Source organism: Salmo salar, chromosome ssa26, assembly GCF_905237065.1.
Source record: "Salmo salar chromosome ssa26, Ssal_v3.1, whole genome shotgun sequence".
Taxonomy (NCBI): Eukaryota; Metazoa; Chordata; class Actinopteri; order Salmoniformes; family Salmonidae; genus Salmo; species Salmo salar.
This window is the reverse complement of record NC_059467.1, coordinates 46532665-46604753: the sequence shown is the minus strand read 5'-3', so window position 1 is coordinate 46604753 and position 72089 is coordinate 46532665. Positions and strand designations below refer to the sequence as shown.

At 45.7% G+C, this 72089-nt stretch overlaps 2 protein-coding genes across 2 annotated transcripts; one reads left to right on the top strand and one right to left on the bottom strand.

Moving 5' to 3' along the window:
- Positions 1 to 15441: 15441 nt before the first annotated feature.
- On the bottom strand, positions 15442 to 45587 carry LOC106587912 (WASP homolog-associated protein with actin, membranes and microtubules). Its single transcript, XM_045708771.1, has 11 exons — positions 44903 to 45587; positions 38012 to 38185; positions 34524 to 34674; positions 33721 to 33890; positions 26297 to 26465; positions 23865 to 24052; positions 21963 to 22049; positions 20766 to 20861; positions 20262 to 20664; positions 19104 to 19255; positions 15442 to 17106 (listed from the first exon to the last, which is right to left on the bottom strand). The coding sequence occupies exons 1-11, from the start codon at positions 45479 to 45481 to the stop codon at positions 16945 to 16947; spliced, it is 2331 nt and encodes a 776-aa protein (XP_045564727.1). The 5' UTR covers positions 45482 to 45587; the 3' UTR covers positions 15442 to 16944.
- A 146-nt stretch (positions 45588 to 45733) lies between these two features.
- On the top strand, positions 45734 to 61839 carry LOC106594635 (fibronectin type III and SPRY domain-containing protein 2). Its single transcript, XM_045708773.1, has 11 exons — positions 45734 to 45974; positions 46468 to 46745; positions 47259 to 47361; positions 48745 to 48840; positions 50506 to 50739; positions 51286 to 51308; positions 52796 to 52917; positions 58508 to 58675; positions 59143 to 59277; positions 59478 to 59628; positions 61249 to 61839. The coding sequence occupies exons 2-11, from the start codon at positions 46516 to 46518 to the stop codon at positions 61415 to 61417; spliced, it is 1431 nt and encodes a 476-aa protein (XP_045564729.1). The 5' UTR covers positions 45734 to 45974; positions 46468 to 46515; the 3' UTR covers positions 61418 to 61839.
- The last annotated feature ends 10250 nt before the right edge of the window (positions 61840 to 72089 follow it).

Sequence of the window (72089 nt, the reverse complement as noted above, 5' to 3'; positions counted from 1 at the left end):
GCAAGAGCGACATCATTGATGTATACAGAGAAAAGAGTCGGCCCGAGAATTGAACCCTGTGGCACCCCCATAGAGACTGCCAGAGGTCTGGACAACAGGCCCTCCGATTTGACACACTGAACTCTGTCTGAGAAGTAGTTGGTGAACCAGGCGAGGTAATCATTTGAGAAACCAAGGCTGTTGAGTCTGCCGATAAGAATGTGGTGATTGACAGAGTCGAAAGCCTTAGCCAGGTCGATGAATGCGGCTGCACAGTAATGTCTTTTATCGATGGTGGTTATGATGTTGTTTAGGACCTTGAGCGTGGCTGAGGTGCACCCGTGACCAGCTCGGAAACCAGATTGCATAGTGGAGAAGGTACGGTAGGATTCAAAATGGCCGGTGATCTGTTTGTTAACTTGGCTTTCGAAGACCGTAGAAAGGCAAGGTAGGATAGATATAGGTCTGTAACAGTTTGGGTCTAGAGTGTCTCCCCCTTTTGAAGAGGGGGATGACTGCGGCAGCTTTCCAATCTTTGGGGATCTCCGACGATACGAAAGAGAGGTTGAACAGGCTATAAACTGGTTACCAACGTAATTAGAGCAGTAAACATACATGTTTTGTCATACCCGTGGTATACGGTCTGATATACCACGGCTGTCAGCCAATCAGCATTCAGGGTTCGACCCACCCAGTTTATAAACACTAACTAATCATTCTGTGTCATCTGGTCATTGTGAAGCTAGCCTGATCCCAGATCTGTTTGTGTTGTGCTTAGCAAACGGATCAACTCTGAAATCTAACCAGCTAGAGTAGGTTTCTCCAACTCTGATCTTACTGCTGGGATAGAACTACAGGCTGCCTACCTGGAAGCTCTCCAGGAAAATGGAAACTGACAACTCAGCTTCTCTCTAACACAGATTGGTACCGCTGCACAGTACCTGCCTGTAACACAGCTTGGTACCGCTGCACAGTATCTGCCTGTAACACAGCTTGGTACCGCTGCACAGTACCTGCCTGTAACACAGCTTGGTACCGCTGCACAGTATCTGTCTGTAACACAGCTTGGTACCGCTGCACAGTATCTGTCTGTAACACAGCTTGGTACCGCTGTACAGTATCTGTCTCTAACACAGCTTGGTACCGCTGCACAGTATCTGCCTGTAACACAGCTTGGTACCGCTGCACAGTATCTGTCTGTAACACAGCTTGGTACCGCTGCACAGTACCTGTCTCTAACACAGCTTGGTACCGCTGCACAGTACCTGTCTCTAACACAGCTTGGTACCGCTGCACAGTATCTGCCTGTAACACAGCCTGGTACCGCTGCACAGTATCTGTCTGTAACACAGCTTGGTACCGCTGCACAGTATCTGTCTCTAACACAGCTTGGTACCGCTGCACAGTATCTGTCTGTAACACAGCTTAACCGCCTACCATCTCCCAGCAGACCAACAGTGTTCTCTCTAGTACTGGACACTGTCTGTCTGACTGGCTCCTATCAACCTCCTCTCTAGGATAGAGAAAGTGGGAGTTTGGACTGAACTCTGTGCTACCAGGGATGCTTCTCAATACGTTTCCAGTGGCTTTCTCTCCCTCTCCTCCTGTGAGTGTTAGTGCAAGAAAGACAAGGGTTCATCTCAAGTCTTCAGTAGCTTCCTCTACTTTTCCCTCCTCCCCCTTGTCTCTCACCAGGGCAATCTCTTTCACCCATCCAGTTCTTTCACAGACTGATACAGGTAGAGGAGGTGAGGACCCTTCAGATAGAGGATCCATCAGGTAGAGGAGGCGAGGATCCTTCAGGTAGAGGAGGTGAGGATCCTTCAGGTAGAAGATCCATCAGGTAGAGAAGGTGAGGACCCTTCAGGTAGAGGAGGTGAGGATCCTTCAGATAGAGGATCCATTAGTTAGAGGAGGAGAAGATCCTTCAGGTAGAGGATCCAACAGGTAGAGGAGGAGAGGATCCTTCAGGTAGAGGAGGTGAGGATCCTTCAGGTAGAGGAGGAGAGGATCATTCAGGTAGAGGATCCATCAGGTAGAGGAGGAGAGGGTCCTTCAGGTAGAGGAGGTGAGGATCCTTCAGGTAGAGGAGGTGAGGACCCTTCAGGTAGAGGAGGTGAGGATCCATCAGGTAGAGGAGGAGAGGATCCTTCAGGTAGAGGAGGTGAGGATCCTTCAGGTAGAGGTGAAGATCCTTCAGGTAGAGGAGCTGAGGACCCTTCAGGTAGAGGTGGAGAGGATCCTTCAGGTAGAGGAGGTGAGGATCCTTCAGGTAGAGGAGGTGAGGATCCTTCAGGTAGAGGATCCTTCAGGTAGAGGAGGAGATGATCTTTCAGGTAGAGGAGGAGAAGATCATGCAGGTAGAGAATCCATCAGGTAGAGGAGGAGAGGATTCTTCAGGTAGAGGAGGTGAGGATCCTTTAGGTAGAGGATCCTTCAGGTAGAGGATCCTTCAGGTAGAGGAGGTGAGGATCCTTCAGGTAGAGGATCCTTCATGTAGAGGAGGTGAGGATCCATGTTAGATTACTGGGACGCGGCTCCTAGCTACTCTCCCACGTCTTCTCATCGTGGAAATGGTTGCAGTGGTGGAATCAGAGGAAAGGTTGCCTAGGCAACTTGATCCACTCACTCGCGTATTGATTTAACTCTTGTTGTAAAGTGGCTATGTGGAAATTATCGACTGTCGTACAGACACCTCTGTCCAGGGGATCTCTCTCTCCCCCTCTCCACGCTCTCCCTCTTTCTCTCTCCCTTTCTCTGCCCCCTCTCTTGGATATATTTAATTAGCTCTGAAAATCAATCATCCTTTCACAACAAATTAGACTCATGGATGTTTGTTTCCCTCATATAACCTTGTATTGCCCCCAACACTCCAACACACAGGGAGAGGTCAGTTGTGGTTGTGTTGTCATGGCAAATGTGTAGGAGGTCGACTGTACAGTTCTAGAACACAGAATCCTTTTTTCTTTTATTGCTTTGCCAACACTTCTAGGGAGGTAAGTGATGCATTGTGGTTATGTTCTAAGCAAAGAGTATTTTAAATACAAATTGCAGCACACCAGTAATATTTTATGCTCCACATTTTCTCAAATATTGACTTTTTTTATTCCTCCATGCACCTGGATTTACGTAATAAACTACCTCGTCTGGCTACCAAACATTAATATTGCTCTTTCCATGACAGACTCACCAAGTGAATCCAGGTCTAAGCTATGATCCCTTATTGATGTAGCTTGTTAAATCCACTTCAATCAGTGTAGATGCAGGGGAGGAGACAGGTTAAAGAAGCATTTTTAAGCCTTGAGACATTAATTGTGTATGTGTGCCATTCAGAGGGTAATCAAATACTTTTTTCCCCTCACTGTATCACCACCTGTCAAAAATGTTATAAAATGATTGACATTTTAATGAGGGAAATAAGTATTTGCCCCTCTGCAAAACATGACTTAGTACTTGGTGGCAAAACCCTTCTTGGCAATCACAGAGGTCAGACGTTTCTTGTAGTTGGCCACCAGGTTTGCACACATCTCAGGAGGGATTTTGTCCCACTCCTCTTTGCAGATCTTTTCCAAGTCATTAAGGTTTCGAGGCTGACGTTTGGCAACTCGAACCTTCAGCTCCCTCCACAGATTTTCTATGGGATTAAGGTCTGGAGACTGGCTAGGCCACTCCAGGACCTTAATGTGCTTCTTCTTGAGCCACTCCTTTGTTGCCTTGGCCGTGTGTTTTGGGTCATTGTCATGCTGGAATACCCATCCACGACCCATTTTCAATGCCCTGGCTAAGGGAAGGAGGTTCTCACCCAAGATTTGACGGTACATGGCCCCGTCCATCATCGATTTGATGCGGTGAAGTTGTCCTGTCCCCTTAGCAGAAAAACACCCTCAAAGCATAATGTTTCCACCTCCATGTTTGACGGTGGGGATGGTATTCTTGGTGTCATAGGCAGCATTCCTCCTCCTCCAAACACGGCGAGTTGAATTGATGCCAAAGAGCTCCATTTTGGTCTCATCTGACCACAACACTTTCACCCAGTTGTCCTCTGAATCATTCAGATGTTCATTGGCAAACTTCAGACGGGCATGTATATGTGCTTTCTTGAGCAGGGGGACCTTACGGGCGCTGCAGGATTTCAGCCCTTCACGGCGTAGTGTGTTACTAATTGTTTTCTTGGTGACTATGGTCCCAGCTGCTTTGAGATCATTGACAAGATCCTCCCGTGTAGTTCTGGGCTGATTCCTCACCGTTCTCATGATCATTGCAACTCCACGAGGTGAGATCTTGCATGGAGCCCCAGGCCGTGGGAGATTGACAGTTATTTAGTGTTTCTTCCATTTGCGAATAATCACACCAACTGTTATCACCTTCTCACCAAGCTGCTTGGCGATGGTCTTGTAGCCCATTCCAGCCTTGGTCTACAATCTTGTCCCTGACATCCTTGGAGAGCTCTTTGGTCTTGGCCATGGTGGAGAGTTTGGAATCTGATTGATTGATTGCTTCTGTGGACAGGTGTCTTTTATACAGGTAACAAACTGAGATTAGGAGCACTCCCTTTAAGTGTGCTCCTAATCTCAGCTCGTTACCTGTATAAAAGACACCTGGGTGCCAGAAATCTTTCTGATTGAGAGGGGGTCAAATACTTATTTCCCTCATTAAAATGCAAATTAATTTATAACATTTTTGACATGTGTTTTTCTGGATTTTTTGTTGTTATTCTGTCTCTCACTGTTCAAATAAACCTACCATTAAAATTATAGACTGATCATTTCTTTGTCAGTGGGCAAATGTACAAAATCAGCAGGGGATCAAATACTTTTTCCCTCACTGTAGTTGTGGTGGTGGTGATAGTAGTGGTGGTGGTGGTGGTGATAGTAGTGGTGGTGGTGGGGGTGATAGTGGTGGTGGTGATAGTACTGGTAGTGGTAGTGGTGGTGATAGTAGTGGTGGTAATGGTGGTGGTGATAGTAGTGGTGGTAATTGTAGTGGTGGTGGTGATAGTAGTGGTGGTGGTGATAGTGATAGTGGTGGTGATAGTAGTAGTGGTGGTGGTGATAGTAGTAGTGGTGGTGATAGTAGTGGTGGTGGTGATAGTAGTGGTGATTGTGGTGGTGGGGGTGATAGTAGTGGTGATAGTAGTGGTGGTGGTAGTGGTGGGGATAGTAGTGGTGGTGATAGTTGTAGTGGTGGTGGTAGTAGTGGTGGTGGTGGGGGTGATAGTGGTGGTGGTGATAGTACTGGTAGTGGTAGTGGTGGTGATAGTAGTGGTGGTAATGGTGGTGGTGATAGTAGTGGTGATAGTAGTGGTGGTAATTGTAGTGGTGGTGGTGATAGTAGTAGTGGTGGTGGTGATAGTGATAGTAGTGGTGATAGTGGTGGTGATAGTAGTAGTGGTGGTGGTGATAGTAGTAGTGGTGGTGGTGATAGTAGTGGTGGTGGTGATTGTGGTGGTGGGGGTGATAGTAGTGGTGCTGGTGATAGTAGTGGTGATAGTGGTGGGGATAGTCGTGGTGGTGGTAATAGTAGTGGTGGTGATAGTAGTGGTGGTGGTGATAGTAGTGGTAGTGTTGATATTAGTGGTGATAGTGGTGGTGATAGTGGTGTTGGTGGTGGTAGTAGTGGTGGTGGTGATAGTGGTGGTGATAGTAGTGGTGGTGGTGATAGTAGTGGTGATAGTTGTAGGGATAGTAGTGGTGATAGTAGTGGTGGTGGTGATAGTAGTGGTGGTGGTGATAGTAGTAGTGGTGGTGATAGTAGTAGTGATAGTAGTGGTGGTGGTGATAGTAGTGGTGGTGGTGGTAGTAGTGGTGGTGGTGGGGGTGATAGTGGTGGTGGTGATAGTACTGGTAGTGGTAGTGGTGGTGATAGTAGTGGTGGTAATGGTGGTGGTGATAGTAGTGGTGATAGTAGTGGTGGTAATTGTAGTGGTGGTGGTGATAGTAGTAGTGGTGGTGGTGATAGTGATAGTAGTGGTGATAGTGGTGGTGATAGTAGTAGTGGTGGTGGTGATAGTAGTAGTGGTGGTGGTGATAGTAGTGGTGGTGGTGATTGTGGGGGTGGGGGTGATAGTAGTGGTGCTGGTGATAGTAGTGGTGATAGTGGTGGGGATAGTCGTGGTGGTGATAGTAGTGGTGGTGGTAATAGTAGTGGTGGTGATAGTAGTGGTGGTGGTGATAGTAGTGGTGGTGGTGATAGTGGTGGTGGTGATAGTAGTAGTGGTGGTGATAGTAGTGGTGGTGGTGATAGTAGTGGTGATTGTGGTGGTGGGGGTGATAGTAGTGGTGATAGTAGTGGTGGTGGTAGTGGTGGGGATAGTAGTGGTGGTGATAGTTGTAGTGGTGGTGGTAGTAGTGGTGGTGGTGGGGGTGATAGTGGTGGTGGTGATAGTACTGGTAGTGGTAGTGGTGGTGATAGTAGTGGTGGTAATGGTGGTGGTGATAGTAGTGGTGATAGTAGTGGTGGTAATTGTAGTGGTGGTGGTGATAGTAGTAGTGGTGGTGGTGATAGTGATAGTAGTGGTGATAGTGGTGGTGATAGTAGTAGTGGTGGTGGTGATAGTAGTAGTGGTGGTGGTGATAGTAGTAGGGTGGTGATTGTGGTGGTGGGGGTGATAGTAGTGGTGCTGGTGATAGTAGTGGTGATAGTGGTGGGGATAGTCGTGGTGGTGATAGTAGTGGTGGTGGTAATAGTAGTGGTGGTGATAGTAGTGGTGGTGGTGATAGTAGTGGTAGTGTTGATATTAGTGGTGATAGTGGTGGTGATAGTGGTGTTGGTGGTGGTAGTAGTGGTGGTGGTGATAGTGGTGGTGATAGTAGTGGTGGTGGTGATAGTAGTGGTGATAGTTGTAGGGATAGTAGTGGTGATAGTAGTGGTGGTGGTGATAGTAGTGGTGGTGGTGATAGTAGTAGTGGTGGTGATAGTAGTAGTGATAGTAGTGGTGGTGGTGATAGTAGTGGTGGTGGTGGTAGTAGTGGTGGTGGTGGGGGTGATAGTGGTGGTGGTGATAGTACTGGTAGTGGTAGTGGTGGTGATAGTAGTGGTGGTAATGGTGGTGGTGATAGTAGTGGTGATAGTAGTGGTGGTAATTGTAGTGGTGGTGGTGATAGTAATAGTGGTGGTGGTGATAGTGATAGTAGTGGTGATAGTGGTGGTGATAGTAGTAGTGGTGGTGGTGATAGTAGTAGTGGTGGTGGTGATAGTAGTGGTGGTGGTGATTGTGGTGGTGGGGGTGATAGTAGTGGTGCTGGTGATAGTAGTGGTGATAGTGGTGGGGATAGTCGTGGTGGTGATAGTAGTGGTGGTGGTAATAGTAGTGGTGGTGATAGTAGTGGTGGTGGTGATAGTAGTGGTAGTGGTGGTGGTGATAGTGGTGGTGATAGTGGTGGTGGTGATAGTAGTAGTGGTGGTGATAGTAGTGGTGGTGGTGATAGTAGTGGTGATTGTGGTGGTGGGGGTGATAGTAGTGGTGATAGTAGTGGTGGTGGTAGTGGTGGGGATAGTAGTGGTGGTGATAGTTGTAGTGGTGGTGGTAGTAGTGGTGGTGGTGGGGGTGATAGTGGTGGTGGTGATAGTACTGGTAGTGGTAGTGGTGGTGATAGTAGTGGTGGTAATGGTGGTGGTGATAGTAGTGGTGATAGTAGTGGTGGTAATTGTAGTGGTGGTGGTGATAGTAGTAGTGGTGGTGGTGATAGTGATAGTAGTGGTGATAGTGGTGGTGATAGTAGTAGTGGTGGTGGTGATAGTAGTAGTGGTGGTGGTGATAGTAGTAGGGTGGTGATTGTGGTGGTGGGGGTGATAGTAGTGGTGCTGGTGATAGTAGTGGTGATAGTGGTGGGGATAGTCGTGGTGGTGATAGTAGTGGTGGTGGTAATAGTAGTGGTGGTGATAGTAGTGGTGGTGGTGATAGTAGTGGTAGTGTTGATATTAGTGGTGATAGTGGTGGTGATAGTGGTGTTGGTGGTGGTAGTAGTGGTGGTGGTGATAGTGGTGGTGATAGTAGTGGTGGTGGTGATAGTAGTGGTGATAGTTGTAGGGATAGTAGTGGTGATAGTAGTGGTGGTGGTGATAGTAGTGGTGGTGGTGATAGTAGTAGTGGTGGTGATAGTAGTAGTGATAGTAGTGGTGGTGGTGATAGTAGTGGTGATAGTAGTGGTGGTGGTGGTGATAGTCGTGGTAATAGTAGTGGTGGTGATAGTGGTGGTGGTGGTGATAGTAGTGGTAGTGATAGTGGTGGTGGTGGTGGTAGTAGTAGTGGTGGTGGTGATAGTATTGGTGGTGATAGTGGTGGTGATGATAGTAGTGGTGGTGGTGATAATAGTGGTGATAGTAGTGGTGGTGATAGTGGTGGTGGTGATAGTAGTGGTGGTGGTAATAGTAGAGGTGGTGGTAGAGGTGGGTTAGCCTGAAGTGGATCAGTACAGTGAGAATACAGTAATGTTTACATCCCACTAACTGACACTATCAGTGGGTATAATGTAGACCAGTGTTCTCCTCACTACGCCCATTGTTTCTAATTACACTCTCATTGACCCCTGACCTCTCCTATTCATGCCAGGGCTTTCACACATAACCTACACTAGCAGCTAACTCTCTTTTTAGTGGTCTGTCTCTCTCCTCCCCCTCTTTCTACAGTATCTATGTGTGATGGGTGGTGTGTGGGCGACTTGGTGAAACATGATTGTGTGTGTATGTGTTTGATTGCAGAGATGGCACTGTGGCCTAGCCACCGCCGAGACTCGCTGTTGCCATAGTTACGGCGGCAGCCGGGATTTCTCATTGACGCTAGCTCGGTTGGGGTTTGCCCAACACCTGCGGTGAGTTCCTCTCGAGGAGTGTGTGTGTCCCTTCTGTCACCCAGAGGTGCCAGGATGTCACCAGGAGGCATGTGTATATATACACACACACACACACCCACACAGTTAACAGCTAAGAGGATGTAGCGAGGCACAGAGCAGTAGAGCCCTGCTGTAAGTAAGATGATGCTGAATAGCATCCTCACAGTTACAAAACCTATAACTACCCTACGGATACTGTGGCACTCGCTTTGTCTAGGGGTCCTAGTTACATGGTCTATAACCTGAGTGAACATGTGTCTAGGAGTCCTAGTCCTAGTTACATGGTCTATAACCTGAGTGAACATGTGTCTAGGGGTCCTAGTTACATGGTCTATAACCTGAGTGAACATGTGTCTAGGGGTCCTAGTTACATGGTCTATAACCTGAGTGAACATGTGTCTAGGGGTCCTAGTTACATGGTCTATAACCTGAGTGAACATGTGTCTAGGGGTCCTAGTTATATGGTCTATAACCTGAGTCAACATGTGTCTAGGGGTCCTAGTCCTAGTTACATGGTCTATAACCTGAGTGAACATGTGTCTAGGAGTCCTAGTCCTAGTTACATGGTCTATAACCTGAGTGAACATGTGTCTAGGGGTCCTAGTTACATGGTCTATAACCTGAGTGAACATGTGTCTAGGGGTCCTAGTCCTAGTTACATGGTCTATAACCTGAGTGAACATGTGTCTAGGGGTCCTAGTTACATGGTCTATAACCTGAGTGAACATGTGTCTAGGAGTCCTAGTCCTAGTTACATGGTCTATAACCTGAGTGAACATGTGTCTAGGAGTCCTAGTCCTAGTTACATGGTCTATAACCTGAGTGAACATGTGTCTAGGGGTCCTAGTTACATGGTCTATAACCTGAGTGAACATGTGTCTAGGGGTCCTAGTTACATGGTCTATAACCTGAGTGAACATGTGTCTAGGGGTCCTAGTTACATGGTCTATAACCTGAGTCAACATGTGTCTAGGGGTCCAGCCTAGTTACATGGTCTATAACCTGAGTGAACATGTGTCTAGGGTCCTAGTCCTAGTTACATGGTCTATAACCTGAGTGAACATGTGTCTAGGGGTCCAGTCTAGTTACATGGTCTATAACCTGAGTGAACATGTGTCTAGGAGTCCTAGTCCTAGTTACATGGTCTATAACCTGAGTGAACATGTGTCTAGGGGTCCTAGTTACATGGTCTATAACCTGAGTGAACATGTGTCTAGGGGCCTAGTCCTAGTTACATGGTCTATAACCTGAGTGAACATGTGTCTAGGGTGTCCTAGTTACATGGTCTATAACCTGAGTGAACATGTGTCTAGGAGTCCTAGTCCTAGTTACATGGTCTATAACCTGAGTGAACATGTGTCTAGGGGTCCTAGTTACATGGTCTATAACCTGAGTGAACATGTGTCTAGGGGTCCTAGTCCTAGTTACATGGTCTATAACCTGAGTGAACATGTGTCTAGGGGTCCTAGTTACATGGTCTATAACCTGAGTGAACATGTGTCTAGGGGTCCTAGTTACATGGTCTATAACCTGAGTGAACATGTGTCTAGGGGTCCTAGTTACATGGTCTATAACCTGAGTGAACATGTGTCTAGGGGTCCTAGTTATATGGTCTATAACCTGAGTCAACATGTGTCTAGGGGTCCTAGTCCTAGTTACATGGTCTATAACCTGAGTGAACATGTGTCTAGGAGTCCTAGTCCTAGTTACATGGTCTATAACCTGAGTGAACATGTGTCTAGGGGTCCTAGTTACATGGTCTATAACCTGAGTGAACATGTGTCTAGGGGTCCTAGTCCTAGTTACATGGTCTATAACCTGAGTGAACATGTGTCTAGGAGTCCTAGTCCTAGTTACATGGTCTATAACCTGAGTGAACATGTGTCTAGGGGTCCTAGTTACATGGTCTATAACCTGAGTGAACATGTGTCTAGGGGTCCTAGTCCTAGTTACATGGTCTATAACCTGAGTGAACATGTGTCTAGGAGTCCTAGTCCTAGTTACATGGTCTATAACCTGAGTGAACATGTGTCTAGGGGTCCTAGTTACATGGTCTATAACCTGAGTGAACATGTGTCTAGGGGTCCTAGTTACATGGTCTATAACCTGAGTCAACATGTGTCTAGGGGTCCTAGTCCTAGTTATATGGTCTATAACCTGAGTGAACATGTGTCTAGGGGTCCTAGTCCTAGTTACATGGTCTATAACCTGAGTGAACATGTGTCTAGGGGTCCTAGTCCTAGTTATATGGTCTATAGAGTGAACATGTGTCTAGGGGTCCTAGTCCTAGTTATATGGTCTATAACCTGAGTGAACATGTGTCTAGGGGTCCTAGTCCTAGTTATATGGTCTATAACCTGAGTGAACATGTGTCTAGGGACCCTAGGCCTAGTTACATGGTCTATAACCTGAGTGAACATGTGTCTAGGGGTCCTAGTTACATGGTCTATAACCTGAGTGAACATGTGTCTAGGAGTCCTAGTCCTAGTTACATGGTCTATAACCTGAGTGAACATGTGTCTAGGGGTCCTAGTTACATGGTCTATAACCTGAGTGAACATGTGTCTAGGGGTCCTAGTTACATGGTCTATAACCTGAGTGAACATGTGTCTAGGGGTCCTAGTTACATGGTCTATAACCTGAGTGAACATGTGTCTAGGGGTCCTAGTTATATGGTCTATAACCTGAGTCAACATGTGTCTAGGGGTCCTAGTCCTAGTTACATGGTCTATAACCTGAGTGAACATGTGTCTAGGAGTCCTAGTCCTAGTTACATGGTCTATAACCTGAGTGAACATGTGTCTAGGGGTCCTAGTTACATGGTCTATAACCTGAGTGAACATGTGTCTAGGGGTCCTAGTCCTAGTTACATGGTCTATAACCTGAGTGAACATGTGTCTAGGGGTCCTAGTTACATGGTCTATAACCTGAGTGAACATGTGTCTAGGAGTCCTAGTCCTAGTTACATGGTCTATAACCTGAGTGAACATGTGTCTAGGAGTCCTAGTTACATGGTCTATAACCTGAGTGAACATGTGTCTAGGGGTCCTAGTTACATGGTCTATAACCTGAGTGAACATGTGTCTAGGGGTCCTAGTTACATGGTCTATAACCTGAGTCAACATGTGTCTAGGGGTCCTAGTTATATGGTCTATAACCTGAGTCAACATGTGTCTAGGGGTCCTAGTCCTAGTTACATGGTCTATAACCTGAGTGAACATGTGTCTAGGGGTCCTAGTCCTAGTTACATGGTCTATAACCTGAGTGAACATGTGTCTAGGGGTCCTAGTTACATGGTCTATAACCTGAGTGAACATGTGTCTAGGGGTCCTAGTCCTAGTTACATGGTCTATAACCTGAGTGAACATGTGTCTAGGAGTCCAGTCCTAGTTACATGGTCTATAACCTGAGTGAACATGTGTCTAGGGGTCCTAGTTACATGGTCTATAACCTGAGTCAACATGTGTCTAGGGGTCCTAGTCCTAGTTACATGGTCTATAACCTGAGTGAACATGTGTCTAGGAGTCCTAGTCCTAGTTACATGGTCTATAACCTGAGTGAACATGTGTCTAGGGGTCCTAGTTACATGGTCTATAACCTGAGTGAACATGTGTCTAGGGGTCCTAGTTACATGGTCTATAACCTGAGTCAACATGTGTCTAGGGGTCCTAGTCCTAGTTACATGGTCTATAACCTGAGTGAACATGTGTCTAGGGGTCCTAGTTACATGGTCTATAACCTGAGTGAACATGTGTCTAGGGGTCCTAGTCCTAGTTACATGGTCTATAACCTGAGTGAACATGTGTCTAGGGGTCCTAGTCCTAGTTATATGGTCTATACTGAGTGAACATGTGTCTAGGGGTCCTAGTCCTAGTTATATGGTCTATAACCTGAGTGAACATGTGTCTAGGGGTCCTAGTCCTAGTTATATGGTCTATAACCTGAGTGAACATGTGTCTAGGGGCCCTAGTCCTAGTTACATGGTCTATAACCTGAGTGAACATGTGTCTAGGGGTCCTAGTTACATGGTCTATAACCTGAGTGAACATGTGTCTAGGAGTCCTAGTCCTAGTTACATGGTCTATAACCTGAGTGAACATGTGTCTAGGGGTCCTAGTTACATGGTCTATAACCTGAGTGAACATGTGTCTAGGGGTCCTAGTTACATGGTCTATAACCTGAGTGAACATGTGTCTAGGGGTCCTAGTTACATGGTCTATAACCTGAGTGAACATGTGTCTAGGGGTCCTAGTTACATGGTCTATAACCTGAGTCAACATGTGTCTAGGGGTCCTAGTCCTAGTTACATGGTCTATAACCTGAGTGAACATGTGTCTAGGAGTCAGTCCTAGTTACATGGTCTATAACCTGAGTGAACATGTGTCTAGGGGTCCTAGTTACATGGTCTATAACCTGAGTCAACATGTGTCTAGGGGTCCTAGTCCTAGTTACATGGTCTATAACCTGAGTGAACATGTGTCTAGGAGTCCTAGTCCTAGTTACATGGTCTATAACCTGAGTGAACATGTGTCTAGGGGTCCTAGTTACATGGTCTATAACCTGAGTGAACATGTGTCTAGGGGTCCTAGTCCTAGTTACATGGTCTATAACCTGAGTGAACATGTGTCTAGGAGTCCTAGTCCTAGTTACATGGTCTATAACCTGAGTGAACATGTGTCTAGGGGTCCTAGTTACATGGTCTATAACCTGAGTGAACATGTGTCTAGGGGTCCTAGTTACATGGTCTATAACCTGAGTCAACATGTGTCTAGGGGTCCTAGTCCTAGTTATATGGTCTATAACCTGAGTGAACATGTGTCTAGGGGTCCTAGTTATATGGTCTATAACCTGAGTGAACATGTGTCTAGGGGTCCTAGTCCTAGTTACATGGTCTATAACCTGAGTGAACATGTGTCTAGGGGTCCTAGTCCTAGTTATATGGTCTATAGAGTGAACATGTGTCTAGGGGTCCTAGTCCTAGTTATATGGTCTATAACCTGAGTGAACATGTGTCTAGGGGTCCTAGTCCTAGTTATATGGTCTATAACCTGAGTGAACATGTGTCTAGGGACCCTAGGCCTAGTTACATGGTCTATAACCTGAGTGAACATGTGTGTTTATGTGAGATCTGAGTTTGAGGACCGTGTTGGATGGACATGTGCCCGTGGAGACAGCAACCTCACCTCACCTTGGTCCAGGGAGACAGCAACCTCACCTCACCTTGGTCCAGGGAGACAGCAACCTCACCTCGGTCCAGGGAGATAGCAACCTCACCTCGGTCCAGGGAGACAGCAACCTTACCTCGGTCCAGGGAGATAGCAACCTCACCTCGGTCCAGGGAGATAGCAACCTCACCTCTCCTTGGTCCGGGGAGACAGCAACCTCACCTTGGTCCGGGGAGACAGCACCTCACCTCGGTCCAGGGAGACAGCAACCTTACCTCTCCTTGGTCCGGGGAGACAGCAACCTCACCTTGGTCCGGGGAGATAGCAACCTTACCTCTCCTTGGCTCCATTCGGATGATAGATGTAATCTACACCTCCATTAGGATGATAGATGTAATCTACACCTCCATTAGGATGATAGATGTAATCTACACCTCCATTAGGATGATAGATGTAATCTACACCTCCATTAGGATGATAGATGTAATCTACACCTCCATTAGGATGATAGATGTAATCTACACCTCCGTTAGGATGATAGATGTAATCTACACCTCCATTAGGATGACAGGTGTAATCTACACCTCCATTAGGATGATAGATGTAATCTACACCTCCATTAGGATGATAGATGTAATCTACACCTCCATTAGGATGATAGATGTAATCTACACCTCCATTAGGATGATAGATGTAATCTACACCTCCGTTAGGATGATAGATGTAATCTACACCTCCATTAGGATGATAGATGTAATCTACACCTCCATTAGGATGATAGATGTAATCTACACCTGTTAGGATGATAGATGTAATCTACACCTCCATTAGGATGATAGATGTAATCTACACCTGTTAGGATGATAGATGTAATCTACACCTCCATTAGGATGATAGATGTAATCTACACCTGTTAGGATGATAGATGTAATCTACACCTCCGTTAGGATGATAGATGTAATCTACACCTCCATTAGGATGATAGATGTAATCTACACCTGTTAGGATGACAGAAAACTTTAGTTTAATGATTTTTCAATTTGAGCGTGATTATTTCGGTATAACCTTTACTTTCTCACTCTGATATTCTAATGTGGGTGTGGCTTCGTGACAATGATCAAGAGCAGCTGCTCACCAATTTGACGGCTCCAACGCAGTTCCATCTCCAACACCCCCAGTTAACGTGTGATCTGATTGAATCTAAACTTGCTAACAAAGCCCAGATCAGAGGCTTCTGGCCTCCTCTCTCTCTCCAGAACTGTCAGCACCGGTCTCCTTACCAAACAGGCTCAGCATCTGGACAACGTAGCTGCTGCCCCCTGGGGGATGGAGTGTATCCTGGATAGTGTGTTTGTCTATGTCCTAACACTAACCTTCCTCCACATATCACAGTAATGATATGTGAAAATTGGAATGATCAATTAGTGTTTCCCGGACATAACAGTTGTAAAAGTATATGACAGAAACCTTATTCAACAACAGTTTATTGGTGAATGACAGCTCATAATAACTTACAGTCCCCAAGGCACTTGAGCATAATTTCATAATGTTCTCACTTTAAAATAACACTTAACAGTCGAATGGAAACTGGGTTTGACAGTTTACAATAATTGGCAAACAAAATGCAGCAAAAAATATCAAATCAGTGCACTAACACTCGTTCATACATTTGGCCATGTTCCAGGTCACCTACATTGCAGTCACACACCAAATCTTACATATTCAATCATTGGTTAATTTGTGTAAAAGCTGCTGTTTTGCAGGCAGTCTGGAACACGGCCTTTTGTGTCTCCATGACAATCCGGTCAAATCAAGTGCAATGTAATAACGTAGCATCAAAACCAATAGAGAACATGATCATTAGAAATACTAGGGTGAAGTTGCCCCCTAGACACTGACCCAAGGCCAGTTTTAGATTATTCCCCCTAATGGTTAAGGTTGGGATTGGGGGAGAGGAGGCTGATCCTAGAACGGTACCTACGGGGTCAACTTCATCCTACTGTTTAGTTCATGGTGGGAAGTGGTAAACTGGGTAAAGCTCTATTCTGTTCCTTCATTCATGAAGAGCAGAGGTCATACTTAAAGGGTTATTATATCGTCATGGCGATTAATATGGCATTGTAGGACACAGAAACAGAGTGCACAGTCATCAACATTTCAGTTTCCTCATCAAAGTAAATGTGCCGCAGATGGCAAACGAGCTAATTTTCATCCGTAGATAAAATCATGAAGCAGAAACAAAAAATGATAAAACAAATGATTTCACCTTCAATAGTTTATCAGTTATGCTATGCAGGGTGGACACCAGTTCCAACTGGTACTAGACAAACAAAACATTAAGGGAGATATAGTAGTGTAATACGACGACACACTGAACATCCTGGCACAGTTACAGTAAGCATTTCACCTGTTGTATTCAGCATTACACGGTACACCTGTTGTATTCGGCGACATATGACAAATAAGATTTGATCACGCTACAGGGGCCTGCAACCATAGACAGAATCTATTTCACCCTATTTCTAGATCTGCCACTCTCTCTCTGTAAAGCAGTTGGACAATACTTCAATGTCAAGTCCTCAGGCTAGTTTGCAAACGGAAGACTAGACAAGCATACAAACAAGAATTCCTGGAAATCTGGAATCGGTGGGAGCTTTTTAGCAAGATAACAGCTAGTTTCAAAGCTTAGTGAAAAAGAGGCTGTAGTCTTGAACCCTGGTACCAGGTGGTGGATATTTAGTTAAATATCTTCAGGATGTTTAATATACCATCTCTTCTCTATGGATCATATTTTACATCAAACAGTAAACCTGCATAATCACACAACTAAACCATTGGAAACATGGTTAACCTATTGATTAGTGAATGTTTTGATTTGTACGTGTGTGTGTGCCTATACGTCTGTTTTATGGATGTGTCCATGCGCGTCCGAGTGTCTGTCTGTCCGTGCATACGTCTCCTCTCCTCTCTCAGCTGTCCCACTCAGCGGAGGGCGTGTTGTCCTCTCCTCTCTCCTCATCTTCATCATCCGAGTCGGAGGAGACCTTCTTCATCCTCTGCATGGCTGCCTTGATGCTCTTCTGTAGATCTGTGTCCCTACTGTCCTGGGGCAGGGGCACCGCTGGGACCACCTGGAGGGGACATCACAAAGCAGGGTCATCAGGTTAGCCAGTGGAATCGCTCCAGAGGGCTTCCCATCCTTTCAAGTGTTCGTCACGTGGCACCTACTGTGAAATTCCTTTCTTTCTTTCTCAACAATGCAGTAATTCATATCAGTAGTAATCCAAAACATGAATAAAGACAAGTAGAACAAACACAAGTAGCTATATCCAGGGACAGTACCATATTTACAATGTATTTAGAATAAATACAAGTGAATATGTTGATCCCCTTGTCCTAGAGAGATTTACACGGTTATCAAAATGTCTCTAAAATCCCCTATGAGAAATGAGTGGTGGAAAAACAATTGGAACTATTTCCCTGTTTGACCGCTAGGTTTTATGGGTATTATTAATCATACTGTGGCACTCTATACCATTCCCATAGATGTAAGGGGGGTGTAATAGGTCCAGAGGGGTTCCTATAGAAGTAATGTAGCAGGGGGTGTAATAGGTCCAGAGGGGTTCCTATAGAAGTCATGTAGCAGGGGGTGTAATCGGTCCAGAGGGGTTCCAATAGAAGTCATGTAGCAGGGGGTGTAATCGGTCCAGAGGGGTTCCAATAGAAGTCATGTAGCAGGGGGTGTAATCGTCCAGAGGGGTTCCTATAGAAGTCATGTAGCAGGGGGTGTAATCGGTCCAGAGGGGTTCCTATAGAAGTAATGTAGCAGGGGGTGTAATCGGTCCAGAGGGGTTCCTATAGAAGTAATGTAGCAGGGGGTGTAATCGGTCCAGAGGGGTTCCTATAGAAGTCATGTAGCAGGGGGTGTAATCGTCCAGAGGGGTTCCTATAGAAGTCATGTAGCAGGGGGTGTAATCGGTCCAGAGGGGTTCCTATAGAAGTCATGTAGCAGGGGGTGTAATCGGTCCAGAGGGGTTCCTATAGAAGTAATGTAGCAGGGGGTGTAATAGGTCCAGAGGGGTTCCTATAGAAGTCATGTAGCAGGGGGTGTAATAGGTCCAGAGGGGTTCCTATAGAAGTCATGTAGCAGGGGGTGTAATCGGTCCAGAGGGGTTCCTATAGAAGTAATGTAGCAGGGGGTGTAATAGGTCCAGAGGGGTTCCTATAGAAGTCATGTAGCAGGGGGTGTAATAGGTCCAGAGGGGTTCCTATAGAAGTAATGTAGCAGAGGGTGTAATAGGTCCAGAGGGGTTCCTATAGAAGTAATGTAGCAGGGGGTGTAATAGGTCCAGAGGGGTTCCTATAGAAGTAATGTAGCAGGGGGTGTAATAGGTCCAGAGGGGTTCCTATAGAAGTAATGTAGCAGGGGGTGTAATAGGTCCAGAGGGGTTCCTATAGAAGTAATGTAGCAGAGGGTGTAATAGGTCCAGAGGGGTTCCTATAGAAGTCATGTAGCAGGGGGTGTAATCGGTCCAGAGGGGTTCCTATAGAAGTCATGTAGCAGGGGGTGTAATAGGTCCAGAGGGGTTCCTATAGAAGTCATGTAGCAGAGGGTGTAATAGGTCCAGAGGGGTTCCTATAGAAGTAATGTAGCAGGGGGTGTAATAGGTCCAGAGGGGTTCCTATAGAAGTAATGTAGCAGGGGGTGTAATAGGTCCAGAGGGGTTCCTATAGAAGTCATGTAGCAGGGGGTGTAATAGGTCCAGAGGGGTTCCTATAGAAGTCATGTAGCAGGGGGTGTAATAGGTCCAGAGGGGTTCCTATAGAAGTCATGTAGCAGGGGGTGTAATGGTTCCTATAGAAGTAATGTAGAGGGTTGTGGTGGACACAGAGCAGGTCACTTTGATAAACATTCAGAAATAACTTTATTTTCTGGCTCATCAAGAAAATTCAACTTGAACAATTAATTATGCCATGCTCTTTTCAAACATATATTTTTTTAAGTCACTTATTGAGCCATTATGTAACATAGCTTCATGGCTAACTCCTGCACATTGTCATTAATGTGATGTAACAGCTTCATGGATAACTCCTGCACATTGTCATTAAAGTGATGCCTGATGCTGACCTTGCGTAGTTTGACCCCAAGTCTGATGGCAGACATTATGTTATCCCTGAGGTCGCCACCGGAGGGCGCCAGGCCAGGACCAGGAGGGGGCTGGACACGACGCAGCCTGACCTGACCACGCTGTAATGATGCCAACACCTCGTCCATAGAACCTGGAGGGAGAAGAAGCAGAGAGAAAGGGGGGGAAGAAAGGTGGGAGAGAGAAACGAGAGAGAGAAAGAGAGAGAGAAGCAGGGGAAGAAAGGTGGGAGAGAGAGAAACAGGGGGATGGAGAAGAAGCAGGGGAAGAAAGGTGGGAGAGAGAAATGAGAGAGAGAAAGAGAGAGAGAAGCAGGGGAAGAAAGGTGGGAGAGAGAAACAGGGGGATGGAGAAGAAGCAGGGGAAGAAAGGTGGGAGAGAGAAATGAGAGAGAGAAAGAGAGAGAGAAGCAGGGGAAGAAAGGTGGGAGAGAGAAACAGGGGGATGGAGAAGAAGCAGGGGAAGAAAGGTGGGAGAGAGAAACAGGGGATGGAGAAGAAGCAGGGGAAGAAAGGTGGGAGAGAGAAACAGGGGGATGGAGAAGAAGCAGGGGAAGAAAGGTGGGAGAGAGAAACAGGGGGATGGAGAAGAAGCAGGGGAAGAAAGGTGGGAGAGAGAAACAGGGGGATGGAGAAGAAGCAGGGGAAGAAAGGTGGGAGAGAGAAACAGGGGGATGGAGAAGAAGCAGGGGAAGAAAGGTGGGAGAGAGAAACAGGGGGATGGAGAAGAAGCAGGGGAAGAAAGGTGGGAGAGAGAAACAGGGGGATGGAGAAGAAGCAGGGGAAGAAAGGTGGGAGAGAGAAATGAGAGAGAGAAAGAGAGAGAGAAGCAGGGGAAGAAAGGTGGGAGAGAGAAACAGGGGGATGGAGAAGAAGCAGGGGAAGAAAGGTGGGAGAGAGAGAAACAGGGGGATGGAGAAGAAGCAGGGGAAGAAAGGTGGGAGAGAGAAACGAGAGAGAGAGAGCAGATATGGAAAGAGAGTAGAAGCTGTCAAGAGAGCTATCACAAGGTGCAGCTACAGTAGAAACTTGTAGAAGACAGAGAGTTTCCCTTTTTACCACAGTAGGAGAAATAATGAGCCAGGACAAGAAGCTACTGCATCAGAAACAGACTGTCATTGGAAGGTGGATCATTCTCACCTAGGTTCTGTTTCAGGGTCGTTTTGGCAGGGAAGGGAGCGGCCTCTTTCTCACTGAGAGGCACGGGGGAGTCCCCTACCTCTGTGAGGGCAGGGAGGGGTGGAGGTGGAGGAGGTGGGGGTAGGGGAGGAGGAGGAGGAGGGGGAGGAGGAGAGGAGGTCTGAGGTGGAGGTATAGCTGTAGTGGGAGGTGTAGTTGGCGAAGGGAGAGGAGGAGTGAAGATTTGGATGGGGAGGTCTTTAGGTTTGAGTTTCCTGGGGGTCTTTCTGGGGGCGGCCCCATTAGATGAAGGGGAGGGGCCGAAGCTAATGATTGACAGAGGCTGGGAGAGGTCGGAACACTGCGGCTCCCTGGCAGCCATCTTGGATCGTGGAGTCTTCAGGACGTAACTTCCCTGTCGCTTCTACAGGAAAGACAGCAGGAAAACACTTCAGCAACACATCCTTCCTATCTTCCTTTATTCCCGCCATCCATGAGAGGATAAGTGATGGGTTGACTGATTACCTCTCTGAAGGAGCGTAGTCTGCTCAGGGTTCTCTCTCTCTCCTGGTCCATCCACTCCTTCCTCCTCTCTTCCTCCTCTCTCCTCTTCTTTCTCTTCTGGAGGGACACGGAGGGAAATAGGACAAGACTGGTGGAATCAACTGAGATAGTTACCCCACTGCTTTAGGAACATTTTAGGTAGCTATAGAAGAGACAGAAACGGAGAGAGACAGAGACGGAGAGAGAGAGAGAGACAGAAACGGAGAGAGAGAGACAGAAACGGAGAGAGAGAGACAGAAACGGGGAGAGAGAGAGAGACAGAAACGGGGAGAGAGAGAGAGACAGAAACGGAGAGAGAGAGAGAGACAGAAACGGAGAGAGAGAGAGAGACAGAAACGGAGAGAGAGAGAGAGACAGAAACGGAGAGAGAGAGAGAGACAGAAACGGAGAGAGAGAGAGACAGAAACGGAGAGAGAGAGAGACAGAAACGGAGAGAGAGAGAGAGACAGATCATGTAAACTGAGGATGGTGTCTCCAGTGTGGGTGTTTCCGTGGGTGGGTTTGCCCTCGTTACTATGGTAACTCACCAGGGCTACTCCGTGGTGCTGGGTAAAGGGTTCCTTTAAGAGCGTGTGTGTGTGTTGTCATGGTAACTCACCAGGGCTACTCCGTGGTGCTGGGTAAAGGGTCCCTTTAAGAGCGTGTGTGTGTGTTGTCATGGTAACTCACCAGGGCTACTCCGTGGTGCTGGGTAAAGGGTTCCTTTAAGAGCGTGCGTGTGTGTTGTCATGGTAACTCACCAGGGCTACTCCGTGGTGCTGGGTAAAGGGTTCCTTTAAGAGCGTGCGTGTGTGTTGTCATGGTAACTCACCAGGGCTACTCCGTGGTGCTGGGTAAAGGGTTCCTTTAAGAGCGTGCGTGTGTGTTGTCATGGTAACTCACCAGGGCTACTCCGTGGTGCTGGGTAAAGGGTTCCTTTAAGAGCGTGTGTGTGTGTTGTCATGGTAACTCACCAGGGCTACTCCGTGGTGCTGGGTAAAGGGTTCCTTTAAGAGCGTGTGTGTTGTCATGGTAACTCACCAGGGCTACTCCGTGGTGCTGGGTAAAGGGTTCCTTTAAGAGCGTGTGTGTTGTCATGGTAACTCACCAGGGCTACTCCGTGGTATTGGGTAAAGGGTTCCTTTAAGAGCGTGTGTGTGTGTTGTCATGGTAACTCACCAGGGCTACTCCGTGGTGCTGGGTAAAGTGAGTGGAGCTGTGCTGGGCCGCACGGTGCTTCTGCTCGTTAGCCTCCACACACTGATCCTGTAACACCACACACCATGTTACACACACACACACACACACACACCACCACACACACACCACGTTACACCACCAGACAGACACCACGTTACACACAACACAGACACCACAACACAGACACGACAAGTTACAACACCACAGACACCACACAGACACCACACAGACACCACAGACACAGACAAGTTACAACACCACAGACACCACGTTACACCACAACACAGACACCACGTTACAACACAACACAGACACCACAACACAGACACCACAACACAGACACCACGTTACACCACAACACAGACACCACGTTACACCACAACACAGACACCACAACACAGACACGACAAGTTACAACACCACAGACACCACAACACAGACACCACAACACAGACACCACAACACAGACACCACGTAACACCACAACACAGACACCACAACACAGACACCACGTTACAACACAACACAGACACCACAACACAGACACCACAACACAGACACCACGTTACACCACAACACAGACACCACAACACAGACACGACAAGTTACAACACCACAGACAACACAGACACCACAACACAGACACCACAACACAGACACCACGTTACACCACAACACAGACACCACAACACAGACACGACAAGTTACAACACAGACACCACAACACAGACACCACGTTACACACATGAGGCGTTAAGTTAGAACAGTCTAAATGTTTAGGAGGAAGGTTATTACAGGTTTGTCAGGTAGGGGCACCTTCTTATTGTGGAGATAGGTTAACACACACCCCCTGGTACCTTCTTGTTGTGGAGGTAGGTTAACACACCCCCCCCTGGTACCTTCTTGTTGTGGAGGTAGGTTAACACACACCCCCTGGTACCTTCTTGTTGTGGAGGTAGGTTAACACACACCCCCTGGTACCTTCTTGTTGTGGAGGTAGGTTAACACACACCCCCTGGTACCTTCTTGTTGTGGAGGTAGGTTAACACACCCCCTGGTACCTTCTTGTTGTGGAGGTAGGTTAACACACACCCCCTGGTACCTTCTTGTTGTGGAGGTAGGTTAACACACACCCCCTGGTACCTTCTTGTTGTGGAGGTAGGTTAACACACACCCCCTGGTACCTTCTTGTTGTGGAGGTAGGTTAACACACACCCCCTGGTACCTTCTTGTTGTGGAGGTAGGTTAACACACACCCCCTGGTACCTTCTTGTTGTGGAGGTAGGTTAACACACCCCCTGGTACCTTCTTGTTGTGGAGGTAGGTTAACACACCCCCTGGTACCTTCTTGTTGTGGAGGTAGGTTAACACACCCCCTGGTACCTTCTTGTTGTGGAGGTAGGTTAACACACCCCCCTGGTACCTTCTTGTTGTGGAGGTAGGTTAACACACCCCCCTGGTACCTTCTTGTTGTGGAGGTAGGTTAACACACCCCCTGGTACCTTCTTGTTGTGGAGGTAGGTTAACACACCCCCTGGTACCTTCTTGTTGTGGAGGTAGGTTAACACACCCCCTGGTACCTTGTTGTGGAGGTAGGTTAACACACACCCCCTGGTACCTTCTTGTTGTGGAGGTAGGTTAACACACCCCCTGGTACCTTGTTGTGGAGGTAGGTTAACACACCCCCTGGTACCTTCTTGTTGTGGAGGTATGTTAACACATACACCATCCCCCTGGTACCTTCTTGTTGTGGAGGTATGTTAACACATACACCATCCCCCTGGTACCTTCTTGTTGTGGAGGTATGTTAACACATACACCATCCCCCTGGTACCTTCTTGTTGCGGAGGTATGTTAACACATACACCATCCCCCTGGTACCTTCTTGTTGCGGAGGTATGCGCGGCGGGCACAGATGTTCCCTCTCTTGGCTTCCAGCTGCTGTAGGCGTCGCCCCAGGTGATTGACAGGTGAGTGGGTGGGGTCTAAAGGTGCAGCTGTCTGTGATAGGCTTTGGAGCTCCTCTGGATCCTCACACACATCATAATACACCACCTCCTCTTTCAGCTCTGAAACACACACCATAATACACCACCTCTTTCAGCTCTGAAACACACACATCATAATACACCACCTCCTCTTTCAGCTCTGAAACACACACATCATAATACACCACCTCCTCTTTCAGCTCTGAAACACACACCATAATACACCACCTCCTCTTTCAGCTCTGAAACACACACATCATAATACACCACCTCCTCTTTCAGCTCTGAAACACACACATCATAATACACCACCTCCTCTTTCAGCTCTGAAACACACACCATAATACACCACCTCCTCTTTCAGCTCTGAAACACACACATCATAATACACCACCTCCTCTTTCAGCTCTGAAACACACACATCATAATACACCACCTCCTCTTTCAGCTCTGAAACACACACATCATAATACACCACCTCCTCTTTCAGCTCTGAAACACACACATCATAATACACCACCTCCTCTTTCAGCTCTGAAACACACACATCATAATACACCACCTCCTCTTTCAGCTCTGAAACACACACATCATAATACACCACCTCCTCTTTCAGCTCTGAAACACACATCATAATACACCACCTCCTCTTTCAGCTCTGAAACACACACATCATAATACACCACCTCCTCTTTCAGCTCTGAAACACACACATCATAATACACCACCTCCTCTTTCAGCTCTGAAACATTCTCTCAGGTGTTCTCTCAATGATGCCACGGAGTGTGAACTCTTCTAAATCTCTGTTGACACAATCTGATAAGCAGACATCTGTCGCTTCCCATCTCCTCTTCCTCTGTTGTTCTCTCCCTCCCTGTTGCTCCCTTTCTCCTTCCTCTCTCTGTCCCTCCCCCTCTCCTTCCCCCCGCACTCCTCCTCTCTGTCGCTTCTTCTCTCCTTCCCCCTGCACTCCTTCTCTCCCTCCCCCCACTCTGTCGCTCCTTATCTCCCTCCCTCCGCACTTCTCTCTCTGTCGCTCCTTCATTCCCTCCCCCCGCACTCCTCTGTCGCTCCTTCTCTCCCTCCCCCCCACTGTCGCTCCTTCTCTCCCTACCCCGCACTCCTCTCTCTGTCGCTCCTTCTCTCCCTCCCCCCCACTCTGTCGCTCCTTCTCTCCCTCACCCCCACTCTGTCGCTCCTTCTCTCCCTCACCCCTGCACTCCTTCTCTCCCTCCTCTGTCACTCCTTCTCTCCCTCCTCTGTCACTCCTTCCCTCCACACTCCTCTGTCGCTCCTTCTCTCCCTCCCCCCACTCTGTCGCTCCTTCTCTCCCTCACCCCCACTCTGTCGCTCCTTCTCTCCCTCACCCCTGCACTCCTTCTCTCCCTCCTCTGTCACTCCTTCTCTCCCTCCTCTGTCACTCCTTCCCTCCACACTCCTCTGTCGCTCCTTCTCTCCCTCCCCCCCACTCTGTCGCTCCTTCTCTCCCTCACCCCCACTCTGTCGCTCCTTCTCTCCCTCACCCCTGCACTCCTTCTCTCCCTCCTCTGTCACTCCTTCTCTCCCTCCTCTGTCACTCCTTCCCTCCACACTCCTCTGTTGCTCCTTCTCTCCCTCCCCCCGCACTCCTCTCTCTGTCGCTCCTTCTTCTCTCCCTGCACTCCTCTGTCGCTCCTTCACTCCCTCCTCTTCTGTCGCTCCTTCTCTCCCTCCCCCCGCACTCCTCTCTCTGTCGCTCCTTCTTCTCTCCCTCCCACTCTCCCTGCACTCCTCTGTCGCTCCTTCACTCCCTCCTCTTCTCCGTCGCTCCTTCTCTCCCTCCCCCCGCACTCCTCTCCCTATTTTGCTCCCACTGTCTTTCACCCTCCTCTTTTCTGTTGCTTTCTCTCTCGTTTCATCGGGGAAGAACAATGAAGTGGTAGGGGGTTGCTGCCTTCCTCTCTCATGTTATAAAAATACATCTAGACTCTAGAGCCAAGTACTCTAAGCCATGCCAAGGATGGCAGACACAGAAACACACACACACCCTTGGAAACAAACAGTATTTCCCCATGGGCAGTAATTAAGGAATTTACATGCAGAAAATATGCTTGTGTGACATTATTTCTCATCCAGTGGCACAGCAGAAGCAGATATCTATCTACGGACAGTAGGGGAAGCTAGGCTGCTCTTCTAGAGCCACAGACATCTGATGTCAATGAGATTTCAGACTGGCATCTTTAGTCATTTTTAAAACTTTGAACATTTTGCATTGCATTTTGAAAAATCTAAATGTATAGATCTGTGCTTACTGAGCCTGTGTGTGTGCGCGTGTCTGTAACCTACCTTTGATCTGGCGTCGCAGGGTGTCGATCTGAGCGACCAATAGAAGCTCTTCGTTCTTGAGGATCTCAAACTTGGCATCGTAGAGTTCTAGCTGAGCCTCATAGTACTGAAGCTCTAGGTTATCTACTGTCTCTGGTCCCCTCTGGTCCTGGCCAGACAGACCTCCCATCTAGGATACAATATAGAACACTATGGTTATAACAGCTCCAGTATGGTTATAACACTACATAACATAGTACTGAAGCTCTAGGTTATCTACTGTCTCTGGTCCCCTCTGGTCCTGGCCAGACAGACCTCCCATCTAGGATACAATATAGAACACTATGGTTATGACAGCTCCAGTATGGTTATAACACTACATAACATAGTACTGAAGCTCTAGGTTATCTACTGTCTCTGGTCCCCTCTGGTCCTGGCCAGACAGACCTCCCATCTAGGATACAATATAGAACACTATGGTTATGACAGCTCCAGCATGGTTATAACACTACATAACATAGTACTGAAGCTCTAGGTTATCTACTGTCTCTGGTCCTGGCCAGACAGACCTCCCATCTAGGATACAATATAAAACACTATGGTTATAACACTACATAACATCTAGGATAGAATATAGAACACTATGGTTATAACAGTTCCAGTTTGGTTATAACACTACATAACATGACCTAGATCTTCAGTACTATCTACTGTCTCTGGTTCACTCCGGTCCTGGCCAGACAGACCTCCCATCTAGGATACAATATCGAACACTATGGTTATAACAGTTCTAGTATGGTTATAACACTACATAACATCTAATATAGAATATAGAACACTGTTTATAACAGTTCCAGTATGGTTACAACACTACATAACAGTCTAGGATAGAATATAGAACACTATGGTTATAACAATTCCAGTATGGTTATAACACTACACAACAGTCTAGGACAGAACAGTATATAGGTATATATCATTGTATGGTTGTTAGAACTCACAACACAACATAGTATAATATAGTATGTGGTTGACTTAGGCAGGAGCTCACTGGAGCTGAGTACCAGCACCTCAAATGTCCTACTGCTGGAGCACCTGTTCCTCTTATAGAATATTAACTAGAAACTACTGTGGAGCTGCTGTTCCTCTTATAGAATATTAACTAGAAACTACTGCTGGAGCACCTGTTCCTCTTATAGAATATTAACTAGAAACTACTGTGGAGCTCCTGTTCCTCTTATAGAATATTAACTAGAAACTACTGCTGGAGCTCCTGTTCCTCTTATAGAATATTAACTAGAAACTACTGCTGGAGCACCTGTTCCTCTTATAGAATATTAACTAGAAACTACTGCTGGAGCACCTGTTCCTCTTATAGAATATTAACTAGAAACTACTGTGGAGCTCCTGTTCCTCTTATAGAATATTAACTAGAAACTACTGTGGAGCTCCTGTTCCTCTTATAGAATATTAACTAGAAACTACTGCTGGAGCTCCTGTTCCTCTTATAGAATATTAACTAGAAACTACTGCTGGAGCTCCTGTTCCTCTTATAGAATATTAACTAGAAACTACTGCTGGAGCTCCTGTTCCTCTTATAGAATATTAACTAGAAACTACTGCTGGAGCTCCTGTTCCTCTTATAGAATATTAACTAGAAACTACTGCTGGAGCTCCTGTTCCTCTTATAGAATATGAAACTACTGGAGATCCTGTTCCTCTTATAGAATATTAACTAGAAACTACTGCTGGAGCTCCTGTTCCTCTTATAGAATATTAACTAGAAACTACTGCTGGAGCACCTGTTCCTCTTATAGAATAAATAAACTCCTGTTCCTCTTATAGAATATTAACTAGAAACTACTGCTGGAGCTCCTGTTCCTCTTATAGAATATTAACTAGAAACTACTGCTGGAGCTCCTGTTCCTATTATAGAATATTAACTAGAAACTACTGCTGGAGCTCCTGTTCCTCTTATAGAATATTAACTAGAAACTACTGCTGGAGCTCCTGTTCCTCTTATAGAATATTAACTAGAAACTACTGCTGGAGCACCTGTTCCTCTTATAGAATATTAACTAGAAACTACTGCTGGAGCTCCTGTTCCTCTTATAGAATATTAACTACAAACTACTGCTGGAGCACCTGTTCCTCTTATAGAATATTAACTAGAAACTACTGCTGGAGCACCTGTTCCTCTTATAGAATATTAACTAGAAACTACTGTGGAGCTCCTGTTCCTCTTATAGAATATTAACTAGAAACTACTGCTGGAGCACCTGTTCCTCTTATAGAATACCTGTTCCTCTTATAGAATATTAACTAGAAACTACTGCTGGAGCTCCTGTTCCTCTTATAGAATATTAACTAGAAACTACTGCTGGAGCTCCTGTTCCTATTATAGAATATTAACTAGAAACTACTGTGGAGCTCCTGTTCCTCTTATAGAATATTAACTAGAAACTACTGCTGGAGCTCCTGTTCCTCTTATAGAATATTAACTAGAAACTACTGCTGGAGCACCTGTTCCTCTTATAGAATACCTGTTCCTCTTATAGAATATTAACTAGAAACTACTGCTGGAGCTCCTGTTCCTCTTATAGAATATTAACTAGAAACTACTGCTGGAGCTCCTGTTCCTCTTATAGAATATTAACTAGAAACTACTGCTGGAGCTCCTGTTCCTCTTATAGAATATTAACTAGAAACTACTGCTGGAGCTCCTGTTCCTCTTATAGAATATTAACTAGAAACTACTGCTGGAGCTCCTGTTCCTCTTATAGAATATTAACTAGAAACTACTGCTGGAGCTCCTGTTCCTCTTATAGAATATTAACTAGAAACTACTGCTGGAGCTCCTGTTCCTCTTATAGAATACCTGTTCCTCTTATAGAATATTAACTAGAAACTACTGTGGAGCTCCTGTTCCTCTTATAGAATATTAACTAGAAACTACTGCTGGAGCTCCTGTTCCTCTAATAGAATATTAACTAGAAACTACTGCTGGAGCACCTGTTCCTCTTATAGAATATTAACTAGAAACTACTGCTGGAGCTCCTGTTCCTCTTATAGAATATTAACTAGAAACTACTGCTGGAGCTCCTGTTCCTCTTATAGAATATTAACTAGAAACTACTGCTGGAGCTCCTGTTCCTCTTATAGAATATTAACTAGAAACTACTGCTGGAGCTCCTGTTCCTCTTATAGAATATTAACTAGAAACTACTGCTGGAGCTCCTGTTCCTCTTATAGAATATTAACTAGAAACTACTGCTGGAGCTCCTGTTCCTCTTATAGAATATTAACTAGAAACTACTGCTGGAGCTCCTGTTCCTCTTATAGAATATTAACTAGAAACTACTGCTGGAGCTCCTGTTCCTCTTATAGAATAAATTGCCTGTTCCTCTTATAGAATATTAACTAGAAACTACTGTGGAGCTCCTGTTCCTCTTATAGAATATTAACTAGAAACTACTGCTGGAGCTCCTGTTCCTCTTATAGAATATTAACTAGAAACTACTGCTGGAGCACCTGTTCCTCTTATAGAATATTAACTAGAAACTACTGCTGGAGCTCCTGTTCCTCTTATAGAATATTAACTAGAAACTACTGCTGGAGCTCCTGTTCCTCTTATAGAATATTAACTAGAAACTACTGCTGGAGCTCCTGTTCCTCTTATAGAATATTAACTAGAAACTACTGCTGGAGCTCCTGTTCCTCTTATAGAATATTAACTAGAAACTACTGCTGGAGCTCCTGTTCCTCTTATAGAATATTAACTAGAAACTACTGTGGAGCTCCTGTTCCTCTTATAGAATATTAACTACAAACTACTGCTGGAGCTCCTGTTCCTCTTATAGAATATTAACTAGAAACTACTGCTGGAGCTCCTGTTCCTCTTATAGAATATTAACTAGAAACTACTGCTGGAGCTCCTGTTCCTCTTATAGAATATTAACTAGAAACTACTGCTGGAGCTCCTGTTCCTCTTATAGAATATTAACTAGAAACTACTGCTGGAGCTCCTGTTCCTCTTATAGAATATTAACTAGAAACTACTGCTGGAGCTCCTGTTCCTCTTATAGAATATTAACTAGAAACTACTGCTGGAGCTCCTGTTCCTCTTATAGAATATTAACTAGAAACTACTGTGGAGCTCCTGTTCCTCTTATAGAATATTAACTAGAAACTACTGCTGGAGCTCCTGTTCCTCTTATAGAATATTAACTACAAACTACTGCTGGAGCACCTGTTCCTCTTACAGAATATTAACTAGAAACTACTGTGGAGCTCCCCTGCACCCAAAATGAGTACAAGCACCTATTACAGTACAAGTCAAGCACTGAATATAGTACTGCTAGTCTCAGCACTCCCAGATCTAAGACAACAGGAACATTGTTAATGTGGGAGAGAACCCGTCTGCAGAGGAATAATATAGTACTGCTAGTCTCAGCACTCCCAGACCTAAGACAACAGGAACATTGTTAATGTGGGAGAGAACCCGTCTGCAGAGGAATAATATAGTACTGCTAGTCTCAGCACTCCCAGACCTAAGACAACAGGAACATTGTTAATGTGGGAGAGAACCCGTCTACAGAGGGAGAATATAGTACTGCTAGTCTCAGCACTCCCAGACCTAAGACAACAGGAACATTGTTAATGTGGGAGAGAACCCGTCTGCAGAGGAATAATATAGTACTGCTAGTCTCAGCACTCCCAGACCTAAGACAACAGGAACATTGTTAATGTGGGAGAGAACCCGTCTGCAGAGGAATAATATAGTACTGCTAGTCTCAGCACTCCCAGACCTAAGACAACAGGAACATTGTTAATGTGGGAGAGAACCCGTCTACAGAGGGAGAATATAGTACTGCTAGTCTCAGCACTCCCAGACCTAAGACAACAGGAACATTGTTAATGTGGGAGAGAACCCGTCTGCAGAGGAATAATATAGTACTGCTAGTCTCAGCACTCCCAGACCTAAGACAACAGGAACATTGTTAATGTGGGAGAGAACCCGTCTGCAGAGGAATAATATAGTACTGCTAGTCTCAGCACTCCCAGACCTAAGACAACAGGAACATTGTTAATGTGGGAGAGAACCCGTCTGCAGAGGAATAATATAGTACTGCTAGTCTCAGCACTCCCAGACCTAAGACAACAGGAACATTGTTAATGTGGGAGAGAACCCGTCTGCAGAGGAATAATATAGTACTGCTAGTCTCAGCACTCCCAGACCTAAGACAACAGGAACATTGTTAATGTGGGAGAGAACCCGTCTGCAGAGGGAGAATATAGTACTGCTAGTCTCAGCACTCCCAGACCTAAGACAACAGGAACATTGTTAATGTGGGAGAGAACCCGTCTGTAGAGGGAGAATATAGTACTGCTAGTCTCAGCACTCCCAGACCTAAGACAACAGGAACATTGTTAATGTGGGAGAGAACCCGTCTGTAGAGGAATAATATAGTACTGCTAGTCTCAGCACTCCCAGACCTAAGACAACAGGAACATTGTTAATGTGGGAGAGAACCCGTCTGTAGAGGGAGAATATAGTACTGACACTAAGTGGTCAAAAGGGGGGTTCTGACATCACTAAAACAGACAGAGGCTGGATACAGATACTGATGGTTATCACCTGGGATAGTCTGGAGGAGGAACAAACACACCTGGTTAGGAGAGGGGCTGGCTAGAGGAGTAGCCGCACAGTATAGTACCTTTATTATGGCCTGGGTTACACCTTCTCACTGGGTCACTAATATATCTACAATAAACTGGACAACAGTTTTACCACGAGGGTTAGCTATAGATATTCCATACAGAAGTCCATATATTTACACAGATCAAATCTCTTGACCTGTTTTCTTACAATGTGATGTCAAACAATATAAATGTTTCTGCATATCGATGTTGGATGAAAAGCTCTGATCTCCAAAAGAGAAACTTTTCAGGAAATGGAAAAAACGGTTCTTATTTTCCATTAAGAAACAACAAAGTTCTGAAAGTTGAGAAGCTATTTTCTTGTTCCTAGAGTTGAGAGATGTTCAGAATCCAGACTAGTGTTGGTAGTTGACACATGTAGACATACAGCTGGAGGGGTGTCTGTCTGTCTGTCTGGGGAATTCTCTGTTCACACTCAGCTCTATAGAAAGATCAAAGACCCGGAGAGAGAGAGACAGAGCTACAGACACAGCTACAGACAGAGAGAGAGACACAGCTACAGACAGAGAGAGAGACACAGCTACAGACAGAGAGAGAGACACAGCTACAGACAGAGAGAGAGACACAGCTACAGACAGAGAGAGAGAGACACAGCTACAGACAGAGAGAGAGACACAGCTACAGACAGAGAGAGAGACACAGCTACAGACAGAGAGAGAGACACAGCTACAGACAGAGAGAGAGACACAGCTACAGACAGAGAGAGAGACACAGCTACAGACAGAGAGAGAGAGACACAGCTACAGACAGAGAGAGAGACACAGCTACAGACAGAGAGAGAGAGACACAGCTACAGACAGAGAGAGACACAGCTACAGACAGAGAGAGACACGGCTACAGACAGAGAGAGACACGGCTACAGACAGAGAGAGACACGGCTACAGACACGGCTACAGACAGAGAGAGAGACACAGCTACAGACAGAGAGAGAGAGACACAGCTACAGACAGAGAGAGACACAGCTACAGACAGAGAGAGACACGGCTACAGACACGGCTACAGACACGGCTACAGACAGAGAGAGAGAGAGAGACACAGCTACAGACACAGCTACAGACAGAGAGAGAGAGACACAGCTACAGACAGAGAGAGAGAGAGAGAGACACAGCTACAGACACGGCTACAGACAGAGAGAGAGAGAGAGAGAGACACAGCTACAGACACAGCTACAGACAGAGAGAGAGAGACACAGCTACAGACAGAGAGAGAGAGACACAGCGACAGACAGAGAGAGAGAGACACAGCTACAGACACGGCTACAGACAGAGAGAGAGAGAGAGAGAGACACAGCTACAGACACAGCTACAGACAGAGAGAGAGAGACACAGCTACAGACAGAGAGAGAGAGACACAGCTACAGACAGAGAGAGAGAGACACAGCTACAGACAGAGAGAGAGAGACAGCTACAGACAGAGAGAGAGAGACACAGCTACAGACAGAGAGAGACACAGCTACAGACAGAGAGAGAGAGACACGGCTACAGACAGAGAGAGACACAGCTACAGACAGAGAGAGAGACACAGCTACAGACAGAGAGAGAGAGACACAGCTACAGACAGAGAGAGAGAGACACAGCTACAGACAGAGAGAGAGAGACACAGCTACAGACAGAGAGAGAGAGACACAGCTACAGACAGAGAGAGAGAGACACACTCCCAGGGAATCTGATCAGATAGGAATACTAATTCAGAGAATGACCTCTTAAAACAAACACACACACTACCTTCTCTCTGATGGTGTGTTTCTTGCGGTGCAGACACATCTCAGTAGCTCTCATGTGTTGCAGGGTCTCTTTAGCCAGCAGGAAACGCAGCTTCTCCAGTCTAGGAGCTGCTGAGGCCCAGGAAGCCTGGCCAAAACCACGCTTATCCTCCTCCATCACACGCAGCATACCTGCCAACACAGATCAACCACACAGACAGGTACATTTGGCACAGGGTTTCCCCTATATGCAACTGAGAGGGTCTGGAGAGCTGCTCTAAAGGAGGGGGGGGGGCACCTGAGAGGGTCTGGAGAGCTGCTCTAAAGGAGGGGGGGCACCTGAGAGGGTCTGGAGAGCTCCTCTAAAGGAGGGGGGGGCAACAGAGGGTCTGGAGAGCTGCTCTAAAGGGGGGGGCAACAGAGGGTCTGGAGAGCTGCTCTAAAGGGGCGGGGGTGAAACGGAGAGGGTCTGGAGAACTGCTCTAAAGGATGAGGGGGGGCAACGGAGAGGGTCTGGAGAGCTGCTCTAAAGGGGGGGGCAACAGAGGGTCTGGAGAGCTGCTCTAAAGGGGGGGGTGAAACGGAGAGGGTCTGGAGAGCTGCTCTAAAGGATGAGGGGGGGACGGAGAGGGTCTGGAGAGCTGCTCTAAAAGGGGGGGCAGCTGAGAGGATCTGGAGAGCTGCTCTAAAAGGGGGAGACAGCTGAGAGGGTCTGGAGAGCTGCTATAAGGGGCTCTTAATGCTTCATATATATATATATATATATATACACACACACACACACACACACACACACACACACACACACACACACACTCTCTCTACCTCCAAGGGCTTTAGAAGTTTCTATGAAGTAGCTGACTGTGATGTCCTGTATGGAGGAGACTGCATCCTCTCCTCTCCTCCTCCACTCCTCCGCCTCTCTCTCCAGTGCTCCTATCCTCTTAGGACCCAGCTCCTCCTCATCCAGAGACTTCTGATAGGGGCCAGGAGAGAACAGAAGAAAGGCTTTACATTCTAGAACAGCGACATGGGGGGGGATTAGAACAGCGACATCGGGGGGGATTAGAACAGCGACATCGGGGGGGATTAGAACAGCGACATCGGGGGGGGATTAGAACAGCGACATCGGGGGGGATTAGAACAGCGACATCGGGGGGGGATTAGAACAGCGACATCGGGGGGGATTAGAACAGCGACATCGGGGGGGGTTAGAACAGCGACATCGGGGGGGGTTTAGAACAGCGACATCGGGGGGGGATTAGAACAGCGACATCGGGGGGGATTAGAACAGCGACATCGGGGGGTTTAGAACAGCGACATCGGGGGGGTTTAGAACAGCGACATCGGGGGGGTTTAGAACAGCGACATCGGGGGGATTAGAACAGCGACATCGGGGGGTTTAGAACAGCGACATCGGGGGGGTTTAGAACAGCGACATCGGGGGGATTAGAACAGCGACATCGGGGGGGTTTAGAACAGCGACATCGGGGGGGGTTTAGAACAGCGACATCGGGGGGGTTTAGAACAGCGACATCGGGGGGTTTAGAACAGCGACATCGGGGGGGATTAGAACAGCGACATCGGGGGGGGATTAGAACAGCGACATCGGGGGGATTAGAACAGCGACATCGGGGGGGTTTAGAACAGCGACATCGGGGGGATTAGAACAGCGACATCGGGGGGATTAGAACAGCGACATCGGGGGATTAGAACAGCGACATCGGGGGGTTTAGAACAGCGACATCGGGGGGGGATTAGAACAGCGACATCGGGGGGGGATTAGAACAGCGACATCGGGGGGGGATTAGAACAGCGACATCGGGGGGGATTAGAACAGCGACATCGGGGGGGGATTAGAACAGCGACATCGGGGGGGATTAGAACAGCGACATGGGGGGGATTAGAACAGCGACATCGGGGGGTTTAGAACAGCGACATCGGGGGGTTTAGAACAGCGACATCGGGGGGTTTAGAACAGCGACATCGGGGGGTTTAGAACAGCGACATCGGGGGGGATTAGAACAGCGACATCGGGGGGGTTTAGAACAGCGACATCGGGGGGATTAGAACAGCGACATCGGGGGGATTAGAACAGCGACATCGGGGGGATTAGAACAGCGACATCGGGGGGGATTAGAACAGCGACATCGGGGGGGGATTAGAACAGCGACATCGGGGGGGATTAGAACAGCGACATCGGGGGGGGATTAGAACAGCGACATCGGGGGGGATTAGAACAGCGACATCGGGGGGGATTAGAACAGCGACATCGGGGGGGGATTAGAACAGCGACATCGGGGGGGGATTAGAACAGCGACATCGGGGGGATTAGAACAGCGACATCGGGGGGGATTAGAACAGCGACATCGGGGGGATTAGAACAGCGACATCGGGGGGGATTAGAACAGCGACATCGGGGGGGGATTAGAACAGCGACATCGGGGGGGGATTAGAACAGCGACATCGGGGGGATTAGAACAGCGACATCGGGGGGGATTAGAACAGCGACATCGGGGGGGATTAGAACAGCGACATCGGGGGTTTAGAACAGCGACATCGGGGGGTTTAGAACAGCGACATCGGGGGGGTTTAGAACAGCGACATCGGGGGGGGTTTAGAACAGCGACATCGGGGGGGTTTAGAACAGCGACATCGGGGGGTTTAGGACCCAGCTCCTCCTCCAGAGACACTGTGGCTGCGTTTAGACAGGCAGACCAATTCTTTTACAATATTCTTTTCACAAATTGTTTTTTTGACTGATCAGATCAGCGTCACCAATTATTTGGCCTGCCTGTTTAAAACGCAGAAAGAGGGACACAGACATACACTATATGACCAAAAGTATTTGGACAACTGTCGTCCAACATCTCATTCCAAAATCATGGGCATTAATTTGGAGTTGGTCCCCCCTTTGCTGCGATAACAGCCTCCACTCTTCTGGGAAGGCTTTCCACTAGATGTTGGAACATTGCTGCGGGGACTTGCTTCCATTCAGCCACAAAAGCATTAGTGAGGTCGGGCACCGATGTTGGGCGATTAGGCCTGCTCGCAGTCGGCGTTCCAATTCATCACAAAGGTGTTCGATTGGGTTGATGTTAGGGCTCCTGTGCAGGCCAGTCAAGTTCTTCCACACCAATTTTGACCATTTCTGTACAGACCTCGCTTTGTGCACAGGGGCATTGTCATGCTGAAACAGGAAATGGCTTTGCCAAAATATTTGCTAGAATGTCATTGTATGCTGTAGTGTTAAGATCTCTCTCACTGGAACGAAGGGACCAAAACCATGAAAAACAGCTCCCGAACATTATTCCTCCTCCACCAAACTTTACAGTTGGCACTATGCATTTGGGCAGGTAGCGTTCTCCTGGCATCGGCCAAACCCAGATTCGTCCATCAGACTGCCAGATAGTGAAGCGTGATTCATTACTCCAGAGAACGCGTTTCCACTGCTCCAGAGTCCAATGACGGCGAGCTTTACACCACTCCAGCCGACGCTTGGCATTGCCCGTGGTGATTTTAAGCTTATGTGTGCGGCTGCTCGGCCATGGAGACCCATTTCATGAAGCTCCCGACGAACAGTTATTGTGCTGACGTTGCTTCCAGAGGCAGTTTGGAACTCGGTAGTGAGAGTTGTAACAGAGGACAGACGATTATTTACGCGCTACGTGCTTCAGCACTCCCGTTCTGTGAGCTTGTGTGGCCTTTGACGAACTGACTTGTTGGAAAGGTGGCATACTATGACGGTGCCACGTTGAAAGTCACTGACCTCTTCATTAAGGCCATTCTACTGCCAATGTTTGTCTATGGAGCTTGCGTGGCTGTGTGCTCAATTTTATACACCTGTCAGCAACGGGTGCGGCTGAAATACCTGAATCCACTAATTTGAAAGGGTGTCCACATACTTTTGTATACATGTTGCATAAGGGTTTAGGACAAAACCACTGAAAGTTAGGGTCTCTCATCACCATGTTGAAAGAACACAGCTTTTCCCCCTCACGTTTCAAAAAGAGAAATTAGAGGTATTCACAAATGAGTTGATTTGGGCACAAAATGAGATGAAAATGATAATAGAATTCAAAACGTTGATTATTTGACTTCTGTGAACGTGGCAGAGCATATTTGTATTCTAAATGACTGAAATGTGGCTTTGACCTCAGCTTAGTGATGGAGACCAGTATCTCCATTTGGTAAGAGCCCTGTCAGTTCTCTCATGTCCCTGAAGGGAGGGGTGTGTGTGTGTGTGTGTGTGTGTGTGTGTGTGTGTGTGTGTGTGTGTGTGTGTGTGTGTGTGTGTGTGCGCGTCCACCTACCAGTATCTCCATCTTGTAGAGCCCTGCCAGTTCTCTCATGTCTCTGAAGGGTTGCAGCAGGTACTGGTAGAAGGTGGTTGCTACGGTGACCAGGTCCTGGTAGGCTAGGTCCTCCTCGTGGTAGATCTGTAGCAGTAGGATCATTCTGTCTGCAGCTCCATGACTCTGGAGGATCTGTCAATCAATCAATACATTCATCTATTAGGCTAATCAATCAAATTATATTTACACGAAACAGACTAGCGTATTACAGTATCTCACGTATACAAAAAATATAATGTATTTGTCAGGTGACTGCTAATTCACTTTATGACCTGTGGAATGAACTACGTCCAACTTCAGGTGAAGCAAGAAGTCAAAGTCCAGTCACTGTATGAATTCCTGTATGAATTCCTTTATATGCCGTTATGATGACAGACAGATATATAGGTCTTGTTTAATTTATCTATGAAGATCTATTCTACCATGACTTGATGTGGCCTGAGTATCCCACATCTAATCTACCATGACTTGATGTGGCCTTAATGTCCCACTGTTCCATAGGCCGTGGTCCGGCTAGGTCGTCTCTACGCGGTCCGGCTAGGTCGTCTCTACGCGGTCCGGCTAGGTCGTCTACGCGGTCTGGCTAGGTCGTCTCTACGCGGTCTGGCTAGGTCGTCTCTACGCGGTCTGGCTAGTCTGCGGTCCCACTAGGTCGTCTACACGCGGTCCGGCTAGGTCGTCTCTACGCGGTCCAGCTAGGCCGCGGTCAGGCTAGGTCGTCTCTACGCGGTCCGGCTAGGCCGTCTCTACGCGGTTCGGCTAGGCCGCGGTCAGGCTAGGTCGTCTCTACGCGGTCCGCCTCGGTCGTCTACACGCGGTCCGGCTATGCCGCGGTCCAGCTAGGTCATCTCTACGCGGTCCAGCTAGTCTGCGGTCCCACTAGGTTGTCTACACGCGGTCCGGCTAGGTCGACTACACGCGGTCCAGTTAGGCCGCGGTCCGGCTAGGTCGTCTACACGCGGTCCGGCTATGCCGCGGTCCGGCTAGGTCGTCTCTACGAGGTCCGGCTAGGTCGTCTACACGCGGTCCGGCTAGGTCGTCTACACGCGGTCCGGCTAGGTCGCGGTCTGGCTAGGTCGCCTACACGCGGTCTGGCTAGGTCGTCTACACGCAGTCCGGCTAGGTCGCGGTCCGGCTAGGTCTCCTCTACGCAGTCCGGCTAGGCCGCGGTCCGGCTAGGTCGTCTACACGCAGTCCGGCTAGGTCGCGGTCCGGCTAGGCCGTCTGGCCGCGGTCCGGCTAGGTCGTCTGGCCGCGGTCCGGCTAGGTCGTCTACACGCGGTCCGGCTAGGTCGTCTACACGCGGTCCGGCTAGGCCGCTGTCCGGCTAGGTCATCTCTAGGCGGTCCGGCTAGGCCGCTGTCCGGCTAGGTCATCTCTACGCGGTCCGGCTAGGCCGCTGTCCGGCTAGGTCATCTCTACGCGGTCCGGCTAGGCCGCAGTCCGGCTAGGTCATCTCTACGCGGTCCGGCTAGGTCATCTCTACGCGGTCCGGCTAGGCCGCGGCGCGGTCCGGCTAGGCCGCGGTCCGGCTAGGCCGCGGTCCGGCTAGGCCGTCCCTACGCGGTCCGGCTAGGTCGTCCCTACGCGGTCCGGCTAGGTCGTCTCTACATGACACACAGAGAGGTGTTAGAACTGATTATTTGACTTGACGTGGGAACCAATTCTTCATTTACAACTCAATCGTTTCTATATCCACTTGTGATGGCTATATAGGCTACATTTGTGAATTATTATTATTTTGTATACAGATTGCTAGACTAAATGTAATGGCTCCTGTTACTCAAATAATAGTTGTCCTCTACGTACTGCATATGGCTAAGTCCATCTGAATGTATAGATGTGTGTACTATGAAATCACTGCCTTGTTTCCCACAGAATGGCTTTGGAACCTTCACCATTGGTATGCTAATGTTGGGTGCTGTAAACTGAGATGCTACACTTCATTACAAACTGCTTGTGAAACCAACTCTTACCCCATCATTTGATTTAGTTGCTTGAAAGATGTTTTTGATTTAACTTGCAAGAATTGTTTTGAGATGATGGTTATTTTGTTCTAATTTTCAGGGCAAATCCATTTCCTCTCAAAGGGAGGAGTTTTGGAGAGTTTTAATTAAAAATATACTGTATTTTATGATGCAGTGAGCTCTGATCAACTTTTGACTTTATAAAACCACATCTGAAGTTGCTATTGACCAACCCAATCAGATAAACACACTATTTTACGTTCAATGAATCTGTGATGTCTTGGCGTACCTTCAGTCTCTGTGTTTTGCTCTTACAAAGAAGAATGGAGCATTCCTTCCTAGCTTGCATGCAGGAAGGTGTTACCGAAGGACATTTGCATGTCTAAAGCAGAAGACAATGCTACCGGTCAAAAAGACCCTCCTGAAGTGACGCTGCTAGGACCCTGAACTGCTGGTCTGAAGACTGTCTACAGTGACTACAGTCCCGTCTGGTTTTTAACACTTCTGTCTGATCCAGAATCAAGGGAGAATTATGTAGGGCTGTCGAGCCCCCGAATGTGACTCATTACGCTCTATGTAAACGGTTGTGTTGTCTTCTCAGGAATTCAGCCTTCTCTGTGCTGCTCTCGACCATCCCCATTCCGTCAAACCTCTGTGCTGCTCTCGACCATCCCCATTCCGTCAAACCTCTGTGCTGCTCTCGACCATCCCCATTCCGTCAAACCTCTGTGCTGCTCTCGACCATCCCCATTCCGTCAAACCTCTGTGAAGCTGTCTTTACATCCTGTAGGTCTGATATCTGATTGGAGGTTAACTTTACAGTAATGCTATTGGTCAACAATTCCGATGTTATAAAGGGGACTCTTGGGGCCTTTTAGGTTATGACACCCTCTCTTCTCTCCCTCTTCCTGTCTGATCTAGAATAATGCCATGTCATGTTAGTATTATGTTCATACTTCAGCTGTATGCCTTGTAGGTGAATCCATTCATTAGACAGAGTAATTACATATCTGCCTTTGATATGGACAATTATTATTCCTTTCTTGACCTTTAGGACAGTGACTCACTGGGTTTGCATCTCTCTCTCTCTCTCTCTCTCTCTCTCTCTCTCTCTCTCTCTCTCTCTCTCTCTCTCTCTCTCACTCCCTGTGTGTGTGTACAAGAGGCGTCACTACAGTCCCTGGTTCGAATCCAGGCTGAATCACAACCGGCCGTGATTGGGAGACCCATAGGGCGGCGCACAATTGGCTCAGCGTCGTCCGGGTTTGGCCGGTGTAGGCCGTCATTGTAAATAAGAATTTCTTCTTAACTGACTTGCCTAGTTAAATAAAACAAATTCAAAAAATCATTCTCTCTCCCTCATTGGCCTTTCAGGACTGTCTCTCTCTATTGCCAAAGCAAGTGAAATAGATAATAAATAAAGTGAAATAAACAAAAAAATGTACACTCACAAGTTTCAAAGGAATAGATAGATTTCAAATGTCATTATGGCTATATACAGAGTTGTAGTGATGTGAAAATAGTTAAAGTACAAAAGGGAAAATAAAGAAACATAAATATGGGTTGTATTTACAATGGTGTTTGTTCTTCACTGGTTGACCTTTTCTTGTGGCAACAGGTCACAAATATTGCAGCTGTGATGGCACCATGTGGTATTTCACCGAGTAGATATGGGAGTTTATCAAAATTGGATTTGTTTTCAAAGTCTTTGTGGATCTGAGGGAAATATGTGTCTCTAATATGGTCATACATTTGGCAGGAGGTTAGGAAGTGCTGCTCAGTTTCCACCTCATTTTGTGGGCTGTGTGCACATAGCCTGTCTTCTCTTGAGAGCCAGGTCTGCCTACGGCGACCTTCCTCAATAGCAAGGCCATGCTCACTGAGTCTCTACATATTCAAAACATTCCTTAATTTTGGATCAGTCACAGTGGTCAGGTGTTCTGCCACTGCGTACTCTCTGTTTAGGGCCAAATAGCGTTCCAGTTTACTCTTTCCAATGTGTCAAGTAATTATCTTTTTGTTTTCTAATGACTTGGTTGGGTCTAATTGTGTTGCTGTCCTGGGGCTCTGTGGGGTCTGTTTGTGTTTGTGAACAGAGCCCCAGGACCAGCTTGGTTAGGGGACTCTTCTCCAGGTTCATCTCTCTGTAGGTGATGGCTTTGTTATGGAAGGTTTGGGATTCGCTTCTTTTTATGTGGTTGTAGAATTTAACATCTCTTTTCTGGATTTTGATAATTAGCGGGTATCGGCCTAATTCGGCTCTGCATGCATTACTTGGTGCTTTACATGGTACATGGAGGATTTTCTTGAAGAATTCTACATGCAGAGTCTGAATTTAGTGGTTGTCCCATTTTGTGAATTCTTGGTTGGTGAGCGTACCCCAGACTTCACAACCATAAAGGGCAATGGGTTCTAGAAATGATTCAAGTATTTTTAGCCAGATCCTAATAATTGGGATGTCGAATGTTGTTCCTTTTGATGGCATAGAAGGCCCTTTTTGCCTTGTCTCTCAGATCGTTCTCTCTCCCCCTCTTAAACATCTCCTCTCTCTCGCTCTCTCTTCCTCTTAAACATCTCCACTCTCTTGCCAAGCTAATCCAGCCTCAGTGCTCACCTCAGACCCACAGGATTAGAGCAGCATGGTACAGGGAATAAGGAGAGAAGAATACATTTTTTCTGCCTTTGAAACATCTTTATATGTGCTACTATCTTGGTTGTTGTGTATATAGACACTGTACAGGCCTACATTCATGCACAGGGTTGTGCATGGATAATAGGGAGAGAGAAATCAAATCAAATGTTATTTGTCACATGCGCCGAATACAACAGGTGTAGACCTTACCGTGAAATGCTTACTTACAAGCCCTTAACCAACAATGCAGTTAAAAAAATAGAGTTTAGATATTTTTTTAAGTAACAATAAAATGACATAACAATAAGGAGGCTATATACAGGGGGTATCGGTACTGAGTCAATGTGTGGGGGTACAGGTTAGTTGAGGTAATTTGTACATGTATGGAAGGGGTGAAGTGACTATGCATAGATAATAAACAGCGAGTAGCAACAGTGTAAAAACTAAGTCATGTATCTGCCGTTTGAACGGCTTTATAAAGCCTATCTGCTTTAACACAGTTCATACCATGACATTGTTCAAATCAGTTTCATTGTCACGTGCGCCGAATACAACAGGTGTAGACCTTACAGTGAAATGCTTACTTACAGGCTCTAACCAATAGTGCAAAAAAGGTATTAGGTGAACAATAGGTAAGTAAAGAAATAAAACAACAGTAAAAAGACAGTGAATAATAGTAGCGAGGCTATAAAAGTAGCGAGGCTATAACAGTTGCGAGGCTACATACAGACACCGGTTAGTCAGGCTGATTGAGGTAGTATGTACATGTAGATATGGTTAAAGTGACTATGCATATATGATGAACAGAGAGTAGCAGTACTTGAATACTTGTCTCTGATTGGCTTGAAGGCCATTCTAGAGCGTGCATTATTTTCCTATAATGCACGGTATATCAGCACAGCGGAATTCAATGGCTATAGTTTATTCTTCATGTTCTACTGAGATACTTTTGAAAGCAGAAGCCGAATTGGATGGCAATTTTATGAGAATTCAGTTTGGGAAAATGACACTGTGAAACACTAGGCTAAGGTATCGGACCCCAAAACCATATTAGTTGGGCTCTAATACATAGTGTCATTGGCTATCAGGTAGCCTAGTGGTTAGAGTGTTGGGTCAGTAACCAGCAGGTAGTCTAGTGGTTAGAGCGTTGGGCCAGTAACCATCAGGTAGCCTAGTGGTTAGAGCGTTGGGCCAGTAACCAGCAGGTAGCCTAGTGGTTAGAGCGTTGGGCCAGTAACCAGCAGGTAGCCTAGTGGTTAGAGCGTTGGGCCAGTAACCAGCAGGTAGCCTAGTGGTTAGAGCGTTGGGCCAGTAACCAGCAGGTAGCCTAGTGGTTAGAGCGTTGGGCCAGTAACCAGCAGGTAGCCTAGTGGTTAGAGCGTTGGGCCAGTAACCAGCAGGTAGTCTAGTGGTTAGAGTGTTGGGCCAGTAACCAGCAGGTAGTCTAGTGGTTAGAGCATTGGGCCAGTAACCAGCAGGTAGCCTAGTGGTTAGAGTGTTGGGCCAGTAACCAGCAGGTAGCCTAGTGGTTAGAGCGTTGGGCCAGTAACCGAAATCCCCGAGCTGACAAGGTAAAAATTTGCCCCTGTTTCCCACTGGCTGTCATTGTAAATAAGAATTCGTTTTTAACTGACTTGCCTAGTTAAATTAAAATAATTAGCCTAAAAGTACTGTCAACATAGAAACAGAGAATGAATGACAGGCCAATCTCCCTGTTTCTAGCCAAGACCTCAGGGGAGAACACCTTGCAGGGTGATAACAACATAAGTAACAGGAATGAAGCATGACTGGATTATCAACCAGCTGGGAGCAGGATTGGTCATGTTTTCCTTCTCACGTGTTGTCATATTGCAACAATAGTGACGACAGTGACACTGCATCTTTATTAAACCCCCTATGTGAACCAGGGTGGAAGGGTGTCTATCCCAATGTCATGAGGGGATTTAAATGCCTAATGTTGGACAGACATTTTTAGGGTTTACTCACAGTGACTTGATTAGTGGATAGTGGGGGCATCGGTAAGCAGAGTACACTACCGGTATGCCTCAAGGGGGGCCCCTGAGTCTGCAGGCTTTTGTTCCAGCCCAGCAATGTAGCCTACTCCTGATTCAAATGAGAAACGGCGTAGGCCTAGTGATTGGTTAGTGCTGGGCTGGAACAAAAGTTTCCAACCCATGTGGCAGGACCAGGATTGAAGAACAGTGACAGGCCACAGCTTGTATAGATCACTAATTAAAATTGGCCACTGACCTTTCTAAGGTGATCCTTAGCCCTGGTGACTTCATCCTGCATGGTTTTCCTCTTAAACTCCTGCATGTTCTCAAAGTACTCCTCGACATCTCGCTCGTCCTGCGGGAAAAGCGAGTCCAGCACGATCTTCCTGCCACAGATATCTATCGCAGTGCTGAAGTACTTCTCCAGCTGACGACAAGGTGTATCCAGATCTCTCTCTTGATCATCTTGGTTGAACGTCCGATTGCTGCTGAGAAAGATCATGTCCCAAATGTTACCCTCCTTGAAGTCCGACAGGTCGGGGAAATAGGGTGCGACGACATCCCCGACCCCTGTAAACTGACGGTGGACATTTTTTAAGTCGTTAACAGAGAAGAGTCCGGCCCAGCTGGTTTCGGTTTCGCAGACAGCAAGCTGGTCTTTGCGCTTCTGTCGCTGGAGAGTTCTGTTGTGACAGGTGACCGCGAACTTGGACTCGATAACATTCCACTGCACGATAAAACCAAGCTTGAACGTCTCGTTTTCTTCGAATATGTTCGTTTTGATGGCGACCCAGCCGTCCAAGCTGTCCAAACGCTCGCAGTCTATGCTATTCATTTTGTGGTAAACATGTAGCTTGCTAGCTAGCTAAAACTTGTATTCCTCTGCCTTGTTTACAACGTCCGCCATTTGTAACGATGACGTAGGGTTTCCTGTGGCGTTCGCTTTACCTTCAACTTTGACCTTTCGATCACATGCTCAGGGGGAATTCCACAGCTGATTTGATTCGCTATAATGTATCAAGTATTTATGCCAAGAGATTTGAATATTTTATACAATGGGTCGCCTTCAAGAAAATAATGACCACATTCACAATCAAATACTATTCGATTAAATACAATATTATCACTCTATTAGGCGACTACAGGCAGATTTTGGCACTATGTCAAAATACCCATGCTGACACTTGATCTGTGTGCATAACAGTTGGGGTTCCTGCTATATTTGTCACAAACTGTATTTGCTTCCTTGGTTAGCCTGTCAAAAACACTGTCAATGGTCGCCCTGAATCGACGTTACTGGGGGAGATATTGAATAATTTATCACCAAGGTAAACTTAACCAGTGTTTTTGATTTAGTAACAACTAGGCTATAATAACTGATATATCTAGTCATAATTATAGCAAATAAATCTGAAACTCCAGCATAGTTTAAATGGTGTGTTGAGTTTATGTGTACAGCATGCCTGATCCATGTTTTGACAGAGGTCCAGGATGTTAGAGAAGCAAACCCTCCTTTAACTGTCATCACTGTGTACAGTTCTTTCTGAACAAGTGTTTTTCTAAACATTAAGACTATGAATCATACTTGTTTTGATTGCAAATAATGAACTCTTTGCATGGCTTCCATAAGTTAGCTAATTAAATATTTATACTTATTTTTAAAGGTAAATAAAGCATATCACATTTACACAAGTGAATGACTGGTTGGTTAATGTTGGGTAAATAGAACATCAAAATATTTGACAATACCTACTTCCAATACCTACTTCCTGGTCCTTAGTGGAAAAATATTAATCTGACATGTTTCATTTGATTGCCCAGTCCACCACAGTACCTCCACCACAGTACCTCCACCCTCCTCCTCCCATCATGGACCTGTATGAGGTCTACACAGGAAGCAGGCTGGATGTCATCACTGAGGAGGTGCTGAGTGGAGACGACGAGCATGGGGAGGAGCACCAGGAGGAGGTGAAGGAGGAGGAGGTGAACAGGGATCTCCCTACCAAAGAGGCCTTCGTAGTGGTGTCAGAGAGAACAGAGACTGGAGAGTTGTCCTCTACCTCCCAGCGTTTCTCCACGGATACCAACGACTCTCTAAGGTCCGTAATACAACACTTGCTTTATTGGTCCATTTGCACAGATATTTTTATTTGTTGCTGTCACAGTTACCCAACCTGATACACAACACAAACATCACAGGCTGTGAGGGGTACTTAGGGGTAAAGTGCCTTGCTCAAGGGCACAACAGTAGTAGGTAGTGCACAGGATCCTCCGGCTTCCGGCTCACTCCCTGAAGATTTCCCCTGCAGGCAGGGGTTCAGGGGTTCGAACCGGCAAACCTCTGGTTACTGGCCCGCCTCTTAAACCTCACGGCCACTGCCACCAAGGCCACTGCCACCAAGGCTACCGCCACCAAGGCTACCGCCACCAAGGCTACCGCCACCAAGGCCACTGCCACCAAGGCCACTGCCACCAAGGCTACCGCCACCAAGGCTACCGCCACCAAGGCTACTGCCATCCCAGTGTCTAATGCACTATGTATGTAATCTTTGCATGACATGTTGCATGCATCAATCATTTAATAATGGATACAATAAAGCAATCATCATCAGGTTTGAGGCGTATGTCCCGTCTTCAGATGAGGAGGGAAGTCCATCACCTGACAGCTCTGTGGACAGACACGATGACGTGTTTGAGGAGCACAAGGAGTCGGAGGTAGGGGAGGGTGTGTGTTGAGTCAGAGGTAGGGGAGGGTGTGTGTTGAGTCAGAGGAAGGGGAAGGTGTGTGATGACTTGGAGGTAGGGGAGGGTGTGTGATGAGTCGGAGGAAGGGGAGGGTGTGTGATGAGTCGGAGGTAGGGGAGGGTGTGTGTTGAGTCGGAGGAAGGGGAAGGTGTGTGATGACTTGGAGGTAGGGGAGGGTGTGTGATGAGTCGGAGAAAGGGGAAGGTGTGTGATGACTTGGAGGTAGGGGAGGGTGTGTGATGAGTCGGAGGAAGGGGAGGGTGTGTGATGAGTCGGAGGTAGGGGAGGGTGTGTGTTGAGTCAGAGGAAGGGGAAGGTGTGTGATGAGTCGGAGGAAGGGGAGGGTGTGTGATGAGTCGGAGGAAGGGGAAGGTGTGTGTTGAGTCAGAGGAAGGGGAAGGTGTGTGATGAGTCAGAGGAAGGGGAAGGTGTGTGATGAGTCAGAGGAAGGGGAAGGTGTGTGATGAGTCAGAGGAAGGGGAAAGTGTGTGATGAGTCGGAGGAAGGGGAAGGTGTGTGATGAGTCGGAGGAAGGGGAAGGTGTGTGTTGAGTCGGAGGAAGGGGAAGGTGTGTGATGAGTCGGAGGAAGGGGACGGTGTGTGATGAGTCAGAAGAAGGGGAGGGGTGTGTGTTGAGTCGGAGGAAGGGGAAGGTGTGTGATGAGTCAGAGGAAGGGGAAGGTGTGTGATGAGTCAGAGGAAGGGGAAAGTGTGTGATGAGTCGGAGGAAGGGGAAGGTGTGTGATGAGTCGGAGGAAGGGGAAGGTGTGTGTTGAGTCGGAGGAAGGGGAAGGTGTGTGATGAGTCGGAGGAAGGGGAGGGTGTGTGATGAGTCAGAAGAAGGGGAGGGTGTGTGTTGAGTCGGAGGAAGGGGAAGGTGTGTGATGAGTCGGAGGAAGGGGAAGGTGTGTGATGAGTCAGAGGAAGGGGAAGGTGTGTGATGAGTCGGAGGAAGGGGAAGGTGTGTGATGAGTCAGAGGAAGGGGAAGGTGTGTGATGAGTCGGAGGAAGGGGAAGGTGTGTGATGAGTCGGAGGAAGGGGAAGGTGTGTGTTGAGTCGGAGGAAGGGGAAGGTGTGTGATGACTTGGAGGAAGGGGAGGGTGTGTGATGAGTCAGAAGAAGGGGAGGGTGTGTGTTGAGTCGGAGAAAGGGGAAGGTGTGTGTGTGTGTGTTAATTCCATGTGAATATACCCTTAATCTAGCCTGAGTGCCAGTCTGTGTGTGCTCTCCTGCCAACTTCTACAGGCATTGTTTGGCGTGACGGCACAACAGAAGTTGGCGAGAGCTCAAACAGATTTGCCCTCAGGCGACCCTTGACCCTCTGTAAGAGTTAATTTCTGCTGTGCCTTCAGAACAAGGTGAATAACATCAGGACTAAGCTGGAGGAGAAGGTGGTGGAGATGGAGAACTTTGCAGGACATCTAGAAGAGATCTTCCTCACTGTGGAGGTACAACAACCACTATCACTGACACAACAACCACTATTACTGACACAACAACCACTATTACTGACACAGCAACCACTATTACTGACACAACAACCACTATCACTGACACAACAACCACTACTACTGACACAACAACCACTACTACTGACACAACAACCACTATTACTGACACAACAACCACTACTACTGACACAACAACCACTATTACTGACACAACAACCACCACTACTACTGACACAACAACCACTACTACTACTGACACAACAACCACCACTACTACTGACACAACAACCACTACTACTGACACAACAACCACCACTACTACTGACACAACAACCACCACTACTACTGACACAACAACCACTACTACTGACACAACAACCACCACTACTACTGACACAACAACCACCACTATTACTGACACAACAACCACTACTACTACTGACACAACAACCACCACTACTACTGACACAACAACCACCACTACTACTGACACAACAACCACTACTACTGACACAACAACCACCACTACTACTGACACAACAACCACTACTACTGACACAACAACCACCACCACTACTGACACAACAACCACCACTACTACTGACACAACAACCACTACTACTGACACAACAACCACCACTACTACTGACACAACAACCACCACTATTACTGACACAACAACCACTACTACTACTGACACAACAACCACTACTACTACTGACACAACAACCACCACTACTACTGACACAACAACCACTACTACTGACACAACAACCACCACCACTACTACTGACACAACAACCACCACTACTACTGACACAACAACCACTACTACTGACACAACAACCACCACTACTACTGACACAACAACCACCACTATTACTGACACAACAACCACTACTACTACTGACACAACAACCACCACTACTACTGACACAACAACCACCACTACTACTGACACAACAACCACTACTACTGACACAACAACCACTACTACTGACACAACAACCACCACCACTACTGACACAACAACCACCACTACTACTGACACAACAACCACTACTACTGACACAACAACCACCACTACTACTGACACAACAACCACCACTACTACTGACACAACAACCACTACTACTGACACAACAACCACTATTACTGACACAACAACCACCACTATTACTGACACAACAACCACCACGATTACTGACACAACAACCACTACTACTGACACAACAACCACCACTACTACTGACACAACAACCACCACTATTACTGACACAACAACCACCGCTATTACTGACACAACAACCACTACTACTGACACAACAACCACTACTACTGACACAACAACCACTACTACTGACACAACAACCACTACTACTGACACAACAACCACTACTACTGACACAACAACCACTACTACTACTGACACAACAACCACTACTACTGACACAACAACCACCACTACTACTGACACAACAACCACTACTACTACTGACACAACAACCACTACTACTGACACAACAACCACTACTACTGACACAACAACCACAGTACACACATAATAAAGACACATCTATGGGTTTTCAACCATGGATCTGTGAGCAAACCCCGTTTGGGAGCCCCTGACCATCGCTTAATGAAACGTTTCAAATCTTTCAGGAGAATTTTGGTCGTCAGGAGCAACACCTGGAGCAGCACTGCAACGATGTTCTACAGACGTTATCCCATCGTTACGACGAGCGAGCCGCTGCGCTGGGGGAGGAGAAGAAGAGGAAGTTGGAGGCCTTGTACACTCAGCTGCTTGGCTGCGGACGCACCCTGGACGCATCCAAGGACCTGATTGAGACCGCCCAGGAACTGTACCGCACCGAGGACAAACGACTCTTTCTACAGGTCTGTTGTAGTGGGTTGTCAGAATGACTTATTCAAGATTAAATCATTGAATTGCTAATATAGCTTTATAACTTGAAATAACTTTGAAACGTTTAAAAGTTTATGATAACTTTGTTTTGCTATGAGTTATGTTCTTTGTTTGTCACACCATTCTGGGTGTGACAGACACACCCACACCTAGACACTGTCGTGAGTGAAAAGCCCAGGAGGCCGGCCGGCCGTTTCTGAGATACTGGAACCAGCGCACCTGGCTATGACGACGTTAAAATGTGCCTCGGTCACTCGTTTAGCCCATTCTAACGTTCAATCGAACAGTAACTGAATGCCTCAATGCCTGTCTGCCTGCTTTATATAGCAAGCCACGGCAACATGACTCACTGTCTGTAGGAGTGAACCATTTTCGTGAACCTAATAAACTGGCAACTGACTGTATATTCTGTGGTCTTTGTGATGTTTTAATCTGCCAGTTAAAGGTTTTATGAACCTTAAAATGTTAATGACCACTGGAGGAGTTGACTTTTGATGTTGTGAACTTTCCCTTGACAGGCTGTTATGCCCACCATGAAGAGGTAAAGTACTTAAAGGAGATTAACACTGCTGCCTGAGACTACAACAGAACAACACTATACTATACTATACTATACTATACTATACTATACTATACTATACTATACTATACTATACTGTAAGGAAACTAACATTGCTAGCCTGTGAATATAACTGAACTAGCCTGGTTCCAGATCCATTTCAGCCTGGTTCCAGATCTATTTTATCATGGTTCCAGATCCATTTTATCCTGGTTCCAGATATATTTTATCATGGTTCCAGATCCATTTTATCCTGGTTCCAGATCTATTTTATCCTGGTTCCAGATCCATTTCAGCCTGGTTCCAGATCCATTTTATCCTGGTTCCAGATCCATTTTATCCTGGTTCCAGATCCATTTCAGCCTGGTTCCAGATCCATTTTATCCTGGTTCCAGATCCATTTCAGCCTGGTTCCAGATCTATTTTATCCTGGTTTCAGATTCGTTTTATCCTGGTTTCAGATCTATTTTATCCTGGTTCCAGATCCATTTTATCCTGGTTCCAGATCCATTTTATCCTGGTTCCAGATCTATTTTATCCTGGTTTCAGATCCATTTTATCCTGGTTCCAGATCTATTTTATCCTGGTTCCAGATCCATTTTATCCTGGTTCCAGATCTATTTTATCCTGGTTTCAGATCCATTTTACCCTGGTTCCAGATCTATTTTATCCTGGTTCCAGATCTATTTTATCCTGGTTCCAAATCTATTTCAGCCTGGTTCCAGATCTGTTTGTTCTCTTGCCAACATGCTAGATCCATTTGTGTTATCTTGTTGCTTGACCATGACCATAGGAGTTGGCAAGGCACAAAGAGATCTGGGACCAGGCTATAGCAAAACTATTATAAGTGTTTGTTTACAACTGCATGGTAGTGAGTCTGGTTAATAACAGTGTAATCATGTGATTTGCTGTGAACCGTGTAACAACCTGATTAGGAGTGTTTCATTAGGATAATATATCAGGTTATGTTTGATGTCATCAACGCTCATTCTGAAACCAAAATAGCTTCCGATCCTAATTAGCCAACTAATTCAACTAATTTAAACTAAGCAGTATAATGAATGTGTTTGATGTTGAAGAGGGTTTGTTGACATAGCTTATGTTTTGAATAGCATGATGGCGCATGATGCTACATCCAATGTTCATTTCAGTGTCGTTTTAGGTGGGCTCTGTTCAGAAGGTTGCAACGTTACAAAACATTCGGATAGAAATCAATTTTGTAGAACAGGTATGATTTTTCGTTCTGTAGAATTGGGCATCTTGTCAGCTCTATTCGTTCCATTTCTATATGCAATGTTCTGAACGTTTCACCTCACTGAATACAGGTCTGTTTGTCCAATCAGAATTGAGAAGTTTGCTGACAGGTGTTTTGTTTGTCCAATCACAATCAAGGAGTTTGCTGACTTGGGTGCGTTTTGTCGATTCAGAATCAAGGTTATGGCTGATTGATGTTTTGTTTGCCTAATCAGAATTGAGGAGTTTGCAAAGGAGAAGCCTGACCTGACGCTGGTGACCCCTCTGGAGTTTGACATGCCCCTCACTGACCTGTCAGACGTCAAGACCATGATGGACTCCATCAACATCGTACCAGGTCTGATCAATCAATCAAGCCATCCTTCCACACACCCACCCATCCATCCATCCATCCATCCATCCACCCATCAATCAATCAACCCATCCTTCCACACACCCACCCATCAATCGATCAACCCATCCTTCCATACACCCACCCACCCATCAATCAACCCATCCTTCCATACACCCACTCACCCACCCATCAGTCAATCAACCCATCCTTCCACCCACCCACAAACCCACCCACCCATCCATTCATCCTTCCATACACCCACCCATCCATTCATCCATCCATCCTTCCATACACACACACCCATCCATTCACCCACCCACCCACCCAATTGGCCCAGTGTCGTCCGGGTTTGGCCGCGGTAGGCCGTCATTGTAAATAAGAATTTGTTCTTAACTGACTTATCTAGTTAAATAAATGTTAAGTATACTTTTATTTTTAAACGCAATTAGATTTAGGCCATGGATGGGCAACTGATCAATTTACAAAGTCTAAAATAAAAAACATAATTTTTTGTATTTTGGTCAGGGGACTCAAGCATTTCTCTCCATCCTATGCCAAAATGTCTAGAATTGCAGGAAATAAGATGTAAAACTGCAAAATCTTCTCCCCGCCCCATGGCAAAATATGTAGATTTGCCGCATTCTTGCTTTAAAACGACAAAATGTTCTCTACGCGTCATGCCATAATGTGTAGAATTACAGGAAATTAACTCTAAAACCTTTTTCTCTCCGTTGTCAAGAGGGGGGCCGCTAAAATGTTTTGCTGGCAAGGTGGGGGTATGGATGTGGATACGCAGACCCGCGAGCCACTGCAGGCCCCCCATGATGAGTTCAGATTATTTGTGGCCCCCACCCACATCAAAGTTGCCCATCCCTGATTTAGATCAGGAGTATGAGCTTGGAACAGAGCAGAGCAGAGCCCCAGAGAAATCCTTCCAGACTCCAAACTCTACCTTTTATATAAATGGAGGTTAGCTTGGGGAGTTTGGTTGCTTAGAAACAAATGACATTGATGAAAAAGTGATTTAATTTACCTGAGTATTTAATTATATAAGGCCACTGGAGTGACAAGTCAGGCACTTTTGAGTGATGCTTTCATTCTGCTGAAGTTTGACTGAGTCAATGATTGTGTCTCAAATGGCCCTCTATTCCCTATATAGAACACTACGTTGGACCAGAGCCTATTTGTCAAAAGCAGTGCACTACATAGGGAATAGGGTGCCATTTGGGACACAACCAATCTCCATACTGCTTCTGTAGCTAATGCTTGTTGAGGCTGGCTGTGACGTCAGTCTGTCTGAAAAGAGATTATGGCTGTGATGTCAGTCTGTCTTGAAGAGAGATTATGGCTGTGATGTCAGTCTGTCTGAAGAGAGATTATGGCTGTGATGTCAGTCTGTCTGAAGAGAGATTATGGCTGTGATGTCAGTCTGTCTGAAGAGAGATTATGGCTGTGACGGCAGTCTGTCTGAAGAGAGATTATGGCTGTAATGTCAGTCTGTCTTGAAGAGAGATTATGGCTGTGATGTCAGTCTGTCTGAAGAGAGATTATGGCTGTGATGTCAGTCTGTCTGAAGAGAGATTATGGCTGTGTGCTTCAAATGGCACCTTGTTCCCTATATAGTGTTGACCAGGGCCCTGTTCCCTATATAGTGTTGACCAGGGCCCTGTTCCCTATATTCTGTTGACCAGGGCCCTGTTCCCTATATAGTGTTGACCAGGGCCCTGTTTCCTATATAGTGTTGACCAGGGCCCTGTTCCCTATATTCTGTTGACCAGGGCCCTGTTCCCTATATAGTGTTGACCAGGGCCCTGTTCCCTATATAGTGTTGACCAGGGCCCTGTTCCCTATATAGTGTTGACCAGGGCCCTGTTCCCTATATAGTGTTGACCAGGGCCCTGTTCCCTATATAGTGTTGACCAGGGCCCTGTTCCCTATATTCTGCTGACCAGGGCCCTGTTCCCTATATTCTGTTGACCAGGGCCCTGTTCCCTATATAGTGTTGACCAGGGCCCTGTTCCCTATATTCTGTTGACCAGGGCCCTGTTCCCTATATTCTGTTGACCAGGGCCCTGTTCCCTATATAGTGTTGACCAGGGCCCTGTTCCCTATATAGTGTTGACCAGGGCCCTGTTCCCTATATAGTGTTGACCAGGGCCCTGTTCCCTATATTCTGTTGACCAGGGCCCTGTTCCCTATATTCTGTTGACCAGGGCCCTGTTCCCTATATAGTGTTGACCAGGGCCCTGTTCCCTATTTAGTGTTGACCAGGGCCCTGTTCCCTATATTCTGTTGACCAGGGCCCTGTTCCCTATATTCTGTTGACCAGGGCCCTGTTCCCTATATAGTGTTGACCAGGGCCCTGTTCCCTATATTCTGTTGACCAGGGCCCTGTTCCCTATATAGTGTTGACCAGGGCCCTGTTCCCTATATAGTGTTGACCAGGGCCCTGTTCCCTATATAGTGTAGACCAGGGCCCTGTTCCCTATATAGTGTTGACCAGGGCCCTGTTCCCTATATTCTGTTGACCAGGGCCCTGTTCCCTATATAGTGTTGACCAGGGCCCTGTTCCCTATATTCTGTTGACCAGGGCCCTGTTCCCTATATTCTGTTGACCAGGGCCCTGTTCCCTATATTCTGTTGACCAGGGCCCTGTTCCCTATATAGTGTTGACCAGGGCCCTGTTCCCTATATAGTGTTGACCAGGGCCCTGTTCCCTATATAGTGTTGACCAGGGCCCTGTTCCCTATATTCTGTTGACCAGGGCCCTGTTCCCTATATTCTGTTGACCAGGGCCCTGTTCCCTATATTCTGTTGACCAGGGCCCTGTTCCCTATATAGTGTTGACCAGGGCCCTGTTCCCTATATTCTGTTGACCAGTGCCCTGTTCCCTATATTCTGTTGACCAGGGCCCTGTTCCCTATATAGTGTTGACCAGGGCCCTGTTCCCTATATAGTGTTGACCAGGGCCCTGTTCCCTATATAGTGTTGACCAGGGCCCTGTTCCCTATATTCTGTTGACCAGGGCCCTGTTCCCTATATTCTGTTGACCAGGGCCCTGTTCCCTATATAGTGTTGACCAGGGCCCTGTTCCCTATATTCTGTTGACCAGGGCCCTGTTCCCTATATTCTGTTGACCAGGGCCCTGTTCCCTATATAGTGTTGACCAGGGCCCTGTTCCCTATATAGTGTTGACCAGGGCCCTGTTCCCTATATTCTGTTGACCAGGGCCCTGTTCCCTATATTCTGTTGACCAGGGCCCTGTTCCCTATATAGTGTTGACCAGGGCCCTGTTCCCTATATTCTGTTGACCAGGGCCCTGTTCCCTATATAGTGTTGACCAGGGCCCTGTTCCCTATATAGTGTTGACCAGGGCCCTGTTCCCTATATAGTGTTGACCAGGGCCCTGTTCCCTATATAGTGTTGACCAGGGCCCTGTTCCCTATATTCTGTTGACCAGGGCCCTGTTCCCTATATTCTGTTGACCAGGGCCCTGTTCCCTATATAGTGTTGACCAGGGCCCTGTTCCCTATATTCTGTTGACCAGGGCCCTGTTCCCTATATTCTGTTGACCAGGGCCCTGTTCCCTATATTCTGTTGACCAGGGCCCTGTTCCCTATATAGTGTTGACCAGGGCCCTGTTCCCTATATTCTGTTGACCAGGGCCCTGTTCCCTATATTCTGTTGACCAGGGCCCTGTTCCCTATATAGTGTTGACCAGGGCCCTGTTCCCTATATAGTGTTGACCAGGGCCCTGTTCCCTATATTCTGTTGACCAGGGCCCTGTTCCCTATATTCTGTTGACCAGGGCCCTGTTCCCTATATAGTGTTGACCAGGGCCCTGTTCCCTATATTCTGTTGACCAGGGCCCTGTTCCCTATATAGTGTTGACCAGGGCCCTGTTCCCTATATAGTGTTGACCAGGGCCCTGTTCCCTATATAGTGTTGACCAGGGCCCTGTTCCCTATATAGTGTTGACCAGGGCCCTGTTCCCTATATAGTGTTGACCAGGGCCCTGTTCCCTATATTCTGTTGACCAGGGCCCTGTTCCCTATATTCTGTTGACCAGGGCCCTGTTCCCTATATTCTGTTGACCAGGGCCCTGTTCCCTATATAGTGTTGACCAGGGCCCTGTTCCCTATATTCTGTTGACCAGGGCCCTGTTCCCTATATTCTGTTGACCTTTGCCCTGTTCCCTATATAGTGTTGACCAGGGCCCTGTTCCCTATATAGTGTTGACCAGGGCCCTGTTCCCTATATAGTGTTGACCAGGGCCCTGTTCCCTATATTCTGTTGACCAGGGCCCTGTTCCCTATATAGTGTTGACCAGGGCCCTGTTCCCTATATTCTGTTGACCAGGGCCCTGTTCCCTATATTCTGTTGACCAGGGCCCTGTTCCCTATATAGTGTTGTCCAGGGCCCTGTTCCCTATATTCTGTTGACCAGGGCCCTGTTCCCTATATAGTGTTGACCAGGGCCCTGTTCCCTATATAGTGTTGACCAGGGCCCTGTTCCCTATATAGTGTTGACCAGGGCCCTGTTCCCTATATTCTGTTGACCAGGGCCCTGTTCCCTATATTCTGTTGACCAGGGCCCTGTTCCCTATATTCTGTTGACCAGGGCCCTGTTCCCTATATAGTGTTGACCAGGGCCCTGTTCCCTATATTCTGTTGACCAGGGCCCTGTTCCCTATATTCTGTTGACCAGGGCCCTGTTCCCTATATAGTGTTGACCAGGGCCCTGTTCCCTATATAGTGTTGACCAGGGCCCTGTTCCCTATATAGTGTTGACCAGGGCCCTGTTCCCTATATTCTGTTGACCAGGGCCCTGTTCCCTATATTCTGTTGACCAGGGCCCTGTTCCCTATATAGTGTTGACCAGGGCCCTGTTCCCTATATTCTGTTGACCAGGGCCCTGTTCCCTATATTCTGTTGACCAGGGCCCTGTTCCCTATATAGTGTTGACCAGGGCCCTGTTTCCTATATAGTGTTGACCAGGGCCCTGTTCCCTATATTCTGTTGACCAGGGCCCTGTTCCCTATATTCTGTTGACCAGGGCCCTGTTCCCTATATAGTGTTGACCAGGGCCCTGTTCCCTATATAGTGTTGACCAGGGCCTGTAAAGATCTAGTCCAAGGTACTGCACTGCAGGGAATAGGGTGTCATTAGGAATGCACTAGTCTGTGACGTGTGTCTATCTTTGATTCACTTGGTGACTCACCTCAGACAGCTTTGTTTTGTTTCTCACAATCTCTGATTCCACAGAAGGACACACATTTGAGAGAAGTTTCAAAATGTAGAAAAATCCTGTAATAAAATAGTCTTAATAAAGTCCTTTGTGTTTAAAATTGGCTGTGGGGAGAGCGCAGTGTGAAAATCAATGAAATAGAGACTTAGTATTATGTTGTCACAGTCACTTAGAAAAGTGTCAAGACCATGAAATAAACCTCTGTAGAGGAAAATAAAACATGAATGCAGTACAAACTAATTCACATAAAGGTATTACTCTCTCTCTGTAATGTCACGATCATGTTTCTGATTTTAATCTTGATGTGATTGTAACATGATATCATGTGTTTGTTATGTCATTCCAGCCCCATCTGCCCCGGTCATCAACCCCCAGGTGTCTAACTCGGCCACGCGGACGTCTCTGCGTGTGTGCTGGAGCCTGTTCTCAGACGACTCTGTGGAATACTACGAGCTCTACTACAGACCTGTCCTGGAGGACACACCGGCTGCAGACAGCACCAAGGGGCCTGATGGTAGCAACTAGTACAACCACAACCAGTACAACTTACAATCAGGACAGAGAATCAGAATGGACAATCAGAATGGACAATCAGAATGTAGAATCAGAACAGAGAATCAGAACATAGAATATGGACATAGAATCTGAATATAGAATCTGGAAATAGTAGTCACAACCTGTAAAACATAGAATGAGAACCTAGAATCTGAATATAGATTCAGAACATAACATAGACAGACATTCCAGTTGAATGTTTGATGACATTATGGACCGACACAGAGACAATATATTGGGTGTACTATTTGGAATGTTCAATCTCTCTCTAAGAGGATTCATTTAATCTAATGTAATCAACTATTCCCCTATGAGGGAGACTATGGTTACTTTACCTAAACCAACAGGTATAAGGCTTTAATAAAACTTTCTAATGTATTGTTGTAATGTTGTAAATGATTGAAGTGAGTTGTCTCTCCTCCTCAGTGTTTAATGTGAAGGTAAAGGAAACCCACTGTAGTGTAGGAGAGCTGCTACCTAACGTGCAGTATGAGTTCTGGGTCACAGCTACCAACACTACAGGCATCAGCCCTGCCAGTGAGAAGGCTGTCTACGTGACAGGTAAAACCATGGGGCTGTTACAGGGAACACCACTTTCAAACTGACTAACAGTGGTTTTCAATAGGGATGTGTTAGTGGAAGACACAACTGAATACAATGGGTTGCACTATTTTAATTCTGTGCTCTCTCAGCTCTCTCTCCCTCCCTCTTTAATCCCCCTGTATCTCCCTCTCTCGCTCCCTCTTCTCCTCCCGCCCCAGTCCCCTCTCCACCAGTCATCAGACAGAGGGAGTGTAGCAGTTGTCCGGAAGCCGCTCTGATTCGCTGGGAGTCAGGAAACACCAACCCAGTCGACTCCTACACCGTAGAGCTGAGTGAGACAGGCACTGATGGACAGAGTGGGGTCAATGAGTAAGAAATACACACATGCACTCTCACACCCCCACACACACCCGTACGCCTGCAAGCACACACGTACACACTCACACCCCCACACACACCCGTACGCCTGCAAGCACACACATACATACACACTCACACATACACACTCACACATACACACTCACACATACACACTCACACATACACATACACACTCACACATACACACACACACATACACACTCACACATACACACTCACACATACACACTCACACATACACACTCCCACTCCCACGCACGCCCGTACGCCTGCAAGCACACACATACACACTCACACATACACACTCACACATAGACACTCACACATACACACTCACACATACACTCTCACACATAGACACTCACACATACACACTCACACATACACACTCACTCACACATACACACTCACACCCCCACGCACGCCCGTACGCCTGCAAGCACACACATACACACTCACACATACACACTCACACATACACACTCACACCCCCACGCACGCCCGTACGCCTGCAAGCACACACATACACACTCACACATACACACTCACACATACACACTCACACATACACACTCACACATACACACTCACACATACACACTCACACATACACACTCACATAAACACACTCACACATACACACTCACACATACACACTCACACATACACACTCACACATAAACACTCACACATACACACTCACACGTAAACACACACTCATAAACACACGCACACATACACACTCACACATACACACTCACACATACACACTCACACATAAACACACACTCATAAACACACACACACATACACACTCACACATACACACTCACACATACACACTCACACATACACACTCACACACTCACACATACACACTCACACATACACACACACACACACACACATAAACACACACACATACACACTCACACATACACACTCACACATACACACTCACACATACACACTCACACATACACACACACACATAAACACTCACACATACACACTCACACATACACACTCACACATACACACTCACACATACACACTCACACATACACACTCACACTGAAGTTTCAATATAAAATGCGAATTTAATCCACTTCCTGAATTGACTAAACTGAAAAAGAGTTGACATCAGTTCTACTCCCCATTGGTTCTCCCTGCAGGTCTGTAATGTGATTGGTTCTCCCTGCAGGTCTGTAATGTGATTGGTTCTCCCTGCAGCTCTGAATCACTGGTCACTTTAATAATGTTTACATACTGCTTTACTCATCTCATATGTATATACTGTATTCTATTCTACTGTATTTTAGTCAATGCCACTCCGACATTGCTCAATCTAATATGTAATTCTTAATTCCATTATTTTACTTTTAGATTTGTGTGTATTGTGAATGGCTGGATATTACTGCACTTTTTAGAGTTAGGAACACAAGCATATCTCTACACCCGCAATAACATCTGCTAAATATGTGGATGTGACCAATAACATGTGATTGGTTCTCCCTCCTGGTCTATAATGTGATTTGTTCTCCTTGCAGGTCTGTAATGTGATTGGTTCTACCTCCTGGTCTATAATGTGATTGGTTCTCCCTGCAGGTCCATCGTGGCTGTTCCTACCTGTGAGAGTCTGATCCAGCTGCAGTCAGGAAGACAGTACCTCATCTACGTCAGAGCTGTCAACATCGGAGGACCCAGTGACAGGAGCGAGGCTTTTACCGTCTCTACTACAGGTGAGAGGACAGACCCCCATGTCCTGATGCTGTAGTATGTTTAGTTGATGTTGTTCAGTGTTTTACCGTCTCTACTACAGGTGAGAGGACAGACCCCCATGTCCTGATGCTGTAGTATGTTTAGTTGATGTTGTTCAGTGTTTTACCGTCTCTACTACAGGTGAGAGGACAGACCCCCATGTCCTGATGCTGTAGTATGTTTAGTTGATGTTGTTCAGTGTTTTACCGTCTCTACTACAGGTGAGAGGACAGACCCCCATGTCCTGATGCTGTAGTATGTTTAGTTGATGTTGTTCAGTGTTTTACCGTCTCTACTACAGGTGAGAGGACAGACCCCCATGTCCTGATGCTGTAGTATGTTTAGTTGATGTTGTTCAGTGTTTTACCGTCTCTACTACAGGTGAGAGGACAGACCCCCATGTCCTGATGCTGTAGTATGTTTAGTTGATGTTGTTCAGTGTTTTACCGTCTCTACTACACGTGAGAGGACAGACCCCCATGTCCTGATGCTGTAGTATGTTTAGTTGATGTTGTTCAGTGTTTTACCGTCTCTACTACAGGTGAGAGGACAGACCCCCATGTCCTGATGCTGTAGTATGTTTAGTTGATGTTGTTCAGTGTTTTACCGTCTCTACTACAGGTGAGAGGACAGACCCCCATGTCCTGATGCTGTAGTATGTTTAGTTGATGTTGTTCAGTGTTTTACCGTCTCTACTACAGGTGAGAGGACAGACCCCCATGTCCTGATGCTGTAGTATGTTTAGTTGATGTTGTTCAGTGTTTTACCGTCTCTACTACAGGTGAGAGGACAGACCCCCATGTCCTGATGCTGTAGTATGTTTAGTTGATGTTGTTCAGTGTTTTACCGTCTCTACTACAGGTGAGAGGACAGACCCCCATGTCCTGATGCTGTAGTATGTTTAGTTGATGTTGTTCAGTGTTTTACCGTCTCTACTACAGGTGAGAGGACAGACCCCCATGTCCTGATGCTGTAGTATGTTTAGTTGATGTTGTTCAGTGTTTTACCGTCTCTACTACAGGTGAGAGGACAGACCCCCATGTCCTGATGCTGTAGTATGTTTAGTTGATGTTGTTCAGTGTTTTACCGTCTCTACTACAGGTGAGAGGACAGACCCCCATGTCCTGATGCTGTAGTATGTTTAGTTGATGTTGTTCAGTGTTTTACCGTCTCTACTACAGGTGAGAGGACAGACCCCCATGTCCTGATGCTGTAGTATGTTTAGTTGATGTTGTTCAGTGTTTTACCGTCTCTACTACAGGTGAGAGGACAGACCCCCATGTCCTGATGCTGTAGTATGTTTAGTTGATGTTGTTCAGTGTTTTACCGTCTCTACTACAGGTGAGAGGACAGACCCCCATGTCCTGATGCTGTAGTATGTTTAGTTGATGTTGTTCAGTGTTTTACCGTCTCTACTACAGGTGAGAGGACAGACCCCCATGTCCTGATGCTGTAGTATGTTTAGTTGATGTTGTTCAGTGTTTTACCGTCTCTACTACAGGTGAGAGGACAGACCCCCATGTCCTGATGCTGTAGTATGTTTAGTTGATGTTGTTCAGTGTTTTACCGTCTCTACTACAGGTGAGAGGACAGACCCCCATGTCCTGATGCTGTAGTATGTTTAGTTGATGTTGTTCAGTGTTTTACCGTCTCTACTACAGGTGAGAGGACAGACCCCCATGTCCTGATGCTGTAGTATGTTTAGTTGATGTTGTTCAGTGTTTTACCGTCTCTACTACAGGTGAGAGGACAGACCCCCATGTCCTGATGCTGTAGTATGTTTAGTTGATGTTGTTCAGTGTCAAAAATTATTCTGTCTCATAGCACCTTTATAGTTGTCAAGACCAGACAGTGAGGTTGTTACTGTGTGTTTTATAGTTGTCAAGACCAGACAGTGAGGTTGTTACTGTGTTTTATATTTGTCAAGACCAGACAGTGAGGTTGTTACTGTATTTTATAGTTGTCAAGACCAGACAGTGAGGTTGTTACTGTGTTTTATAGTTGTCAAGACCAGACAGTGAGGTTGTTACTGTGTTTTATAGTTGTCAAGACCAGACAGTGAGGTTGTTACTGTGTTTTATAGTTGTCAAGACCAGACAGTGAGGTTGTTACTGTGTGTGTTTTATAGTTGTCAAGACCAGACAGTGAGGTTGTTACTGTGTGTTTTATATTTGTCAAGACCAGACAGTGAGGTTGTTACTGTGTTTTATAGTTGTCAAGACCAGACAGTGAGGTTGTTACTGTGTGTTTTATAGTTGTCAAGACCAGACAGTGAGGTTGTTACTGTGTTTTATAGTTGTCAAGACCAGACAGTGAGGTTGTTACTGTGTTTTATAGTTGTCAAGACCAGGCAGTGAGGTTGTTACTGTGTGTTTTATAGTTGTCAAGACCAGACAGTGAGGTTGTTACTGTGTTTTATAGTTGTCAAGACCAGACAGTGAGGTTGTTACTGTGTGTGTTTTATAGTTGTCTAGACCAGACAGTGAGGTTGTTACTGTGTTTTATAGTTGTCAAGACCAGGCAGTGAGGTTGTTACTGTGTTTTATAGTTGTCAAGACCAGACAGTGAGGTTGTTACTGTGTGTTTTATAGTTGTCAAGACCAGACAGTGAGGTTGTTACTGTGTTTTATAGTTGTCAAGACCAGACAGTGAGGTTGTTACTGTGTTTTATATTTGTCAAGACCAGACAGTGAGGTTGTTACTGTATTTTATAGTTGTCAAGACCAGACAGTGAGGTTGTTACTGTGTTTTATAGTTGTCAAGACCAGACAGTGAGGTTGTTACTGTGTTTTATAGTTGTCAAGACCAGACAGTGAGGTTGTTACTGTGTTTTATAGTTGTCAAGACCAGACAGTGAGGTTGTTACTGTGTGTGTTTTATAGTTGTCAAGACCAGACAGTGAGGTTGTTACTGTGTGTTTTATATTTGTCAAGACCAGACAGTGAGGTTGTTACTGTGTTTTATAGTTGTCAAGACCAGACAGTGAGGTTGTTACTGTGTGTTTTATAGTTGTCAAGACCAGACAGTGAGGTTGTTACTGTGTTTTATAGTTGTCAAGACCAGACAGTGAGGTTGTTACTGTGTTTTATAGTTGTCAAGACCAGGCAGTGAGGTTGTTACTGTGTGTTTTATAGTTGTCAAGACCAGACAGTGAGGTTGTTACTGTGTTTTATAGTTGTCAAGACCAGACAGTGAGGTTGTTACTGTGTGTGTTTTATAGTTGTCTAGACCAGACAGTGAGGTTGTTACTGTGTTTTATAGTTGTCAAGACCAGGCAGTGAGGTTGTTACTGTGTTTTATAGTTGTCAAGACCAGACAGTGAGGTTGTTACTGTGTTTTATAGTTCTCAAGACCAGACAGTGAGGTTGTTACTGTGTTTTATAGTTGTCAAGACCAGACAGTGAGATTGTTACTGTGTGTTTTATATTTGTCAAGACCAGACAGTGAGGTTGTTACTGTGTTTTATAGTTGTCAAGACCAGACAGTGAGGTTGTTACTGTGTATTTTATAGTTGCCTAGACCAGACAGTGAGGTTGTTACTGTGTTTTATAGTTGTCAAGACCAGGCAGTGAGGTTGTTACTGTGTTTTATAGTTGTCAAGACCAGACAGTGAGGTTGTTAATGTGTTTTATAGGTATCAAGACCAGACAGTGAGGTTGTTACTGTGTTTTATAGTTGTCAAGACCAGACAGTGAGGTTGTTACTGTGTTTTTTATATTTGTCAAGACCAGGCAGTGAGGTTGTTACTGTGTTTTATAGTTGTCAAGACTAGACAGTGAGGTTGTTACTGTGTTTTATAGTTGTCAAGACCAGACAGTGAGGTTGTTACTGTGTTTTATAGTTGTCAAGACCAGGCAGTGAGGTTGTTACTGTGTGTTTTATAGTTGTCAAGACCAGACAGTGAGGTTGTTACTGTGTTTTATAGTTGTCAAGACCAGACAGTGAGGTTGTTACTGTGTGTGTTTTATAGTTGTCTAGACCAGACAGTGAGGTTGTTACTGTGTTTTATAGTTGTCAAGACCAGGCAGTGAGGTTGTTACTGTGTTTTATAGTTGTCAAGACCAGACAGTGAGGTTGTTACTGTGTTTTATAGTTCTCAAGACCAGACAGTGAGGTTGTTACTGTGTTTTATAGTTGTCAAGACCAGACAGTGAGATTGTTACTGTGTGTTTTATATTTGTCAAGACCAGACAGTGAGGTTGTTACTGTGTTTTATAGTTGTCAAGACCAGACAGTGAGGTTGTTACTGTGTATTTTATAGTTGCCTAGACCAGACAGTGAGGTTGTTACTGTGTTTTATAGTTCTCAAGACCAGACAGCGAGGTTGTTACTGTGTGTTTTATAGTTGTCAAGACCAGGCAGTGAGGTTGTTACTGTGTTTTATAGTTGTCAAGACCAGACAGTGAGGTTGTTACTGTGTGTTTTATAGTTGTCAAGACCAGACAGTGAGGTTGTTACTATGTTTTATAGTTGTCAAGACCAGACAGTGAGGTTGTTACTGTGTTTTATAGTTGTCAAGACCAGACAGTGAGGTTGTTACTGTGTGTTTTATATTTGTCAAGACAGGGCAGTGAGGTTGTTACTGTGTTTTATAGTTGTCAAGACTAGACAGTGAGGTTGTTACTGTGTTTTATAGTTGTCAAGACCAGACAGTGAGGTTGTTACTGTGTGTTTTATAGTTGTCAAGACCAGACAGTGAGGTTGTTACTGTGTTTTATATTTGTCAAGACCAGACAGAGAGGTTGTTACTGTGTTTTATATTTGTCAAGACCAGACAATGAGGTTGTTACTGTGTTTTATAGTTGTCAAGACCAGACAGTGAGGTTGTTACTGTGTGTTTTATAGTTGTCAAGACCAGACAGTGAGGTTGTTACTGTGTTTTATAGTTGTCAAGACCAGACAGTGAGGTTGTTACTGTGTGTTTTATAGTTGTCAAGACCAGACAGTGAGGTTGTTACTGTGTTTTATAGTTGGCAAGACCAGACAGTGAGGTTGTTACTGTGTTTTATAGTTGTCAAGACCAGACAGCGAGGTTGTTACTGTGTTTTATAGTTGTCAAGACCAGGCAGTGAGGTTGTTACTCTGTTTTATAGTTGTCAAGACTAGACAGTGAGGTTGTTACTGTGTTTTATAGTTGTCAAGACCAGACAGTGAGGTTGTTACTGTGTGTTTTATAGTTGTCAAGACCAGACAGTGAGGTTGTTACTGTGTTTTATATTTGTCAAGACCAGACAGAGAGGTTGTTACTGTGTTTTATATTTGTCAAGACCAGACAATGAGGTTGTTACTGTGTTTTATAGTTGTCAAGACCAGACAGTGAGGTTGTTACTGTGTGTTTTATAGTTGTCAAGACCAGACAGTGAGGTTGTTACTGTGTTTTATAGTTGTCAAGACCAGACAGTGAGGTTGTTACTGTGTGTTTTATAGTTGTCAAGACCAGACAGTGAGGTTGTTACTGTGTTTTATAGTTGGCAAGACCAGACAGTGAGGTTGTTACTGTGTTTTATAGTTGTCAAGACCAGACAGCGAGGTTGTTACTGTGTTTTATAGTTGTCAAGACCAGACAGTGAGGTTGTTACTGTGTTTTATAGTTGTCAAGACCAGACAGTGAGGTTGTTACTGTGTTTTATAGTTGTCAAGACCAGACAGTGAGGTTGTTACTATGTTTTATAGTTGTCAAGACCAGACAGTGAGGTTGTTACTATGTTTTATAGTTGTCAAGACCAGACAGTGAGGTTGTTAATGTGTTTTATAGGTATCAAGACCAGACAGTGAGGTTGTTACTGTGTTTTATAGTTGTCAAGACCAGACAGTGAGGTTGTTACTGTGTTTTATAGTTGTCAAGACCAGACAGTGAGGTTGTTACTATGTTTTATAGTTGTCAAGACCAGACAGTGAGGTTGTTACTGTGTTTTATAGTTGTCAAGACCAGACATTGAGGTTGTTACTGTGTGTTTTATAGTTGTCAAGACCAGACAGTGAGGTTGTTACTGTGTTTTATAGTTGTCAAGACCAGACAGTGAGGTTGTTACTGTGTTTTATAGTTGTCAAGACCAGGCAGTGAGGTTGTTACTGTGTTTTATAGTTGTCAAGACCAGACAGTGAGGTTGTTACTGTGTTTTATAGTTGTCAAGACCAGACAGTGAGGTTGTTACTGTGTATTTTATAGTTGTCAAGACCAGACAGTGAGGTTGTTACTGTGTTTTATAGTTGTCAAGACCAGACAGAGAGGTTGTTACTGTGTGTGTTTTATAGTTGTCAAGACCAGACAGTGAGGTTGTTACTGTGTGTTTTATAGTTGTCAAGACCAGACAGTGAGGTTGTTACTGTGTGTTTTATGGTTGTCAAGACCAGACAGTGAGGTTGTTACTGTGTGTTTTATAGTTGGCAAGACCAGACAGTGAGGTTGTTACTATGTTTTATAGTTGTCAAGACCAGACAGCGAGGTTGTTACTGTGTTTTATAGTTGTCAAGACCAGGCAGTGAGGTTGTTACTGTGTTTTATAGTTGTCAAGACCAGACAGTGAGGTTGTTACTGTGTTTTATAGTTGTCAAGACCAGACAGTGAGGTTGTTACTGTGTTTTATATTTGTCAAGACCAGACAGAGAGGTTGTTACTGTGTTTTATATTTGTCAAGACCAGACAATGAGGTTGTTACTGTGTTTTATAGTTGTCAAGACCAGACAGTGAGGTTGTTACTGTGTGTTTTATAGTTGTCAAGACCAGACAGTGAGGTTGTTACTGTGTTTTATAGTTGTCAAGACCAGACAGTGAGGTTGTTACTGTGTGTTTTATAGTTGTCAAGACCAGACAGTGAGGTTGTTACTGTGTTTTTATAGTTGTCAAGACCAGACAGCGAGGTTGTTACTGTGTTTTATAGTTGTCAAGACCAGACAGTGAGGTTGTTACTGTGTTTTATAGTTGTCAAGACCAGACAGTGAGGTTGTTACTGTGTTTTATAGTTGTCAAGACCAGACAGTGAGGTTGTTACTATGTTTTATAGTTGTCAAGACCAGACAGTGAGGTTGTTACTATGTTTTATAGTTGTCAAGACCAGACAGTGAGGTTGTTAATGTGTTTTATAGGTATCAAGACCAGACAGTGAGGTTGTTACTGTGTTTTATAGTTGTCAAGACCAGACAGTGAGGTTGTTACTGTGTTTTATAGTTGTCAAGACCAGACAGTGAGGTTGTTACTATGTTTTATAGTTGTCAAGACCAGACAGTGAGGTTGTTACTGTGTTTTATAGTTGTCAAGACCAGACATTGAGGTTGTTACTGTGTGTTTTATAGTTGTCAAGACCAGACAGTGAGGTTGTTACTGTGTTTTATAGTTGTCAAGACCAGACAGTGAGGTTGTTACTGTGTTTTATAGTTGTCAAGACCAGGCAGTGAGGTTGTTACTGTGTTTTATAGTTGTCAAGACCAGACAGTGAGGTTGTTACTGTGTTTTATAGTTGTCAAGACCAGACAGTGAGGTTGTTACTGTGTATTTTATAGTTGTCAAGACCAGACAGTGAGGTTGTTACTGTGTTTTATAGTTGTCAAGACCAGACAGAGAGGTTGTTACTGTGTGTGTTTTATAGTTGTCAAGACCAGACAGTGAGGTTGTTACTGTGTGTTTTATAGTTGTCAAGACCAGACAGTGAGGTTGTTACTGTGTGTTTTATGGTTGTCAAGACCAGACAGTGAGGTTGTTACTGTGTGTTTTATAGTTGGCAAGACCAGACAGTGAGGTTGTTACTATGTTTTATAGTTGTCAAGACCAGACAGCGAGGTTGTTACTGTGTTTTATAGTTGTCAAGACCAGGCAGTGAGGTTGTTACTGTGTTTTATAGTTGTCAAGACCAGACAGTGAGGTTGTTACTGTGTTTTATAGTTGTCAAGACCAGACAGTGAGGTTGTTACTGTGTGTTTTATAGTTGTCAAGACCAGACAGTGAGGTTGTTACTGTGTTTTATAGTTGTCAAGACCAGACAGTGAGGTTGTTACTGTGTTTTATATTTGTCAAGACCAGACAGAGAGGTTGTTACTGTGTTTTATATTTGTCAAGACCAGACAGTGAGGTTGTTACTGTGTTTTATAGTTGTCAAGACCAGACAGTGAGGTTGTTACTGTGTGTTTTATAGTTGTCAAGACCAGACAGTGAGGTTGTTACTGTGTTTTATAGTTGTCAAGACCAGACAGTGAGGTTGTTACTGTGTGTTTTATAGTTGTTAAGACCAGACAGTGAGGTTGTTACTGTGTTTTATAGTTGTCAAGACCAGACAGTGAGGTTGTTACTGTGTTTTATAGTTGTCAAGACCAGACAGTGAGGTTGTTACTATGTTTTATAGTTGTCAAGACCAGACAGTGAGGTTGTTACTGTGTGTTTTATATTTGTCAAGACCAGGCAGTGAGGTTGTTACTGTGTTTTATAGTTGTCAAGACCAGACAGTGAGGTTGTTACTGTGTGTTTTATAGTTGTCAAGACCAGACAGTGAGGTTGTTAATGTGTTTTATAGTTGTCAAGACCAGACAGTGAGGTTGTTACTGTGTTTTATAGTTGTCAAGACCAGACAGTGAGGTTGTTACTATGTTTTATAGTCGTCAAGACCAGACAGTGAGGTTGTTACTGTGTGTTTTATAGTTGTCAAGACCAGACAGTGAGGTTGTTACTGTGTTTTATAGTTGTCAAGACCAGACAGTGAGGTTGTTACTGTGTTTTATAGTTGTCAAGACCAGACAGTGAGGTTGTTACTGTGTTTTATATTTGTCAAGACCAGACAGAGAGGTTGTTACTGTGTTTTATATTTGTCAAGACCAGACAGTGAGGTTGTTACTGTGTTTTATAGTTGTCAAGACCAGACAGTGAGGTTGTTACTGTGTGTTTTATAGTTGTCAAGAGCAGACAGTGAGGTTGTTACTGTGTTTTATAGTTGTCAAGACCAGACAGTGAGGTTGTTACTGTGTGTTTTATAGTTGTTAAGACCAGACAGTGAGGTTGTTACTGTGTTTTATAGTTGTCAAGACCAGACAGTGAGGTTGTTACTGTGTTTTATAGTTGTCAAGACCAGACAGTGAGGTTGTTACTGTGTGTTTTATATTTGTCAAGACCAGGCAGTGAGGTTGTTACTGTGTTTTATAGTTGTCAAGACCAGACAGTGAGGTTGTTACTGTGTGTTTTATAGTTGTCAAGACCAGACAGTGAGGTTGTTAATGTGTTTTATAGTTGTCAAGACCAGACAGTGAGGTTGTTACTGTGTTTTATAGTTGTCAAGACCAGACAGTGAGGTTGTTACTATGTTTTATAGTTGTCAAGACCAGACAGTGAGGTTGTTACTGTGTGTTTTATAGTTGTCAAGACCAGACAGTGAGGTTGTTACTGTGTTTTATAGTTGTCAAGACCAGACAGTGAGGTTGTTACTGTGTTTTATAGTTGTCAAGACCAGACAGTGAGGTTGTTACTGTGTTTTATATTTGTCAAGACCAGACAGAGAGGTTGTTACTGTGTTTTATATTTGTCAAGACCAGACAGTGAGGTTGTTACTGTGTTTTATAGTTGTCAAGACCAGACAGTGAGGTTGTTACTGTGTGTTTTATAGTTGTCAAGACCAGACAGTGAGGTTGTTACTGTGTTTTATAGTTGTCAAGACCAGACAGTGAGGTTGTTACTGTGAGTTTTATAGTTGTTAAGACCAGACAGTGAGGTTGTTACTGTGTTTTATAGTTGTCAAGACCAGACAGTGAGGTTGTTACTGTGTTTTATAGTTGTCAAGACCAGACAGTGAGGTTGTTACTGTGTGTTTTATATTTGTCAAGACCAGGCAGTGAGGTTGTTACTGTGTTTTATAGTTGTCAAGACCAGACAGTGAGGTTGTTACTGTGTGTTTTATAGTTGTCAAGACCAGACAGTGAGGTTGTTAATGTGTTTTATAGTTGTCAAGACCAGACAGTGAGGTTGTTATTGTGTTTTATAGTTGTCAAGACCAGACAGAGAGGTTGTTACTGTGTGTGTTTTATAGTTGTCAAGACCAGACAGTGAGGTTGTTACTGTGTGTTTTATAGTTGTCAAGACCAGACAGTGAGGTTGTTACTGTGTGTTTTATAGTTGTCAAGACCAGACAGTGAGGTTGTTACTGTGTGTTTTATAGTTGGCAAGACCAGACAGTGAGGTTGTTACTGTGTTTTGTAGTTGTCAAGACCAGACAGCGAGGTTGTTACTGTGTTTTATAGTTGTCAAGACCAGGCAGTGAGGTTGTTACTGTGTTTTATAGTTGTCAAGACCAGACAGTGAGGTTGTTACTGTGTTTTATAGTTGTCAAGACCAGACAGTGAGGTTGTTAATGTGTTTTATAGTTGTCAAGACCAGACAGTGAGGTTGTTACTGTGTTTTATAGTTGTCAAGACCAGACAGCGAGGTTGTTACTGTGTTTTATAGTTGTCAAGACCAGACAGTGAGGTTGTTACTGTGTTTTATAGTTGTCAAGACCAGGGCAGTGAGGTTGTTACTGTGTTTTATAGTTGTCAAGACCAGACAGTGAGGTTGTTAATGTGTTTTATAGGTATCAAGACCAGACAGTGAGGTTGTTACTGTGTTTTATAGTTGTCAAGACCAGACAGTGACGTTGTTACTGTGTTTTATAGTTGTCAAGACCAGACAGTGAGGTTGTTACTATGTTTTATAGTTGTCAAGACCAGACAGTGAG

What these genes read in the sequence shown, in the direction of transcription:
- LOC106587912 (XM_045708771.1), bottom strand. Translation starts at nt 45,481, where the DNA reads ATGAATAGCATAGACTGCGAGCGTTTGGACAGCTTGGACGGCTGGGTC. An exon ending in AACTTCTAAAGCCCTTGGAG is followed by an intron (nt 33,891 to 34,523) that starts GTAGAGAGAGTG and finishes CTGTGTTGGCAG; the next exon opens with GTATGCTGCGTGTGATGGAG. An exon ending in TTGGGGTCAAACTACGCAAG is followed by an intron (nt 17,107 to 19,103) that starts GTCAGCATCAGG and finishes TGTCCCCTCCAG; the next exon opens with GTGGTCCCAGCGGTGCCCCT.
- LOC106594635 (XM_045708773.1), top strand. Translation starts at nt 46,516, where the DNA reads ATGGACCTGTATGAGGTCTACACAGGAAGCAGGCTGGATGTCATCACT. An exon ending in AGGAGCACAAGGAGTCGGAG is followed by an intron (nt 47,362 to 48,744) that starts GTAGGGGAGGGT and finishes CTGTGCCTTCAG; the next exon opens with AACAAGGTGAATAACATCAG. An exon ending in GTTATGCCCACCATGAAGAG is followed by an intron (nt 51,309 to 52,795) that starts GTAAAGTACTTA and finishes TTGCCTAATCAG; the next exon opens with AATTGAGGAGTTTGCAAAGG.